The sequence below is a fragment of the Lolium perenne genome, chromosome 4 (genome assembly GCF_019359855.2).
Source record: "Lolium perenne isolate Kyuss_39 chromosome 4, Kyuss_2.0, whole genome shotgun sequence".
Lineage (NCBI taxonomy): Eukaryota > Viridiplantae > Streptophyta > Magnoliopsida > Poales > Poaceae > Lolium > Lolium perenne.
This window is the reverse complement of record NC_067247.2, coordinates 261,369,554-261,441,000: the sequence shown is the minus strand read 5'-3', so window position 1 is coordinate 261,441,000 and position 71,447 is coordinate 261,369,554. Positions and strand designations below refer to the sequence as shown.

The following is a 71,447-nucleotide window of genomic DNA, read 5'->3' as shown; positions in this document are numbered from 1 at the left end:
ACGCTTATCTGCAGCGGATCGATCCAGCGAACGACGAAGGGGCTCACAAGGGAGTGCCTCCCGAAACACTCAGGGAGCAGGCAAGCACCGGTCGAGGATGTCCAGGCTTTCGGAAGATGACGCCAGAGAGATAACATCGAATCTGACTAAATCCTTTATGACTACGGATACCGCGGGCATGCCACGGCCGAAAACCGTCGCAGGAGCAACGGCCAACCTCGCCGCTTACCTCATCAACCAGCGCCCCGAAGGATCCATGGCTCAAGCTCATCGAGGTGCCCTGGAAAGCCTCGCAATATTGGGGAACAACTTAGTCCCGTCAAAGGAAAAAACCACCTTCCAAGGCAGTGGGTCGAAACATCATGCGAGAGATGCTCGGGACGAAATCACCCAGAACAAGATCGACAAAGCAAGGCGACGACGCGCCGCTAGGAAGGACGACGACAGCGATTCTTCGGATGAAGACCAGGAGTACGACGGCGAACTCAGGAGAGCCGACTGTCTAAGTTACAAGATCCGCGAAGCAATGCCGCCCAAAAAGTTTAAGCCAACCCCTACCGACGCTGCCAAGTACGATGGGTAGCAAGAACCAAGATCCTGGATAGACGACTACTTGCAGACTGTGATCCTGCATAAAGGAAACCAGATAGCGGCAATGCAATGCTTACAGCTTTACTTGAAAGATTTAGCACGGGCCTGGCTAAGGGGGCTGCCGAAAGGTTCTGTCAAATCATGGGACGACCTAGTAGACGCCTTCGTTGCCAACTTCCAAGCAACATACAAGAGGCCCATCGGGATCGAGGAGCTACGGAATTGCCGGCAGAAGCAGAAGGAGTCGATGCGTTCATACATCGGGAGATTCACAAAGCTCCTGAACGCTGCCGAAGATGTATCTGTCGACAGAGCTATCGACGCTTTCAGCGACGGCGTTCAACGGGAAAGTTACATAGAAGAACTCGGGCGCAAAAAGCCAAAAACCATAACCAAGCTAATGGAAATCGCCAACAGCTGGGCTGATGGTGAGGATAACGTACGAAGGCCACGGCAGCGTAGTGATGACGAAGACGATGACCAGCCGAAGCACGACTCGGGTGGCCGAAGGGATCGTCACAAGAGAAGGAAAAACCGCAACTACGATGACAACAATCTGGTAGCCACAGGGTATTCCGATCGGCAGGACGATCGAGACGACAGACACGATGGTAACCGGAACAACTCTGGGAACCGTGGTAATTATAAACCACAACAGCAGAGAACTCCCGAACTACCCTACGCTGAACAGGTCAACGCCCCCTGTTACCTACATTCGTATGTCGATTCCAAGGACGGCAAAACGAAGTCAAGTCACCTGCTCAGGGACTATCGGCAGTTCCTTGACATGCACAAACTCATCCAGCAGTCAGGCCAGCAACAGCTACCACCACCACCCCCACCTCCATCGCAGCATCAAGTCCAGCAGGCTCAACCCCATCAACCCAACGAGGCGTTTCCACCACCACGTGGGCAGATGAGCATGATCCACAGGACAGGTGCTTCGAAAAGGGATATGAAGAAGCTCACCCGAGAGATAAACCTGGCAGAAAGCATCATGGCAAATAACCCTGAGTACGTCGACTGGTCTTCTCAGAACATTACATTCAGTCGAGCAGATCACCCGATGACCATACCAAAACCAGGACACGCCGCCTTGGTAGTCGAAGCACAAATTGGGGGGTTCAAGATGAGCAAAGTCTTCATGGATGGCGGAAGCGGACTAAACCTGATATTCGTCGACACAATCAGAAGCATGGGGATCACCATGAGCATGCTGGAAGAAACAGACACCTGCTTCCACGGGATCCTTCCAACCGCACCGGGCCATTCTCTTGGCAAAGTCTACCTGAATATTATCTTCAGTAGAGCCGACAATTTCAGGAAGGAAAAAATCGAGTTTGAAGTGGTGAACTGGGAGTCACAGTATCACGCTATACTCGGGAGACCAGCGTATGCCAAGTTCATGGCTGTGCCACATTATGCATACCTCAAGCTGAAAATGCCTGGGAACAATGGGACAAACATCACAGTCTATGGAAGTTTTTCGCGCTCGGACAATTGTGATCGCGACTTTCAGAGGATTGCTGCAAAGTTCGGGCTACAGCAAGAAATCATCGACCCTCCGCCCAAGCTGTCTTTACGAGAGATCAAGAAAGAAAAAGATGGTAGGGAAATCAAGAAGAAGCCAACCGCTCTCGCCCTTAAAGCTTCGGCAGCAGAAGCTTCGGCAGCAGAAGCCTCGGCAGCAAAGGGTTCGGCAGTTGATGGCACAGAAGGCTTAGGAGAAAGCAAGACGATGGCAACTACCGCTCAAACCCCTGATGAAACCAGCAACGCTGCAACAATCACTAACGCGGAGAAGAAGCCAGAAGAAGAGAAGAACCCCTTCCTTGACTAAGCAGTTTACTAGCCTTTACTTCCTTTTTCCTTTATTATAAACATGGCCTTCCTCTTTTCGCCCTCTAGCATCGTGCTTACATTATTAATAAAAACTCAAGCTTTGATTCTTTGCTAAGCATTGCAGTAACTACAAAACTTCTAAAGCCTCATCACTATGTAAAAATAGTACGAGGCAGAAGATCATGCTCCAAAAAAGCCTCTACGAGTGCTAAAACGACGTTGACCTTTCCCTCTGCTATAGATGCCTCTACGAGTGCCGTAAATAGCAAGAGTTTGGAAATACACATAAACAACAACCCACGTTCGATATTTTACTTATGGAAATATCAAAGAACAACGGGCTCATCGGCAGAATCACTACACCCGAAATATTCGGGAGTGCCTGTCGAAATTTAAAACGGTTGAAAGCAAAGTTGCGCATATAACAGGTTTAGCAAGACCTGCAACACGAGCTGATCACTCACATGATTTGCTAGCCAACCAATATACATACATCTAAAACGAGCAACTAAGATTCGCTCAAAACTTGCCAATGGCAATAACATGGTAAAAGTACATATGCATGTATCTACCGAATGAGAGGGCATCATTACATAATCCAGACACTTGGATAAAGTAGCCAAATTCTCTATTTACAAAACGGACATCACCCTCGTGGAGTTCCTCTTTCTTCAGGTACCCTTGAGTCTTCCTCGAGTCTGTCGACAACTATGTTGGCAGGCAACAATACCTTCGGGTACAGCGCCTCCAAGTCTCCAGTAGCGTTGGCAATCGACAGCAAACCTGCCGAAGGATAACGGGCAAGTACAAGGGCAAGCGTAAACCTGGCCCCTGCAAAAACTTGCGCACATACCAACTCTCGGACCTTCTTGGCGTTACCAAATTCAGACATCAAGGCAAGGAGAGTTGGAGGAACTGCGTTCAATGGGAACATTGTCTTCCAAACCACCCTCATAGCCTTATAGCACTTGTCAAAAAAGGTATGGACCTGCTGAACCCGATCCTGAAATTGCGCGACAGCCGAAGCCTTCGAGTGCTCCCGCCAGAAAATCTCTTCGGATGAGGATAGCTGGGTCAATGCATTCACACGTTCGTGAATCCGTTTGTTCTCCTCTGCAAGGTTCAGAGCTATGACTGGTACAGAAGTAAGCACAGGATCAGATAAGATTCTATCAATCAAAGGGCGCAGAGATCAAAGGACTCACAGTTCAAGCTCTCGGTAGCCTTATATAGCTCAGTAAGAGCATACCGCTCTACGTCGGCTGCAATCTCGCTCTTCTTGTTGACAATTGCAGCCAAGGCGTAAGTGCTGCGTAGGTCCTTCTCCATCTGCGTGATCCGATCCTTCATTCGTTGTACCCGATCACCTTCGGGAAGAACGCCCGAAGAGTCATCAACAAACGAGGGCACCGGGAAAACCTGCAGGCAACAGCGTCAAAAGGATGATGGTTATGGACAAATCAAGCATCCAACGTAACTCCCATCGGGAGAGGTACAAGAAATTCCTATCAGGAGAAGTACAAGTGAAGATATTATGACAAAAGTATGTTGGCAACATTGCCAGCATAGTGTTCATTACAAACTTGAGTTCTCGCAACAGAATAATGTTTCATACTAGCCCAAGGATAAAATTGTTACAACAATCAAGGAGCCTGAGTCTGAGTCGACAGGCTGGGGCCAGCCGATGCCTTTCCCGACGAAACTAAATCAAGGAGCTGGCGAGCACAAGTATGGGCAGATGCTGTAAAGGCGCTTAAGTTAACAAGTCGCCCATCTTTCTCTTTCGGCAGCTCCTTAGTCATTTCTTCGATGTCATCCTTAAAGCCGTAACCCATCATAAGTTGGAAGGCAAGAAAGGCACCATAGGTACGTGAGGTGCGCTTGAATACCTCGATGACCTCCTTGGTGTCGACTGCGAAGGCATCAATCAGCTGCCCCAGATTCTTCTCTTGCTTGGCCTTGGGGAATATCATTGAATGCATCCGCGCCAGAGCACCCTTTCCCTTGTCAAGCAGCTCCCGGGTAAGCTGGTGGGTGGCGAGAACCATTGACACACCATTTGCCGGGGAGTTGCTTGGAACTTTGTCCAAAGCAGTAGCAGGGATACTGGCGGCTTCTGCAAAGAGATTAAAGGAAATCGTTGACGAAGAAACAGATCTATAGAAAGTGGTAATCTGCAAGAGATGTAAAAACTTACCAAGCAGGGCCAAGGCAGACTGACGGAGAAGTTCATCCTTTTCTGCCGCCCGAGTTTCCTCCTCCTTCAGCTTCTCCTTCAGCTTGTTCAGCTCTTCTTTCAGGGAGTCGACCTCCTGGCGAGCTATGGCGGCCTTTTTGATGGCGCCATCCAGCTTTGAAGAGGAAGACTTAGCCTCCTCTTGCAGCCGAATTTTGTCCGCCTCCAGAGAGGTGAATTGAGAGGCGAAGGCCTCTAAAGAGGATATCACACCTCGTAGATCCTTGAAGAGAGGGAATGTTTTACAAAAATCATTAGGCAAAGACACATTCCAAAAGATTCTTGTTAAATTCTACAAAGACTTACAGAAGGAGGGGTTGTGGCAGCAGTAGGAGCATCTTTCTCTTTGGAAAGGGAGGAGGCAGTCGATGCTTGCGCCGCGGGAGCCGCCTTAGGAGCCGAAGCTTCGGAAGCTGCGGCGGCTGGCGAGACATCATCAAACCGGACCCTCTTAGGCGGAGGCTCAATGAAATCATCATCACTGCAAGAAAGGTTTAATCGACTAAGTTATGAGAAAAATGCGAAAAGACCAAGGAGCTGAAAATAAAAAAAAACACTTACATATCAAGGAGATCATCTTCATCGGCAAAGCCGCCGATTGACCTCTTCATAGGAGAAGCCCTGGTCTCCTCCGCAGCTGCATTAACAAAGGCATCGTGATCAGCGTCATCATCACGAACTGATCCCTCTGTGGCGCAAGTGTCATCGGCTGACGGGGGGAGATTGGTGTAAGCAGTTCCAGAATCTATCGGGTCATCGTGATCGATTGTTGGGTTTGTATGCTCAACAGTACGAGAGTCAACGGGTTCTGAAGAGCCTCTTCCTTCGGAAGTATCATTTGGCGAGTTATGAAAGTCCCCGGAAGCTATGGGGATCTGTAGAAGAAAAGACGAATGAGAATAACAGCCATCATGTCGATTAAGTAAATAGCAGCATAACAAGAATCTGAGGAGGGAAATTACCTCTGGTGGTGGATGATCGGCGTCAAAAGGAGTATACGGAGACAACAATGGGATCGAGTCTTCTTGGCTGAAGAAAGTGAGGCGACGGACTTCATCAAGCAGTTCTTTTTCCGACAGTTCGGCAGCGTTAACTCTGGTCTCGTCCTTTGGACCCGAATACAACCACATTGGACGAATTCTAGCCATAACTGGTTGGACTCGACGTTTCAGAAACACTGCCGCTACCTCAGTACCAACCATGGTTTGGCCATCAGCTTCTTTAATCCGAAGAAATCTAGCAAATAGTTCGTCGGCTGCTACTTTTTCGTCGGGAGAGAGAACATTCTTCCAGGAATTCTTAGGGTTGGCTTCAAGGGCATCGACAAAGCAGGGAAGCTGAGATTCAGGTGACAAGGAATCCTTGATATACAACCACTTCAACCTCCACCCTTGCACGGATTCTCTCATTGGGAAATTGAAGTAATTGACATCCGAACGAGCTACAAATCCCACTCCTCCGGTGACAAAAGATTCGTTACTACTGCTGTATCTCTTCACATAGAAGATCTTTTTCCACAACCCAAAATGAGGCTCAACGCCCAGATATGCTTCGCAGAGGGTGATAAACACAGCAACGTGGAGGATTGAGTTGGGAGTGAGTTGCCATAATTGAATTTCGTAAGTTCGCAAGAGATGGAGGAGGAATTCGTGGATGGGAAGCGAAAGACCTCGATATAAGAACGATAAGAACATCACGGTAAAACCGGCAGGGGGATTAGGTCGAGAAATCGCACCTGGAAAGATCACGTTCCCCTCATCGGAGGAGATCAATCCCAGGCTTCGGGATCTTTTTTCATCACGCTTGGTGACGGTAGAGGCTGTCCAATCTCCGGGCCTGGCTGCTGAACTTGGTGGCGCCATCGGCGCCGGAGCTGGGGGAGGAGCGCCGGGGGCGCCTTCCTTCGAAAGAATCGAGGAAGATTTGGCGGCGGCACCGCCGCTCGTGGAACTGGCGGCGGCGCTAGGGTTCTTCTTCTTCACCATTGTGAGATTTGGGAGAAATCGGAAGACAGTGGTGGCGGCGCGAGCGGTTGTGAACAGGAGAAGAAGAAGAACAGCGAAGGGATGAATGAAGGAGAATGCTAGGGATTTCTATCTCTTGGGGAATTTAAGGAAGGCTTTGTATTGTTAATGGGCCTTTTCTCTAGTTAATGGTTGCGGAAATCGAGGAGGTGCCTCGCTACCCGTGTAAAGAGGAGCAGGAATTGCTCGAAAACAGGGCTGGCAGGTCGCGTCTTATCAGTCAAAAATCAAGGGGACAGGAAAACGTCATCGATGACGTCATGAGGAATGATTGCATGTGAAGAGGTAAGAAAATATCGAGTGATCAACTTAAGCCTACGCACGGATTGCGAGCATCCGCATCTAGGCTCGGGGGCTACTCCCATCGGGAGCGCTGACGCGCACCCGATAGAATAAAGGTTCAAAGGAAAAAACTTGACTCAAGTCTGCATCCGAATGTAAACGCCCGTACCCAAACTCGGGGGCTACTCCCATCGGGAGCGCTGAATGCGCACCCGATAAAACTTTTTTCGCACTCCAGGATCATGCCCGGGGACTTGATTCTGTGTAGGATAACGTTGTTTTGCCATCGGCAGTTAACCAACAAAAGTTGGGCACGTTATTCATTATCCCTTGCATAAAGAAAATGTATCGGATGGACTATAGAGACTTGCAGGAAAAAGCTTCGGCAGACGAAAATGTTCGAGTAGTACAACTTGAGTCTACGCACGGATTGCAAGCATCCGTACCTAGACTCGGGGGCTACTCCCATCGGGAGCGCTGATGCGCACCCGATAGAAAATAGAAGATAGAAGAAACGCAAGAATGATCAAGGAGAAGAACTTCGGAAGAAGACATGCTCTAGTCTCTACCCGAACTATGTTCGGCTAGACACTCGGGGGCTACTGACATGGGCATTACCCTTCGGGTAACCAATGTTGCTCTACCCTACACGGTCCAACTAGAGGCCCATGAAGGTACCCGATGGCAAGATGGGCCACTAGGGCGTTGCGACGGAAGATTACTTGGAGTACAAGACGCGGAAGAAGCCGAACAAGGAAAGATTGGAGATAGATCTATTGTAAACCTACTCGTGCTCGATTAGACCTCTCGGGACCTGGCCACCTATATAAAGGCCAGGAGAGGGGCTATCGAAAGTCAATCAATCTTAGAAAAACTAGCTAGCAGAAGCTTAGAACTAGGTTACCCTAGCAACTAGCATCTCGACGAGATCACAACCGAACTATTCGGCACCCCATTGTAACCTGTTTTCATCATAATCAAAGAACAGACAGGCAGGACGTAAGGGTTTTACCTCATCGAGGGCCCCGAACCTGGGTAAATCGCTCTCCCCGCTTGTCTGTGTACCGATGTCTCGTGTCAGCTTGCAGGATTCCATCAACCCTAAGCCCCTATCGGAGGGCATTGCCGAGGAGCACCCTTGACAGTACCACTTTGCTATGTTTACTCTATGCTCATAAACAAACAGTTGCTTTCAATGCACTATTATTCGTGATCCTTTGTTTGAGTTATTTCTCATGTTATAACATAGTTGCTAAGTTCTATTGAATTGTATCTATCATGCCTATGTCTAGAGTACTTTGATCCCAGCTCACAATGCTTTACATGCTTGATCAAGATTTTGTTGGCTTCATGTCACCTCAAAAATTATTTTATTATCACCTACCTACTCGAGGATGAGCAGGAGTTAAGCTTGGGGATGCTTGATACGTCTCAAACGTATCTGTAATTTTTGATGCTCCATACTTGTTTTACACCAATTCATATATGTTTTGCACATACTTTGTTGCACTTTTATATATTTTTCGGCACTAACCTATTAACAAGATGCCACATTGCCAGTTCCCTGTTTTCTGCTATTTTTGTATTTTAGAAAAGTTGTACATGAAATATTGTCGGAATTATACGCAACAAAAGCTGAAGTCAATATTTTTCCGTAACGAAGACAGAGTCCAGCGAGTAGGAACTAAGCTTGGGGATGCTTGATACGTCTCCAACGTATCTATAATTTCTTATGTTCCATGCTAGTTTTATGACAATACCTACATGTTTTATTCATACTTTATATCGTTTTGATGCATTTTCCGGAACTAACCTATTAACAAGATGCCGAAGTGCCAGTTCTTGTTTTCTGCTATTTTTGGTTTCAGAAATCTTACACATGAAATATTCTCGGAATTGGACGAAACAAAAGCCCACGATCTTATTTTTCCACGAAGCTTCCAGAACATCGAAGAAGAGTCGGAGACGGGCAGCAGAGGGCCCACACCATAAGGCGGCGCGGGTGGCCCCCTGGCCGCGCCACCTGGTGGGGAGGCCGCCCCCTGGCCCCTCCGAGGCTGCCCTTCCGCCTATATATTCTCTCCACCTCGAAAACCCTAAAAAGATAAGCCAAGGGACGAGAAAAGTTACGCAGCCGCCGCCATCGTGAAGCCAAGTTCGGGGGACAGAAGTCTCTGTTCCGGCACGCCGCCAGGACGGGGAATTACCCCCGGAAGGTTTCTCCATCGACACCACCGCCATCTTCATCGCCGTTGATGTCTCCTATGATGAGGAGGGAGTAGTTCTCCCTCGAGGCTAAGGGCTCTACCGGTAGCTATGTGGTTAATCTCTCTCCCATGTACTTCAATACAATGATCTCATAAGCTGCCCTACATGATTGAGATCCATATGATGAGCTTTGTGATCTAGTTGAATATCATCTATGTGCTACTCTAGTGATGTTATTAAAGTAGTCTATTCCTCCGTCATGATGTAAAGTGGACAGTGTGTGCATCATGTAGTACTTGGCGTAGGTTATGATTGTGAACTCTTGTAGATTATGAAGTTAATTATCACTATGATAAATATATTATCTTGGATTTATGATTTGACGTGGATATCCCTATGAGTGGTGTTTGTCAAGTACTTGATGAACTCTAAGCGGAGCTTTTGTAGCCACTACACGATTAGTGATTCCATTAGGAGAGTTATCCAGAGTAGCACTAGTATACACTCTAGAGGTTACTTTAATATGAACTCCGGATTCACTCTCCACGGTGTGACGGTGACAGTGTGCGCATCGTGTGTGTTTCCTTTATGAAGTTGTGGAGCTTGTTAACTCTGGCTTGAGGTGTGCTTTTGTAGCCCTACACAATGAATGGTGTTTGTTATCCAACAAGAGAGTGTAGCATTTATTTATTCAGTTATGTGATCAATGTTGAGAGTGTCCACTAGTGAAAGTATGATCCCTAGGCCTTGTTTCCGAATATCGAAACTCCGTTTATTTACTGTTCTACTGCATGTTACTTGCTGCCATAGTTATTTCAGATTGCTATTACCACTCATATTCATCCATATCACTTGCATCTTACTATCTCTTCACCGAACTAGTGCACCTATACATCTGACAAGTGTATTAGGTGTGTTGGGGACACAAGAGACTTCTTGTATCTTAATTGCAGGGTTGGTTGAGAGGGATATCTTTGACCTATACCTCCTTGAGTTCGATAAACCTTGGGTGATTCACTTAAGGGAAACTTGCTGCTGTTCTACAAACCTCTGCTCTTGGAGGCCCAACACTATCTACAGGAATAGAAGCGTGCGTAGACATCAAGCTATTTTCTGGCGCCGTTGCCGGGGAGGTAAGGTAAAAGGTATTCACATCCTCCGACTACTAAGCTATTTCCTAGCACTGTTGCCGGTGTGTGAGTGCTCGAAGCTATTTCCTTTAGTTCCTGCAATTATATCTTTTTGTTTCTTGTTTTCACTAGTTAGGCTTAATGGAAAACAACAACAAAATGAGAGATCTTTATGAACTTTATCTTGAATTAGGACATGATGTGTTTGAAGAGAGAATTAAAAAACCCATGGAACTTTATATGCATGCTAATGGAAATGTTATTAGTATGAATGCTTTGAAAACCATTGTTGCTAATGCTATGGAAAATTCTAAGCTTGGGGAAGCTGGTTTTGATGAGCATGATATTTTTAGTCCCCCAAGTTTTGAGGAGAAAATTTTCTTTGATGATACTTTACCTCCTATTTATGATGATTATAATGATAGTGGTATTTTGGTGCCACCTACTATGGAGGATAAAGGTTATTATGATTATACCATGCCTGCAATTTATGATGATTACAATGATGGTTATGGTAGTTTTACTCCCACTATTACTAATAAAATTGATTATGCTTATGTGGAGAGTAATAATTTTATGCATGTAGCTCATGATAAGAATGTTTCATGTGATAGTTATATTGTTGAATTTGTTCATGATGCTACTGAAATTTATTATGAGAGAGGGAAACATGGTTATATGCATCTTAATAATATTAAGTTTCCCCTCTTTGTGTTGAGAATCTTGAAGTTGCGCTTGTGTTGCCTTCCTACGCTTATTGCATTATGCTTACATGACTTGTTTATTTACAAGATTCCTTTTCATAGGAAGTGGGTTAGACTTAAATGTGTTTTGAATTTGCTTCTTGATGCTCTCTTTTACTTCAACTCTTATTTCTTGCGCGAGCATCATTAAAATTACCGAGCCCATCTTAATGGCTATAAAGAAAGCACTTCTTGGGAGATAACCCATGTTTTATTTTGCTACTGTTTTTTTGTGTCTTGGAAGTTGTTACTACTGTAGCAACATCTCCTTATCTTTATTTTATTGCATTTTTGTGCCAAGTAAAGTCTTTGATAGTAAGGTTGATACTAGATTTGGATTACTGCGCAGAAACAGATTTCTTACTGTCACGAAATTGAGCAGCTCCATCTGTAGGTAACTCAGAAAAATCTGCCAGTTTACGTGCGTGATCCTCAGATATGTACGCAACTTTCATTCAATTTGAGCTTTTTCATCTGAGCAAGTTAAGTGCCCCTGAAAAATTCGTCTTTACGGACTATTCTGTTTTGACAGATTCTGCCTTTTATTTCGCATTGCCTCTTTTGCTATGTTGAATGGATTTCTTTGTTCCATTAACTTCCAGTAGCTTTGGGCAATGTCCAGAAGTGTTAAGAATGATTGTGTTACCTCTGAACATGTGAATTTTTGATTATGCACTAACCCTCTAATGAGTTTGTTTCGAGTTTGGTGTGGAGGAAGTTTTCAAGGGTCAAGAGAGGAGGATGATATACTATGATCAAGAAGAGTGAAAAGTCTAAGCTTGGGGATGCCCCCGTGGTTCATCCCTGGATATTTCAAGAAGACTCAAGCATCTAAGCTTGGGGATGCCCAAGGCATCCCCTTCTTCATCAACAACTTATCAGGTCATCTCTAGTGAAACTATATTTTTATTCAGTCACATCTTATGTGCTTTACTTGGAGCGTCTGTGTGCTTTTATTTTCGTTTTGTTATTTTCATTCTCTGAATAAATTCATGCTTGTGTGGGAGAGAGACACGCTCCGCTTTTTCATATGAACACTAGTGTTCTTCGCTTTTACTTTTAATGTTCATGGTGGAGTTGAAAACCGCTTTGTTAATTGCTATTTGGTTGGAAACAGAAAATGCTTCATATTGTAAATGGTATATGGTCTTGAATAATTTGATACTTGGCAATTGTTGTGCTCAAATAGATCATGTTTAAGCTCTTGCATCATGTACTTTGCACCTATTAATGAAGAACTACCGTAGAGCTTGTTGAAATTTGGTTTGCATGATTGGTCTCTCTAAGTCTAGATATTTTCTGGTGAAGTGTTTGAACAACAAGGAAGACAGTGTAGAGTCTTATAATGCTTGCAATATGTTCTTATGTAAGTTTTGCTGTACCGGTTCATACTTGTGTTTGCTTCAAACAACCTTGCTAGCCAAAGCCTTGTACTGAGAGGGAATTCTTCTCGTGCATCCAAAACCTTGAGCCAAAACCTATGCCATTTGTGTCCACCATACCTAACTACTATGTGGTATTTCTCTGCCATTCCAAAGTAAATTACTTGAGTGCTACCTTTAAAATTTCATTCTTTGTCTTTGCAATACATAGCTCATGGGAAAATAGCTTAAAAACTATTGTGGTATTGAATATGTAGCTTATGTATCTTATTTCTTATAAGTTGCTTGTTGAGCGGTAACCATGTTTCTGGGGACGCCATCAACTATTACACCTTTGTTGAATATCATGTGAGTTGCTATGCATGTTCGTCTTGTCTGAAGTAAGGGCGATTTATCATGATCAAATGGTTTGAGTATGCATATTGTTAGAGAAGAACATTGGGCCGCTAACTAAAGCCATGTATCATGGTGGAAGTTTCAGTTTGGACATTAATCCTCAATCTCTTATGAGAAGATTATCTGTTGTTGAATGCTTATGCATTAAAGAGGAGTCCATTATCTGTTTTCTATGTTGTCCCGGTATGGATGTCCTTAGTTGAGATCTATCAAAAACGAGAAATCAAATGCGATCTATCTCCTTGGACCTTTGTACAGGCGGCATAGAGGTACCCCTTTGTGACACTTGGTTGAAACATATGTTATGCAATGATAATCCATGTAAATCCAAGCTAATTAGGACAAGGTGCAAGCACTATTGGTATTCTATGCATGAGGCTTGCAACTTATAGGATGTCTTATGCATAACACATATGAATTATTACTACCGTTGACAAAATTGTTTCTATGTTTTCAAAATAAAAGCTCTAGCACAAAAATAGTAATCCATGCTTCCCTCTGCGAAGGGCCTTTCTTTTACTTTATGTTGAGTCAGTTTACCTACTTCTTTCTATCTTAGAAGCAAACACTTGTGTCAACTGTGCGCATTGATTCTTACATGTTTACCTATTGCACTTGTTATATTGCTTTATGTTGACAACTATCCATGAGATATACATGTTACAAGTTGAAAGCAATTGCTGAAACTTAATCATCCTTTGTGTTGCTTCAATGCCTTCTACTTTGAATCTATTGCTTTATGAGTTAACTCTTATGCAAGACTTATTGATGCTTGTCTTGAAAGTACTATTCATGAAAAGTCTTTGCTATATGATCAGTTGTTTAGTCATTATCTTTACCATTGTTTTGAATCACTTCATTCATCTCATATGCTTTACAATAGTATTGATCAAGGTCGTGTTGGTAGCATGTCACTTAAGAAATTATCCTTGTTATCGTTTACCTACTCGAGGGCGAGTGATACGTCCAAAACGTATCTACTTTCCCGAACACTTTTGCTATTGTTTCGCCTCTAACTTGTGTATTTTGGATGCAACCAACACGGACTAACGCTGTTTTCAGCAGAATTGCTCTGGTGTCTCGTTTTTGTGCAGAATTCCAACTTTCAGGAAAATCCTCGGAATTTATGCAGAAGGCCCTATTTTCCCAGAATACTGACGGAGCCAGAAGGACAAATCAAGTGGAGGCCCGAGGGCCCCACACCATAAGGCGGCGCGGCCTAGGGGGGGCCCGCGCGGCCCTATGGTGTGGCCCCCTCGGCCGGCCTCCGACGCCCTCCTTCGGACTATTTATCGGCCTCGACCTAAAAACGCACGGGGAGAAGTCGAAGTCGCCAGAAACCCTCCAGAACGCCGCCACATCGCGAAACTCCGTCGCGGGAGCCAGAAGTCTCCGTTACGGCACTCCGCGGGACGGGGAATTGGAGGAGATCATCGCCATCATCACCGCCAACGCCTCTACATCAACCAGCCATGTTTCCCCCATCCATGTGTGAGTAATTCCCCCGCTGTAGGCCGAAGGGGATGGTAGGGATTGGATGAGATTGGTCATGTAATAGCATAAGATTGTTAGGGCATAGTGCCTAGTGTCCGTAATTGGTACTTTGATGATATTGTTGCAACTTGTTATGCTTAATGCTTGTCACTAGGGCCCGAGTGCCATGATCTCAGATCTGAACATGTTATTGTTTCATCATGATATTCATTGTTTATTGATCTTACCTGCAAGTTGTATACACATGTCGCTGTCCGGAACCGATGGCCCCGAAGTGACAGAAATCGGGACAACCGGAGGGAATGGTAGCGATGTGAGGATCACATGTGTTCACAGAGTGTTAATGCTTTGCTCCGGTACTCTATTAAAAGGAGAACCTTAATATCCAGTAGTTTCCCTTGAGGCCCGGCTGCCACCGGCTGGTAGGACAAAAGATGTTGTGCAAGTTTCTCATTGCGAGCACGTACGACTATAATTGGAACACATGCCTATTGATTGCTTTGTACTTGGACACCGTTTTATTATTATCTGCAAATGCCCTGCTATGATTGTTACATGAGTTTCTCTCATCCATGCAACGCCCGTTCATCCGTCCCCGTGCCTACAGTATTTTAATTCTGCTGTTTACTAAAATCACTACTGCTGTCTTTGTTACTCTGCTGCTGTTATTTCACTACTGCTATCGCTATAAAACTGTTACTATCGATAAACTCTTGCGAGCAAGTCTGTTTCAGTGCAGCTGAATTGAAAACTCAGCTGTTAAGGATTCCAAGTGTTCTTTGTCTCCCCTTGTGTCGAATCAATAAATTGGGTTTTACTTCCCTCGAAGACTGTTGCGATCCCCTATACTTGTGGGTCATCAAGACTATTTTCTGGCGCCGTTGCCGGGGAGCATAGCTTTATTTGGAAGTTCACTTGGATTACTATTGTTCGCTGCAAATTCTCCATCATGGGTAAACCTCGTGATACTAAGGTCGCCATATTACCATCCACTACAAGAAAAGGTACAATTCTGAATACCTCCGCTACACTTGATTCACCATCTGTGATTGATAAACTTGTTTCACCGCCACATGCTTCACATGCGGGTACTTCACTGAATCTGAAAACTCTCATAATATTGATAATATTTCTGCTGTGCTTGATGATAGTGGTTCATTGGGATCTTTTCTAGATGCTACAATTGCTAGGTCTAGACAAATTGAAAATACTGAAACTCCTAATGCTACTACACCTGTTAATTCACCTGAACTTGATTATTTTAGTGATGATCCTGATGAAGATTATGTGGAGCTTAATGATGATTTTATTGAAAAATGCAATGCTACTACTGATGCAAGAAAAATTAAAAAGTTGCTTGCAGAACATGCTGTTAGATATAAACTGTCTCCTGATCCTAAGTTTGCCACATCTCCTATAAACATTAAGGATAAAGATTATGATTTTTCTCTTGATCTATCTCATATAGCTATTGTTGAGAAAACACCCTTTTGTGGTACTGAAAAAGAAAGTCTTTGTTGAACACATGATTGAGTTATCTACTCTAAGTAGCTTGTTTTCTCGATGATGTCAAGATGCGTACTTACTTTGTTGCTAAAATCTTTCCATTCTCATTAAAGGATGACGCTAAAACTTGGTATAATAGTTTGCCACCTAATTCTATTAAAAGTCCAAAAGAATTGCTTGATGTTTTCTTTCGTAAATACTTTCCTGCTAGTGCTCAACATATTGCTTTGCAGAGAATCTATAATTTTGACCAGGGAGATGGAGAGAAATTGCCTGAGGCTTGGGCGAGATTTTGCTCTCTTATTAGAGCTCGGCCTGATCATGATTTGGAAAAGCATGATTTACTTGATATATTTTATAGCGGACTAACCATTGAGTCTAGGGCATACCTGGATAGTTGTGCTGGTTGTGTTTTCAGGAAAAGAACTCCAGGGCAATATTTGAAGAATTATTGGCTAAAATAGGCCGGAATCATGATGATTGGACTACGCCTGAACCAACTCCAACGCCAATATTAAAGAAGAGGGGTTTGATTAAATTAAATGATGAAGATATGAGGGAAGCCAAGAAGTCTCTCAAGGAGAAAGGTATTAAATCTGAAGATGTGAAGAATCTTCCTCCCATAGAAGATATATGTGAGATAATTCCCCCTTCATCCATGATTGAGGTAAACTCCCTTCAACGCTTTACTAGGGAAGATATTCCGTATTCGAAACCTCCTGCACAATGCTTAGATGAGTTTGATAATTATATTGTTAAGCAAGAAAATTTTAATATGAGAGTAGAGAATCATTTAATGGAAAATTCTCGAGCTATTAGTGAATTGCATGATATTGTAGAAAGAACCTCCAATGATGTTAAGATGCTTGTTAAACATTTTCATATGGTTCAAACTCAAATTGATCAACTCACTAAAGTGCAAAATGACTTGTTGGGGAATAATTCTAAAGAGAAACATGCTTATGAAGTAACAACTAGAGGTGGTGTCTCTACCCGGGGATCCTCTATATCCCGAAGGGCATCCCAAAAGAATTGAACAAGATTCTCAACGCATTGAACCTAGTGCTCCTTCTAAGAAGAAAAAGAAGAAGAAACATAAAAATGTTGTAGAATCCTCTGAACCTGCTAATGATCCTAATAGTATTTCTATTTCTGATGCTGAAACTGAAAGTGGTAATGAACATGATAAAGATAATGATAAGAATGATGCTTCTGATAAAGAAGAGGTTGAAGAAGAACCTGAAAAGCATGCTAAAAATAAAAAGTACACTAAAGAAGATTTTATTGCTGAGAAACATGGTAATGAAAGAGAACCTTGGGTTCAAAAGCAAATGCCTTTTCCTGCTAAGAAACTGAAATCAAAGGAAGAAGAACACTATAATAAATTTTGTGATTGGATGAAACCTTTATTCTTGCAAATCCCTTTGACTGATGCTATTAAATTGCCTCCTTATTCAAAGTATATGAAAGATATTGTTACTAACAAAAGGAAAATCCCCAATGAGGAAATTTCCACTATGCTTGCTAATTACTCTTTCAATGGCAAAGTTCCAAAGAAGTTGGGCGACCCAGGTATACCTACTATTCCTTGTTCTATTAAGAATAATTATGTTAAAACTGCTCTATGTGACTTGGGAGCCGGTTTTAGTGTTATGCCTTTTTCTCTTTATAAGAGACTTTACTTAGATAAGTTGATACCTACTGACATATCTTTGCAAATGGCTGATAAATCTACTGCTATTCCTGTTGGTATATGTGAGGATGTTCCTGTTCAAGTTACTACTAACTGCTTGATATTAACTGATTTTGTTGTGTTGGAAATGCCTGAAGATGATAATATGTCTATTATTCTTGGGAGACCTTTTCTTAACACCGCAGGGGCTGTTATTGATTGCAATAAAGGGAAGGTTACTTTTAATGTTGATGATAAGGAGCATACCGTCTATTTCCCCAAGAAGATTGATAAAGTATGTGGAGTCAATACTATTTTTAATGTGAGAACTATCAAAGTGGGAACTATTGATTGTCCTATATATGAGCCTAAGGAAGAATATCAAACTCTCGTGATTGGATCCATATCAATACAATTCAAGGTAACATGATTGATTTGAGGTTTATTTCTTCTTATGCTATGTAAAATTTATTTGGTGGCAAGACTTGATCAACCTTGTTAACGAATACTTTTTATATGCATAGAGGAGGTAAACAACATCTCTTTCTTCCTCCACTTGCTCTTAGTTGCTGTAGCATTTTTAATTTGCAAAGTTCCTTAGTTAATTGGAGATTTCTAAATTTTCCTGACCAGTAATAATAAACTAAATACCCAGAAATGTGCATTTTTCAAAGTTTTCAAAAATTCACAAAAATTATACCGTTGGTCCTATTTTTCGACGAGGCACCTGGGAGCACCAGAGGATGACCTGTGGGGCACCACAGGGTGCCACACCACAGGCCGGCGCGGCCAAGGAGGGGGGTGCGCCACCCTGTGGTGTGGGCCCCTTCTTGCCCCACTATCTCATCTCTTTCTCCCAGCATCTTCTCTCTCCCGAAAAAACTCGCACCAGGTTCCTCTCACTCGCGTTTTTGCTCAAGAACTCCAGATTTTTCGATCTCTTTGCTCAGCCCAGATTTCTGTCTGAAATTTGGCACATTTGCTCTTCGGTATGTGACTCCTCCGATTATCCAAATAGAATTTTGTTTGGTTGAGTATATCTTGAATATTTTGCTGCTGCAGGTAACATGTTTAGTGAGCTTGCATGCTTGTTCTAAGTTGTATAAACTAGTTTTGATGCATGATTAGTACTCTAGCAAGTTCCTATAGTAGTTCCCCTTGATTATATGTCACCAAATCAAATTTTATATCACTTGTTGAAAATTTCAGAGAAGAGATGAAGAAGTTCAACTTTGGAGAATTGTTCAAGAAAGGAACAACCAGCACCGGGAGGCCTTCTAGGGCCGCCACCCGGCTTAGGCGATCGTACAATGAGGATATCATCGCGCCTAGCTTCACGCCCGAAGAGGACAACGGGGCTCCTAATGCTTCATCTTTTCCATGCTATGATTTTCTGAGAAATGCAGGGATATTTGATGATTTCTTCACCCTTGTCAATAGGGCGGGCTTAACCACCTACGTGGAAGACGAAAGGGAGCAATACTATATGCTCACCAAAATTTTTGTCGAGAGCTTCAGGTTCAACAACACGCAATACGAGCCGACAGTTGCATTCAAGATCTATGGTAATCCTGTTACTATGGAATTGGAAGATTTTTGTTGTGCATTGGATATTGCCCCTGTAGGTACAGCAAGTAGGATTGATGACAACCCCCGGGACTTGTTGGAGCTCTATCGAGGGATCACCGATGATGATTGTCGCACCATTCAGCGTGGCAAGATAAGGAACATTCAACTCCCCGCCATTAAGTATTTTGCATATTACATTGCTACTAGCATTCTTGGTAGGGAGAACACTAGCAATATTTCTAGTTACCATCTTGCTTTCTTGAATATTGCACTTACTGGTCGGACATCTTATCACCTTGGTTCTCTTATTGCTCGCCGCCTGTCTAATAGGGGGACTATTTTTGGAGGAACTATTGCACTGCGCGTTTTAACATATTTAAGACTTCCTCTTGATCCTAATGATGTGCCATTGACCCCTAGGAGACTCGATATTGTTGCTATGAAGAGTCATCATTTTGTTACCACTGATTCTACTTTAGATAATATGGTCTATAGAATGTTGTTTGCTGACGGGGATGAGAAGGAAATCCCTCTTCCCCAACCAGGTTTGTTCAGTATTGACAGGCAATCATGGTCGTGCACTAAGGAGGAGGTGGATGAACATATGAAGATACAAGACTTCCACCAGCAGCATGACTCCGAGGACGCCGAGGCCTCCCACGACTACACCGTCACGTATCCGGGTGCTTCCTCTAGCACATGCCCGGAATATGATCCATCTTCGTCGTACTACGGAGATACTGCCTCATGGTCTCGATGGGATTGAACTCCACTTAGGCCAAAAGCCTAAGCTTGGGGGGAGGTATACCGGCATCACTCATTCTTTGCATATTATGATTGCTGGATACTTGTACATACTTGTTTAGTCTCTTTGAGTGGTTTTCTAATGAGAGGGAGATGATATTTGGGGAAGTGCTGCCTGAAAACAGATTCTGGACTGTTACTAGAAAAATTCGTGCGCACAGCCAGAACGTTATTTTGAGCTGCCAATTTTTGTGCAGGTTCCCCAGGTTGTTATCTAACTTTCATTAGTTGAACACTTTTCGAGCTGAGCAACGTAAGATTTTTGTAAAAATCGATTTCTGTACTGCTGTCAGGTTTTGGCAGATTTCTGCCATCTCGCTTTTCTGTGTTTCTTCTAGTTTGCTATTTCTTGTTTTTGCTTTGTTTCCTTTCCAAAACACAAAAAGACCAAAAATATTTCTGTTGTTTCTCTTCACCATTTGTTTGCTTTGGTTTCTTGCATTTGTTTGGCTTTATTTGCTATTGCTAGTTTGCTATAAGAAAACCCAAAAAGATTTTGCTTTGTTTGCTTGTTTCCTTTTGTTCTTATTTGCAATTCGAAAACACCAAAAATATTTGCTGTTCTTCTTTGGTTTGTAAAGTTCATCTTGAGTTCAATGGTCTTCGGTGGCTGGAGCGTGGCTTTCATTTCATATTATCCAAGCTATACAAGTGAAAAGGCAATAATGACGATCTACGACAATCTGATTGTGGTGAGAGGCTGGTATGAACTCTATTTGTTTTCATTTTTGTACATATACTCATCCATGTGAGCATGCTTAGTTGGTTCATGTGAGGTATATGTTATTTGAGAAAGTCTAGTAGTTTATGATCTCTCATGTTTAGCTCCAATCTATTAATATGAGTAGCATGTCATGGATGTTTGCTTGCATCGTTTTATTCATAAGTAGGTATGGCATTGTGGTATCCTCCTCTGAATAATTCATTTATATCGACTTGGCATATGCTCACGCATGCATATGACTGAACCAAAGTCAATTAAGCCTCGATGATTTATATTGCTTCAGAGTTCTTGTATCACTTTTATGCTTCCGTTAATTTATTTTGCCGCAAGCATGATTATGACAGTTACTGCCCTCTTGATTTGTCGCTCCCTAGTCTATTGCTAGCCTTCACTTGTACTGAGCGGGAACGCTGCTCGTGCTTCCAAATACCTGAAAACCAAGTTGTTCCAAAGTGTCCACCATAAATACCTATGCATGGCATTTCAAACCATTCCAAGTAAATTCTCATGCGCTACCTTTAAAACCTTCAAAATGCTTCTCAATTTGTGTTTATGTTTCATAGCTCATGAGGAAGTATGTGGTGTTTAGCTTTCAACCTTGTCATTTACTTTTGACGGACTCTCACATGGACTAGTGGCACATCCGCTTATCCAATAATTTTGCAAAAAGAGCTGGCAATGGGATTCCCAGTCCCAAATTAATTAACTTAAATAGACACTCCTCCATGGTTTGTGATTGATGGACGGCACCCGAAGGATTCGGTTAGCCATGGCTTGTGTAAGCAAAGGTTGGGGGGGAGTGTCATCATCATAATAAAACTAAAATAAAAAGGCACTCCTTCATGGTATGAGATTGTTGGCAGGCACCCGAGGATTCGGTTAGCCATGGTTTGTGTAAGAAAGGTTGGAAGGAGTGTCAAATAAATATGCAAATAATTCATGGGAGCCGCTCTTGAAAGTTCGGTTGGCGAGGTAGTTGGTGTACCCATTACCATTCGTTGACAACAACAAACACCTCTCAAAATGATTCTACTCCTGATTTCAAAAATGAAAAGCTCTAGCGCATGTTAATCCCTGCTTCCCTCTGCGAAGGGTCAATCTTTTACTTCTATGTTGTGTCTCCATTATTTCTTTGAGCACTATCTTGAGAGCACAACTGTCATTCTTAGTATAATATGCTTGTCTCAAAATATGATTGATTGTGGTATAACTTTGATGCTTTTATCTTTGACAATCACTACTTCTAGTCTTTCTATGAACTCCAGAGGTGCCCGGGCATTTATGTTTTGCCAATCAAATACAGGCAAGCGAGATATCACTTTATCATACTCTCTTATGAACATTGCAATCCTGCTTATATACATGATTCATGATGCTTATTATTAATTGTTGGTACCTCTCCATGATTGACATAGCTGTTAGATGATCCTATTTGCATATATCTCATTATGAACTGCTTAAGTATTAGCCATAGCATGAGAATATATACATCATATGAGCAAATGTGTTCGTGAAAGTTCTTTTATCGCTCAGTTGTTAACTGAATTGCTTGAGGACAAGCAATAAGCTAAGCTTGGGGGGAGTTGATACGTCCAAAACGTATCTACTTTCCCGAACACTTTTGCTATTGTTTCGCCTCTAACTTGTGTATTTTGGATGCAACCAACACGGACTAACGCTGTTTTCAGCAGAATTGCTCTGGTGTCTCGTTTTTGTGCAGAATTCCAACTTTCCGAAAAATCCTCGGAATTTATGCAGAAGGCCCTATTTTCCCAGAATACTGACGGAGCCAGAAGGACAAATCAAGTGGAGGCCCGAGGGCCCCACACCATAAGGCGGCGCGGCCTAGGGGGGGCCCGCGCGGCCCTATGGTGTGGCCCCCTCGGCCGGCCTCCGATGCCCTCCTTCGGACTATTTATCGGCCTCGACCTAAAAACGCACGGGGAGAAGTCGAAGTCGCCAGAAACCCTCCAGAACGCCGCCACATCGCGAAACTCCGTCGCGGGAGCCAGAAGTCTCCGTTCTGGCACTCCGCCGGGACGGGGAATTGGAGGAGATCATCGCCATCATCACCGCCAACGCCTCTACATCAACCAGCCATGTTTCCCCCATCCATGTGTGAGTAATTCCCCCGCTGTAGGCCGAAGGGGATGGTAGGGATTGGATGAGATTGGTCATGTAATAGCATAAGATTGTTAGGGCATAGTGCCTAGTGTCCGTAATTGGTACTTTGATGATATTGTTGCAACTTGTTATGCTTAATGCTTGTCACTAGGGCCCGAGTGCCATGATCTCAGATCTGAACATGTTATTGTTTCATCATGATATTCATTGTTTATTGATCTTACCTGCAAGTTGTATACACATGTCGCTGTCCGGAACCGATGGCCCCGAAGTGACAGAAATCGGGACAACCGGAGGGAATGGTAGCGATGTGAGGATCACATGTGTTCACGGAGTGTTAATGCTTTGCTCCGGTACTCTATTAAAAGGAGTACCTTAATATCCAGTAGTTTCTCTTGAGGCCCGGCTGCCACCGGCTGGTAGGACAAAAGATGTTGTGCAAGTTTCTCATTGCGAGCACGTACAACTATAATTGGAACACATGCCTATTGATTGCTTTGTACTTGGACACCGTTTTATTATTATCTGCAAATGCCCTGCTATGATTGTTACATGAGTTTCTCTCATCCATGCAACGCCCGTTCATCCGTCCCCGTGCCTACAGTATTTTAATCCTGCTGTTTACTAAAATCACTACTGCTGTCTTTGTTACTCTGCTGCTGTTATTTCACTCACTCTTTGCATCTATAAAATCATTACTATCGATAAACTCTTGCGAGCAAGTCTGTTTCCAGGTGCAGCTGAATTGACAACTCCGCTGTTAAGGCTTCCAAGTGTTCTTTGTCTCCCCTTGTGTCGAATCAATAAATTGGGTTTTACTTCCCTCGAAGACTGTTGCGATCCCCTATACTTGTGGGTCATCAGCGAGTAGGAACTAAGCTTGGGGATGCTTGATACGTCTCCAACGTATCTATAATTTCTTATGTTCCATGCTAGTTTTATGACAATACCTACATGTTTTATTCATACTTTATATCGTTTTGATGCATTTTCCGGAACTAACCTATTAACAAGATGCCGAAGTGCCAGTTCATGTTTTCTGCTGTTTTTGGTTTCAGAAATCTTACACATGAAATATTCTCGGAATTGGACGAAACAAAAGCCCACGATCTTATTTTTCCACGGAGCTTCCAGAACATCGAAGAAGAGTCGGAGACGGGCAGCAGAGGGCCCACACCATAAGGCGGCGCGGGTGGCCCCCTGGCCGCGCCACCTGGTGGGGAGGCCGCCCCTGGCCCCTCCGAGGCTGCCCATCCGCCTATATATTCTCTCCGCCTCGAAAACCCTAAAAAGATAAGCCACGGGACGAGAAAAGTTACGCAGCCGCCGCCATCGCGAAGCCAAGTTCGGGGGACAGAAGTCTCTGTTCCGGCACGCCGCCGGGACGGGGAATTGCCCCCGGAAGGTATCTCCATCGACACCACCGCATCTTCATCGCCGTTGATGTCTCCTATGATGAGGAGGGAGTAGTTCTCCCTCGAGGCTAAGGGCTCTACCGGTAGCTATGTGGTTAATCTCTCTCCCATGTACTTCAATACAATGATCTCATGAGCTGTCCTACATGATTGAGATCCATATGATGAGCTTTGTGATCTAGTTGAATATCATCTATGTGCTACTCTAGTGATATTATTAAAGTAGTCTATTCCTCCTTCATGATGTAAAGTGGACAATGTGTGCATCATGTAGTACTTGGCGTAGGTTATGATTGTGAACTCTTGTAGATTATGAAGTTAATTATCACTATGATAAATATATTATCTTGGATTTATGATTTTACGTGGATATCCCTATGAGTGGTGTTTGTCAAGTACTTGATGAACTCTGAGCGGAGCTTTTGTAGCCACTACACGATTAGTGATTCCATTAGGAGAGTTATCAAGAGTAGCACTATTATACACTCTAGAGGTTACTTTAATATGAACTCCGGATTCACTCTCCACGGTGTGATGGTGACAGTGTGCGCATCGTGTGTGTTTCCTTTATGAAGTTGTGGAGCTTGTTAACTCCGGCTTGAGGTGTGCTTTTGTAGCCCTACGCAATGAATGGTGTTTGTTATCCAACAAGAGAGTGTAGCATTTATTTATTCAGTTATGTGATCAATGTTGAGAGTGTCCACTAGTGAAAGTATGATCCCTAGGCCTTGTTTCCGAATATCGAAACTCCGTTTATTTACTGTTCTACTGCATGTTTACTTGCTGCCATAGTTATTTCAGATTGCTATTACCACTCATATTCATCCATATCACTTGCATCTTACTATCTCTTCGCCGAACTAGTGCACCTATACATCTGACAAGTGTATTAGGTGTGTTGGGGACACAAGAGACTTCTTGTATCTTAATTGCAGGGTTGCTTGAGAGGGATATCTTTGACCTCTACCTCCCTGAGTTCGATAAACCTTGGGTGATTCACTTAAGGGAAACTTGCTGCTGTTCTACAAACCTCTGCTCTTGGAGGCCCAACACTGTCTACAGGAATAGAAGCGTGCGTAGACATCAAGCCACAGGAGGGCCAAACCACCCCTTGGCGCGGCCAGGCATGGGCCCGCGCCAAGGCATGGTCTGGCCCACCCAGGTGGCCACCGACATCGCCTCTCCGCCTATTTATTCACGATCTCGGGAAAACCCTGAAGACCCGAGCCTCCATCCACGAAAAGTTCCGTCACAGCAGCCATCGCAGGACCCATATCGGGGGGTTCTGAAGCTCTTCCCGGCACCCTGCCGGAGGGGGAAATCATCGCCGGAGGCATCTACATCGCCATGCCCGCATCTGAAGTGATGCGTGAGTAGTTCATCCCTGGACTATGGGTCCATGGCAGTAGCTAGATGGTTGTCTTCTCCAATTTGTACCTCATGTATAAATCTTGTGAGCTGCCCTACATGATCAAGATCATTCTTATGTAATCCTACATATGTTGTCTTTACTGGGATCCGATGAATATTGTATACTATGTTGAGGTCGATTATACATTCATGTCATATGTTATTTGTGATCTTGCATGCTCTCCGTTGCCATTAGATACTATGGTCAAGTAGATGCTTGTGACTCCAAGAGGGGGTATTTATGCTCGATAATAGGTTCATGCCTCTAGTAATCTAGGAGAGTGACAGTAACTTCTAAGATTGTAGATGTGTTGTTGCTACTAGGGAGAAAACAACAATGTTTTATCCAAAGGCAATTTTATTGTTTACCTTACGCACATTGCTTAATGCGATAATCGGTTGCTTGCAACTTAATACTTAAAGGGGTTCGGACGATAACCGGAAGGTGGATTATTAGTCATAGACGCAGTTGGATTACGGTCTATGTATTATGTTGTAATGCCCAAACGAATCTCATAGTAATCACGTAGTCATGTATGATCGATATTCTGTCAATTGCCCGTTGTAATTTATTCATTCAACATGCTATTTATCTTTATGGAGAGACGCCTCTAGTGAACTGTGGACCCCGGTCCTTTCCTTTACACTGATAAATTCATCTACTGCAATCCTATTATGTTTACTTTCTGCAAGCACTGTTCTCTTTAGTTACTGCAAACATCTCCTTCCACTCGATACATTTAATCCTTTGTGTTCAGCAAAATTGGTAAGATTGACAACCTCATTGTAAGTTGGGGATTTTTTTTTGGTTGTGTGCCCTACCACTAGTCAGCTAGCAACACCTTTAGAAGTCACGTCTTTCTCCTACTGGTCGATTAAACATTGGTTTCTTACTGAGGGAAAACTTGCTACTATGCTCATCATACCTTCCTCTTGGCGGGGTTCCCGAACAGTGTGAAATCGGCGTTACGATAAGCACCATTAGTTACTCCTTGGCATCGGAAGAATAGTTTGGGGGCATCAACCGTAACAAGCTGATCATAAAGGTGTCTTTCATGTACTTCAAAAGTTGCTTGATAAGTTGCATGAATCAAGACTGAGATATGTCACTTATGTGACAAAGAGATATACTATCAGCCTACTCGGTAACACAATATCCCACATAGCTTGCAAGCATGTGACTAATAAGTTTGTCCACAAAGGATATTGTATTACGATATGAGTAGAGAGTACTTTTATGTAATGAGATTAAACTAGGTACAATGATACTATAGATCAGATCTCGAGCAATTAAAATATTGCGAGGTTAAGGGAATGGAATACGTCATTGTTTTAACTAGCAATGGCTGGGCGCGGCGGCACGCCACGCCTATGCCGTGGCTAACTGATGGCAATGTGTGAGATGGCATGAATATGTCACTTACATTGTGGTCCAATTAACTTGCATATGGATAAAAGTTGCCGGCGGAGATATATTACTGCCGAGACCGTGATTGACAATATGGAAGAACATGGTCAATTATTTGTATAATGAACCTGATCAACCAAAATGGTCTGGCTACCATACTTGGAAGTTTTTGCAGTGAACTTAGTGTGTGAGATAGAAAAGGTAGATATTTACATTGGCTCACAACCACGCTTCTATCCTACGGAAAAATCTGTTACCATATGTGCAAGATATCCCCTTTTATAGAGAACCAAATAAAAAAAAAGTAAAAGAATGGCGAAGTAATCGAAAGGGAGTAACATCTTAAGTTGAAATAGACTACATGTCCACCACCTATCAATTTGTTAGCTAATACATTGTTTCGTACTAATGAAGGAACTGGATAATAGTTCCAAGCTTAGTTACCAGTCCTGATTCAGAATTTCGTATCAACCAAAGCATGCAGTTGTTCCACTATGATCTTTATATAAACCAAAAATGACAAGGAAAAATTACTGCAACCTTCGATGTTCGTAGAAACTACGCAATGAGATGCTAAAAAAAAGGAGGAATATCATTATAGACATTGAAACATGTTCATAGTTCCGAAATGGTATTTAGCAATATAGTTACGGAAGTTGCTAGATTTTTTGGTGTCACACTCAAAATGTTGTTGTGGATGCCATGTATCTATACGACAAACCATGGACCCCGAGAACAATTTAGGATCAGATAAATTGTAAGAGAAATAAGCTATTAGTGTTAATTAACAGTATATAATATATAAGAAAGAAGATTGTCTTGGCTCTAGTGCTATATTTGGACACCAATACCAATCGCAATTATTTGCATCGCCATAAAGAAGTTTTATACCAACATCCTTTTCATGCTAGAAATGAGTTTGCTCACATCACCGGCATCATAGCACTGCATTTCAATTATTGTGGATGGCTCCTACTACTGGATTAGAATACCAGCCACTTAGAAAATAATATATCATGGTATCGAATTACTCTAGTCATGAGTGATAGTTAGCTAGTCAATGCAAGATTGATGTGTGATCAAACTCATTATTTTGAAATAAATTATACCACATCCAGAATGACAAACATACTTAGCTTGATAAATATACAAGATGATAACTCACCTCATGAGCAGTGGATGTCAGCCAAAAAAAGAAAGAACAGAGCTTTTAGCTTAGGAAGATAAGGACGCAGATTAAGAACCATAATAAGGGCAATATTATAATCAATAATTCACTAATCGTGAATAAAAGAATGTTCTCTCTTACACTATCCTATGAGCTGATTTTTAGAGCAGCCAAATTAATCAATAGACTGGAAAGGAAGTCAACAAAGTTTCAGCATGCAAAGAAGTTATTTCATATTATAGAAACTGGAACTAATATGAGAGCACTAAAGCTTAGCAAGATCCGATTGCTATCTGGCATTTTGAAACTTTGCAGATCCATGTCGAAAAAAGAATTTTGTGACCTGCTCGGTACAAAATGTGCCCAATGTCCTTTAAAAGCAAACCCATTTTTTTAATATGCAGAAGTAAATTATTTCACATTACAAAAAACAGAACTTCACATTACAAGAAACAGAACCCATCCGTGAACAGCAAAGCTAAGCAAGATCTGATTGCTATCTAGAAGAATTATGCATACCCACATGTAAAATGGGAAAAAATTTGTCAAGATGGTGAAGAAGCAGCCTCCCACAAAAGGAATGCATTAGTAGAATTGTCAGTATTATGAATATTATACATTTTGGCATTTCTAGTAAACGTGAAAATGTAGCATTGCATTGGTCAGGTTCAATAAATATCTTTCTCCAACCAGTTAGAGTGTGCATAAAGAAATAAACACCTTGATATTAGTCACCATCTTGGTTTTTTTTGTGCAGCAAAGAAAATCCACACAAGGGAAAGATCACTAAGCCAAAGTAAATAAAATCAATCACACTGCACCTGACTATATATTGCATCTAGGCATGCTGAAAATGTTGGATGAGTTACCAAGAAAATGTGATAACCACTGATCATTCCACTAAAATGATTATTTTTGTTACTGGGGGGCTCTGCATGAATAGTGAAAGAGATAAATATAAATTGCATGATTTTTTTGTTATTGTGGCCCTGCATTAATAGTGAAAGAGATAAATATAATTGCATTATCTATGGAACACTACATTAATATCTTCTCAGATAACGTATAATAGTTCACCTTGCAAAGATGATCAATCTGATTAAGCTTAGCATTAGGCAGAGATAATGCAACAGACATGTCTGTTCTGCTAATTTCAGAAGAAAAAAAGAACAGTAAACAGTCAGCTGGTTACAATAACCAAGGAAGAAATTCTTGTACCTAAATGCTTCTTATAACAATTCAGTAGGACGAAAAAAAAGAATTCACAATAAATGTGTGCATCTTCACAGGCCTGTTGTACAATTAATACATGAATTCAGAACTCTGCATATACGTACATCAACCACAATTATCAGTAGTCCGGCTACTCAATTCGTGACTGGAACTGAAAATCAACAATGGGTGGAAAGAACAATGGTATCAATCAAAAGCACTGAAGAACCACCCTACTACTCCATGCTGAATCCGACCACTCTTTACAATAATTAATCTGAAAAGAGCCTATTAAATAAACTACTTTGCGGTGCAAAGCCCGCTGTAACAGATTCAGATAAATGTATTAAACTCGTCAAAGATAGAAACTCCTCATCAAAATATATATGAACTGATTTCATATCGAAGGTGCATCGTCCTAGAATACAAATCAAGTCCAAAATAAAATCAGTTAGCGCCAGCAGATGTTAAGAACACATTAGAACACCTGGGAATGGGCACCAGAGTAAAATATGCAACCTCCCATGGAAAGTTTCAGACAGTGGTAATAACTAACAATACTTTGCTGATTATGGAATTCCTTACCTTACCCGTTGGTGGCAATCGTCGCATATCTGCTGGACATCATCTATGTTGGTGTTGCCGCTGCTCACTGGCGTCGGCAAATAGCGGCAGTAGCATGTCGGTGAGGCGAGACAGCACAGCCAGACCTCTGGCACACCACCCTGAAACCAAAACAAAGCATCATATAACTGAATGAACAGATTAATTTCAACACTGGCACACTGGCAGACAGTAGCAATATATTCACACAACTTACATTACAGTCGTGTTGAACTTCTGCGCCATGAGGATGACGGTCTCAGCTACCGGGGTCACAGCCTCACAGGATGGCAAGGCGTTGCGCACCTACGATGGCGATGAGTCTCGGGCAACCAACAGTTATACTTCCAGACACGAACTGGTACGGTCGCCGCGACCACATCACCCGCGGCAGGGCGTGCCTCGCAAACGCCGATGCCTCCGTCGCACCCACTCCCGCGAGGCTCGTGCATCCTTCTCGTCGGCCGCCGCGAACTCCCCTGGATCCCCCACTTTATCTTTATTTTGTACCCGCCCCCGCTCCATCTCCGCCGATTCCGGCGAGCTGCGTGGAGTTGGCGTCGCCAAGACCGGACCGCACGGCACCAGGGAAGGGACGCCACTCCTCAACGGATTGGCCGCCGCGAAACCTTTCGGCCCGGCTCCATCTCCACTGGTCGTGGGAAGCTGTGCAGGGTTGGTATGGTCCAGACCAAATACCGCGCCCGGAACGGAGCAATCTCCAACTGTAGCGCATCGGTGGCAGCATGCACGACCGGCATAGGCACGCAGAACTTGGCCGTCCACGCTGCCGCTGCATTATCAACCATAGTACACACAAATTGTACACACGTTCGCCATGCGGCCCGACCGCCACGACATAGCACCATGGCTTGCCGCCGCCGAACTCGGCAACACACAGGGACCTCCGGCCGGGCACGCAGCGACAATGAAACAACCAAGGCTCAAAAATCCCACGGGACATAAAGCAGCGAATCAACTGCGTCGTTGAGAGCCACTCCTCTCCAAGATACAGACCACCCATACTCAAGCAACACACAGGGACCTCCAGGTGAGGAACTTCGTCGGGGAGCCGGAGCACCTCGTCGACGGCCGCTACACCGGAGCAGGACCCAAGCCTCACCATGGCCACCGGCCGCAGAGGAGCTCTGCCAACGGGTCTCATGGCAGGGGAGAGCACACGCAGAGGGAAATTCCTGTTCGCAGTCGCCATGGGCCAGAACAGCGCCCAGGGGGCAGCCGATTGCTGTACCGGACCGGAGCTGGAGTCGAGCCTCACCATGGCCGCTGGCCACGGAGGAGCTCTGCTAGGGAGATCTCGCGGCAAGGGAGAGGCCGGGCGGAGGAAGTTTCTGCTCGCGATCGCCGTCGGCCGAGCCGCGCCGATGGGGCAGCCGGCCGCTACACCGGACAAAGAACCGAGCCTCACCATGGCCGCCGGCCATGGAGGAGCTCTGCCAGGGAGATTTCGCGGTAGCAGAGAGCTCGGACGGGGGAAAATTTCTGCTCGCAGTCGCAAGAGATGAAACGGACAGAGACTGATGGGGATTGCTCGAAAATAATGAGAGATACAGAGAAGAGACAAACAGCTGAAAAGATAGCACACCTCGGGCCATAAAAAAGCCCACGCGTGGGGGACAGGGATTCAGCACCACCGCTTTGACCACCGCTCTTCTAAACACTGCTAGGAACACCCCGCGATGTAAACACCACTATGGATGCAGCAAGAATGTAACGGACACCAGGAAACAGTCCAGTTGCTACAGAGCACCAAAACTGCACACAACAGAACCATATACAAATCAAACCATTCAAAAGGGATACGTGTTACTACCAGATTAATTTAGAGGAGGTCTCAAAATTCTGTGAAAAATGATGTTTGTTGCCCTTTAATATAGTAGTTATCCACTACATCATGGTCCACCTGATAAATATCTTCGTTCAATGTGTGGGAGTCATTAAGAATATCGAGGTCCCGCTAATGATTATTGACCGGAGAGATGTTTCGGTCATGTCTGCACGTTCTCGAAATATAGGGCCACACACTTAACGTTTGGTAATGCAAGGGTAGCTCTGGATATTATTAAATGGCGAGTTCAAAGTTTGTTCGCAGTATCGGATAGGACTCGGGATATCACGAGGAGTTCTAGAATGGTTTGGAGATAACGTTTCATATTAGGAAAGTTGGGTTTATGGTTTTGGGAAAGTTTCGAAAATTTCCGACAGAGTATCGAGAATATTCCGGATTGTCTAGGGGGGGCATGGTGGGACCCACCTTCCCAAGAGGGTCCACATGGTCCCAAAGGGGGCACCCGAGCCTTACATGGGCTAGAGAGCCACACCATTCTTGGCCCATGTGGTCAGGGAGGGGTAGACCCTAATTAAGTCCCAAATAAGGAAAGAGGGGGGAGATGCCTTCGGAGGCAAGTCTCCCCCTGGCCACACGGGAGCCTTGGGAGGGGGAGGGACAGTGCGGGGGAGGGGTACTTGAAACCCTAGCTGCCTCACCTGCTGCTCCTCCTCCTTCCCGTGTGTTGGCTTAGCGAAGCCATGCCCGTGAGAATCTCCACCATAGCCACCATCACGTCGTGTTGTTGGCCTAGATCCCATCTACCTCTCCCCATCTCTTGTTAGATCAAGAAGAATGAGACCGTCACCGAGACATACATGTGCTAATCTCGAAATTACCGTTCATTGCAGTGCTGGATCAGTTGGATCACGAAAATGTCTTGGTCAACCAAATTTGATCAAAGTTTTCCGCTTGTGTACGTCAAGGGCATGCCGCCCTTCTTATCTCGTTAGTTGCATCTACTTTAGATTGCATCTTGTTTTTGCTCGCGCTTTGAGATTTTTTTTTCTATTGCGTGTTCTATTTTAGATATTATCTCTGACCATAAAAGGATGAAGTAAGTTTATCTAAATTTAGATGTATTTAGACATCTCTTATTGTATTGATACATTCTAATTTAGACAAATCTCGAACATCCTTCACACATGGAGTTTGTACAATATATAGAGGTGTTTTCTATAGAAAATACATCCAATAACATCATGCCATGTCAACACTAATAGTGGGATCATCCGAAAGAGCATCAAACGGGCTAAATTGTGCGATTAGTGTTATCTGCAAACAGATAGAGGGACGAGCGTGGTGGTTTTATGAGAAAAATTGAATAATAGATGGAAACCCAAAACTGATCGGTATGTACAAAACATACTTTTAAAATTTTAAAAAATTAGGAAAAAAATCCACATGTTGACGCATGTAAAGTTTCACAGAAAACCGATATTTCTCCTGCTATTGTTTTGTTTTTTTTACACAGGTCACAAAGCATGTCAATTTTTTCTGAAACAACTTTGTGAGCATGTAACATGTTAAGATAAATCCGAGACATTTTTTTTCTAACATTTTTAAATATGTTTTAAATACATTTTAAATAAAAGTTGCATGCACTCGGGTGCAGTCGTGCACAAACCCCCTATCCAATAATAGAGACCTTTTGAAACCCTATTCCGAATTCTGCTGGTTTTGTGCAATTTTCTTACCCGACGAGGACTCAGCGACGAACCTTTCTGCACACGCCCGCTGCGACGCCACGCTATCCTCGTCGCCGTCGCCGATCTGCCGCGCCGCCTCGCAGCTCCCCTCGTCGTTTGTCAGTCTGCCCGCCCGTTCCCTCTGGCCAGACTGAAGAGAGCAGCGCGACGACGAGGGCAGAGCGCAAGGCGGGATCTTCCAGGCTCCCACCGATCTAATCCCCTCTCCGCCGCCACTCCTCTCCCCTGTCCCCTGCTCTGGACTTCTGCTGCCTACCTCTCCCTCCACTGCTCGCCGAGACGCCATCCGAGGACTAGGTACTTGTCAGTGCCTTTACAAATTACATCCGTATCATTTTAAGGCGTGAATTGAACAATTGATTTAGTGCATTTTGTAGATGGAGAGATCTTCTACATGAGTGCCAAAATTACCCAATCAGTCAACAATTCCACAAACTAAAGCAACTCCAAAAACTGAAACAACTCCAGGATTAACTTTGTGTCATGTTTTATCTGTACTATGTTGGATAGTTGGAGTTGGCAATTGAGTTTTGTTTTTAGGGTGGTTTATTAAAGGGCTTAGTTTCTGGCAGATCTCTGAATTAGGCATTAGGGTATCCACTTCTTTTTGCTTTCACGCCTGCATATATATTTTTTGATCAAGAAATATGATTTCACTTGTTCATACAAAACACTGTTCATCAGACTAGCCAGACGAACACTGTAATAATTGTTCAGAATTTTTCCCCTCCCGCGAAAACATTTATGATGCTGATGCATTGTAGATCTGTTATTCTGTTTCTTGTAACAACCAACACAATTTCCCTTGCTGCCACTGATGAATGATTCTCTTGTTCTAGATGTCAGCTAATCAATTTCACCACTGCTTATATATGGACCACGCAAAGTTCTAAGATTTTTTCTTAATAAATTGCGGCATTTTCGTTTCAACTATAATGCTTAAGTTGGGATATTTGGTGATTTTGGTCTAATAGTTGCCCCTGGTGAGGATAGAAGAGCAGGTTATGATGGATCTCTGCTTGGGATGACTTATCTGAGTTTCAGTAAATAAACTAAAGCATTCACCCAGGTCAACTAAGTGGAGCGAATCCGGAATTTTCTATATTTGGATAAAGTTGTTCTAGATTTATCTTGACTTGAGTATGCAAGTATCATGTTTTGTTTTCTGACCAGGGAAACTGTAGAGGAGGCCTCTACAGTATTTTTTAAAAGTATCATGTTACTATGTATGCCAAGTATAATTTACATGAATACATCCAAAAAAAAACTACATGCTGGTATCTGTTAAAGCCAAGACAATGCACTAAAAGCAAGGCTCCGGTTGGGTCTCCTTCACCATGCCCACCTATCCCTCTCCCCGAAAATCTTCTGTGTGGCCTTCGCTAGCGGAGCTCGCTGCGTTTCCCCAGCTAGGTCTTTTGTCTCAGGTAGTGGTGGCCGTCAAGTTGCGTGCCCTGGAAAGAAGAGAGAGATTGAATCAATTTCCTATTCCTATGGCTTGACCTCACGGATGTGGTTGACTGCAAGGATTTCTGGCAAGACCAAGCGTAGCAATGTATGAGGTTGCCAGTAGTGTCCTTAAGACCGTCCTTATTCGCACATTGGAGATGCCCTTAGTTTTCAACCACACAGTTTAGTCGATTTTTATGGGCTACATTTACACTCTCTAGCATAATGCTAATTAGGAGTTCAAGCGGATTTCAGAGAAAAAACAATTATCTGGAATTTTGGAGAATCAATCAAATAATGCCGGCTTGATTTCAGTAGAAACTGCACTTCAAAGCTGTTTCATTGTTACAAAATATTCTGTTTTGGATGCATAAAACAAAATCCCATGAAGCCTCTGTTTTCTCTCTCCTTCATACCTCACCTCACTCGCAAAACAATACATCGCCGCCACCTGGAGTTCCGGAGCCGTCAGCAACCCCACGGAGCCTCAGCAGGTCATGCACAGCAAGCTGGCTGTCGCCTTTATCCATGTGGCCAGCTGCTCCTGCGGGATAGCAGGCCCTCAAGACCTAGCAGCAAAGGAGTTGGTTGTCGGGAGCCGCAGCGTGCTGCCTGAAGAGAGAATGCTGTGAGGTTCTGGTGCTTGCTGCTGCACGCGGATGGATGAGCAGACAGTTCAATTAGGAGAAAGGGGTAGGAAGAAGAAAGAGAGAAAACACCCTCATATTTTGTCAGATTCTTTGCCCATTCGGGATTCACAGAGCAAAGGTAGGTTACTGGTAGGATTCTCTAGTGGACTGAATCTGATTTCTGGTGTAATTTTAGATGTCTGGTTGGAGATGTTTTTTAAGTTTTTGCGAGGGGACCTGGGTCGAGAATACAGAGCTTGTCCTTATATATGGTTCCAATGTGTTAACAATTTGAAGTTGTGTGCACCTGAACGAAAAGTTGTAGGTTATGTTTTTAGCTTTCAAACAGTATATTCTTTATCAGTATCAAATTTTTGATTAGCTGTGTAAAAGACATCACCAAATTACAACTGCAGTCTGGCAGTTTGAAATTAAATCACTTTTTTGTTTATCGTATTTTCCTAAAGAAGAAGGCGAAATTAAAATTTGGTCACAACATGAAAATTGCATAACTTTTTCTGTAGTTACCAGCAGTGATATCATTTCTTATGTTTGGATAACAGTGGCATTAAAATGCAAATTAAACAGCAAGAAAATGAAGTATATGGTAAGTGAAAATTCGACAACCAAACGGGGTTTTGGGGAGTTCTTTTCTGAGGCTTAGCTGCGATTAGGGCATCCACAAAGGTAGAGTCAGTCGTTGAGTATTCAGTAATTTAGAGTCGATAAAAAATACTTCATACAATGGGATGTGTCTTCAAAAGAAATAAATAGCCAGCGTACAAAAGCCATAAGGTTGACTCTTAGCCCAAAGAGTCGGGCACATTTTCTATCCTCTTCATCTCTCTTTCACATAAGAGTATCCTGCACTGGGAGATAGGAGTCGACCTTTGTAAATGCCCTTAGCTTCTAATATTGTTCTTATCTTAGGGTAGCTTCTTAAGGGTGACATCAATGTTAAGGCAAGGGATGAGTTTATTTACATTCATGGTTGCATATTGTTGTTTATCTAGGCTAAATGATTTTGTTCAGTAATCCTGCATACCGCCGCATATTTTGGGAGATTTCTTTTAAAGCCAGGCCAGTAATAAAACAGTAAAACTAGGCCAGTGAGATATGTTGGTAGCTTATGACTACTGGTGTGCTTGAGCTAGGTCGGTGAGAAATTCACATGGTTGACTGGTTCGAAGATGTCGGTAAGAAAGTCAGCTATAAGGAGTCTGGGATGCTCATTTGACGTAGATATCTCTTCAAAGTATTGGTTTACCCAGGAAAGTTATTGGCGTGATCTTTATTTTATAACTCAGAGTATATTGTGTCCTATGGTTTTATGGTCTTCTCATGTACCCACTCTTTCATGTATTCTTATTTTTTCCGGGCAGGTGAGAATGGAAGGTCACTCCCCAAATAAAATATCATCAGCTGAAGCTATCTTGGTGGGAGCCTTGTCTTCTGGTGTTAATGTAAGAAATGTTGCGTTGTGCATTATGTTCAGTCTTAAATTTGATTTTATCCCATCCTAAGAAATAATGCGATGTGCATTATATTCAATCTTAAGTTCTCTTTTGGATCATGGCATCTTCATTATATTCACTCCCAGTTTTAATCATAATCATGTCCCTTTGTGCTTTTGGAATAGGCCCCAACATGGATTGTGCTCCAGATGACATTTTTGCTACTAGCGTGCTGTTTTAGTGCAATGCTCTATCTGGCCTTCTTCTCAAGTGACTTTGTGATCGTTGGGCATGTTTTTTTGCTCATAACCATTGGCGTGGTTCTGTTTGTGCTTCTTAACAGGTATCCTCCATTCTGTTCCCGCATGTGATCTACACTTATGTTGTGATGAATAATTAGTGAACCACAATTTCTTCATTGCAGGTTTCTTGCAGAGACTGGTTTTGTCCCAATTGAACAACAGATGCAGGAAATTGGAATCCATAAACCAGAAGCTACAGAAAAAGACAAGAGAAGCTAGCCACCGAACATACTTTAATTTATTCATATAGAAGACAACTTGTCATTTTACACGGTGAAACAGAGTGCATTGATATGCCACTCCATACATATATCTAGGCAGACTTTTGCACACGTGTGCATGTAAATTTCAACGGAGTTTGCACCGGACTGGCTTCAGACATGCTTGGCCGCCTCCTCCGTTGTTTTGCTCTTCTTCCTCTTGATGTAGCAGAAACACGAGCAGCAGGGGAACTGAAACAAGAACTTCATTGTGTGGGAATTCTCCAATGCTGAGTCTGCAGAGATGTTATGTTGCTGAATGGATTTCCATCCATCCCCTTATATTGCTACGTTGATTCCTTGCTTAGTTTGTCATATTACCAGAAGACGGTGGAAATTGTGGTGCTTTCTCGTCTGGGGGTGGTTTTCCATAGATTTTGTCGGCAAGCAACTATGACAATCGTGCCATCCCTTTTATTATAGGATCAACTCAACGGAAAAGTCTTATTAGAGCCTTCGAAAATATCAAAAGCTATATTTCGAAATATTTAAAAATTCTGAATAAAAGCAACAAACAAATCAACATATCTAGTCTGTACGACACAAATTTCGTGGAAATATTTTTCATATATGACCTACACAAAAAAAGACACGTGGAGCTCAAAATATAGCATATTTTAGTGGGACTTTTTAGATACATATATCACATATCATTATATATCCAACATTAAATATTAGTTTTTAAGAGAATTTTGAATATCATTCCAAATTTTCTTATAAGGACTCGGGTGAGCCCGTGTTCTAAAACGGGGCTCTCAAACTAAACTCGTTCACAATTCCGCATAAGTTTGGAGTTACAATCTTCGGGGGTAGTTAGTTTTTTCTTTTTCTTTTTGAGAACAAAGTACAACGTAAATGTTCATAAACACGCATGTGCACTCACCCCTATGAACGCACACCCTAAATCGTAAACCCGATGAGCACCTCCAAGAAACTAAGCCGACAGATCTTGAGGTTGATGAAGTCACCACAGACGCCACGTTGTTGACGAGCACGACACCTACCACTGAAAGAATAGCCTAGGTGGGCTGGTTTTACCACAATGAACCTAACCACCCGGTTTGCGGAGTTAGTTATTCTTGTCTCACAAGAAGGCGGAAATCATATATTTTTGTTGCTGATGGTCATTGGATGGCATATGTACGATCCTTAATATTACCTCTATATGTAAAAGATGTCCTAAATTTATCTAAATTTGGATGTATTTTGACACTTTTTAGTAATCCCTCTGATTTAAATTAATTGACTTAACTTTGTCTAAATAAAGATATATGTCTAGATGCATTTGTTAATTAGATACATCGATGACTAGACAAAGTTAAATCAATTAATATAAATCGGAGGAAATATATAGATACCTCTAAATTTAGACAAACATTCAGACGGACGAATTAGTTAAAAAAAATATAACTGTCGACGAGTTTTCTCCAATTTGACCGTCAATGTACCACATATGTATTTTTACAAAACAGGAGAAGAAAAAAAAGGGTAGATGGCGTGTCGGCATTGCAATAATAGGACATAGCAAATTGACCTCTTATTAAGGAGGTTCGGTCTATCGGTCGTTCCGTTTTGGCCAACCCCATTCTGTCGTCGTCGTCGTCGTCGTCTCACCCCCAGGCTCCCCCGTGCTGATTTTGATTTGATTTCCCCCAAACCCTCTATCCATCCGAGGCTGATTGATTGCTGAAGGGAAGAGGAGAGAAGAGATCCTCGTCTCGGCTTGTCTCGCCGCATTCGATCTGCCTTGCTCGGCTAGGGTTTGGATTTGGATTTTGGAGAGGAGGAGATTTGGGTTGGTGGGTGGCTGGCCGGGATGGAGGAGGTGGCGGAATCGTCGACGGACTTCCTCGACTTCCTCGGCCCGGACACATCCGCTACCGTCTTCACCATGCTCCACGACCCCGCCGACCTCGCCCGCGCCTCCGCCGTCTCCCGCTCCTGGCGCACCTTCGGTCGGTATATCCAGTTTCCTTTTTTTTTTTGAACCTTCATCTATCTAGATGCCCATTCTTATGCCTGCGAATCTAACAATTTATCTAGATGCTACTCTAAATTTGCTAAAATAAACTCATCCACAAAAGGGCTATGCTCGTGACTTCATCTATCTGTATGCCTATGCTCATGCTATATTCTAAATTTGCTATACATTCGAGGAGGCAGAGTAAATTTCATGATGCTACACCCCAACCCCCCAAAACAAATGCCTACATACCCTGTGTTTGATTTTCTCTTCACCGACAAGCATGCCCCAACCCTGAATCTTTCATCCAGTCATTGCCAACCAGTTCAGCAAGATGCAGTGCCTACGGGTGTGCCCGGAGGTGTCCACCTTCGCGCGCGTCGAGGTGCGCAGCAGCTCCGGCGGCAAAGACCATGATGTCGCTGGGCCGAGCGCTCGTGCCGAGGACGAGAGGCTCTCCCGGGACCACATGGTGTACATGCACCTCGCCCACGGCCTGCTCGCGCCGTACAGCGGCGCCAGGAACTGCATCACCCGCTGCATCGGCGCTTCCAGCACCGACAACTTCCCTGAGGAGACCATCGAGAACACCCTCGAGCCTATCGACCGCGTGGAGATGAGACCGTCGTACTGGTCCAGCGGGGGGCAGAGGGACCCCGCCGTGCCCGAGTGGCTCATTTATAGGCTCCAGGCGGATCTATGCCTCGTTGATGAAGTCAAGGTGCAGCCATTCAAAGGTCCGTCCTAAGACAAGACTGCCTCCTTTCTGTGTGGTGCTGCTTGTGGTGTTAACACTCTTTCCCGGCCGTGCAGCATTTTTCCAGTATGGTGATCCGATTTACTCGGCAAAGTGCATCCGGTTCAAGATGGGCTATCCAACATCACCTCTAGAGCCTGAAACACTTGTGTGCGATGAAAATGAAGGGCAGCTAATTGATGATAGCAACTATGTCTGGACTTACACATCTCCAGAATTTCCAATGTTGCAGGTCAGTTAACATAGAATCTCTTGTACAGATAATATATATAACTGACATAGAGCCTTGAATGGGTACAAGTGTTCAAGAGTGCTTATTACGGAGGCCATTTTAACCTTGTTTAATAAAATCTAGACGCCTTGCGCTGTTAATCTGCTGAGTGACATGATGTGTGATATTCCAGGAAAATGTTTTACAATCCTTCAAGTTACCACACCCAGTTTTGTGTATTGGCGGTGTGGTGAAGGTTGAGCTTCTTGGGAGGGTCCAGAAGCAGGCCATGGATGGCTTGTACTACATATGGTGAGCACTTGTGGAGATTGATACTGTATTGTCTCACTATGATCAGTCATCTCCTGCATTACACTGATACATTAATTTGTTATTGTTCTTCCTTTTCCAGCGTGTCTCATGTCCAAATTGTGGGGAAGCCAGTCTCTCAAGAACTTGAGGTCGCTCCTCACGGGAAAGGTGTGGTCATGAATTACTACCCAGATCCACGTAGATGCAGCGTTGCTCGCAGTGACTCGTCGGGGGACGATGGTCGCAGCAAGTGGCACGGCTTCGCGTCGAGGTTCTGGCACTCTGGCCGTGCTAGAGGGATAGGTGGACTGAACCAGGGGCTGTTGAGCAGGCTGTTCGGTGCTCCGTTGCAGTTTGGGGGCGAAGACGATGTATCCGATGAGGAGGGGGAGCTTCTTTAGAACTTAGAAGAAGAGAGGGATATATCGTCGTCGAGCTCATGTGTCTTTTAGGTTTGGTTTTGAACAAAAGAAACATAGTTACTAGTACTACACACAAGTGAGTGTCCTTTGCGGTGCTGTTTGTGTGGCAGAGATGCATCATCCATTGGCTCACTTGTAATCCAACCGATGCTACTATCGTTATTATTACCAGCTAGAGAATAAAATATATCTGAACTTGTTCAACCCGTGAATGAATGACTGAACCAGGTTACATCAACACCTTCAGTTTATTTTGGAAAAATGAATGAAAAACGTGAATGAATTCAACATGTACAGAAGAATGAATTGAAAAATCGGAGAATAATAAATTGAAAAAAGAACAGAATGAATCCAGCATATATCTGGAAGAAAGAACTTCCAGTTGAGCTGCAACCAAAACTGGAGGGGTCAAGCAGCTTCTTGAGCCGTGTGATGTCTCTGTCATTGATGGAGGAGCAGAACTCCTTGACCGCATCGGTCAGGGATGAAGACGGCGAGGTATTACCTCCGCGGTAAGCATTCCCAAGTCCCCCGTAGCATTTGGTCCTAGTACGGCTTGTATGAGCTTTTTTTTTTTAAACGAAAGCAAAAGGTTTACTCATTTATTAATTAAGAAGAGAGACTCTAGTTTTTAGGAGAAAACCAGGCGAAAATCGATAACAACAACCCCCACACTACCAAGCTTAACGAAGACCCAAACATGCTAAGCTTAACAAAGACCCAAACAACAGAGCGGCACCCACACTAGGCACACACAAAGAACCACATGGCGACACGAACGAACTTCAAGCTCGACACTCCAACACCGCGCGGACAAAGACATGTCATGACAAAGGAGGCACCGATCAATCAACTGCGGATCCTAGGTAGGTAGCAACCAAGGTGGCGAGAAAATCGTAAACTTCTCTAGCGACAACACCTCCAGGCACCGTTGCCAACAAGTTTGACTTTGCAACCCCAACATCAATAGGAACCACATGCCTCACTTCCTTGACAGGAGGAGGCATAACATCAGCACCACCCAACTCTAGAAGCTCAGGCACCACACATGACTCCGCACACAACTCATGTAGCTTTGGCATGATTTCAACCATCGATAACTTCTGCTCTGAAGCTAACCGGAAACGAAGCCTGCACGGTGGCAAGCTCCTGTCCGCCAGAAGAGCACGCCTCCGTCGGCTCCAAAGTAACATCAACACGTGCTTTAACAACAGTTTGAGACTTGCCACCTCTTCACGAAGAGGGCGAGACACCTCCTCGACGCGGTTAGCAACCAACTGAGCGAGCTCCAAGCGCAGCAAAGCAAATTGACACTAGAGATGAGAGTCGAAACATGTGTTACCGCTGAACTCCTCGCAACACCTTAAAGAGGGCCTTGGCGGCGATGTTGCAGGCGACGACGAGTGGCACACGACCTCAGCCCAACTCCGGGACGCCGAGAGACGACGTGGCTGAGCAGGCGGGGAGCGGCTCCGTTGACAAGGAGCACGTGCCTTCGGAGAGCGAGAACGAGCGGCGGAAAAGCGCGCATGAGCTTGTATGGGCTTTGGTGAGAATGTTTTTTGCCATTACCCAGCGCTTATCTTCCGCTTTTTTTGGTTGAAAGAGGGGGACTGGAAGGAGATAAGCGTGAGGGCAGAATTCATGGTATTGGGTGTTTGAATGTAGAAAGATTGCAGGGGCATAGAGGAACCAGGTGTGATATGGAGTTGCTGGGCAATTTTGGTTGCTTGGTGGTTATACAATGAATCTGAGTATAGCGGCAGGTTAGGCTTCCTGGCAAGGAATGGGATGGAATTTGCATGGTGCATTGCTAAATCATAAAAGATTTGTTACCATACGAAGTGAGGAATTGCTTCCTATGGGTCCAAACCCTGCTCTTGCTCCTACTGCTTCTTCTCCATGGCTCCATGGTGCCAGCTGACGGGATATAATCCTTATCCAATTGTTCGCCTTGCCTTCTTCTGCTGCAGCTCTTCAGTAAAAATCAGCGGGGGGATTCCAAACTGTCCTGACACCATTGTAATTTCACCATTGCAATTTTATGAAGCTTCCTTTATAATTAGACCTACCTATTTAATTATACCCTCCAACATAGAATCAAAACATTTTGGAACATGCCAAGCGATTTCGAACCGAGCCTTGAAAGCCCTACTCATTCAGTCTGAAAGCTGCAAAAATATTACACTACAGAGAGTCTTCAAAATAAAAGTAAGGGGAAAGTACAACAGACAAACGAGAGAATAGCTACAGATATTCAAACTGAGAGTCCGGTAAGGCAACAAAACGAACATCCCTGTATTACAACTTGAACTTAAGCAGATGGCAGCCAGTCGAATACAAATGTTGAAATGTGTAAAAGGACACAGCACTGTACCATAACTGGAGATATAAGTATCGTTTTGGGCATCAACAAGGAAAAGACTTGTACATCTCACAACAACAATACACAGGAAAAGCAACTTGCCACCTAGCAGCTATTTGATTATGTACAGCACCTAATGGACAAAAGAAAACAGCCTTGTCTACTGAAAACCAAAAGGGCCTCCATTCTGAAACCGGCTCCATGAACCTGATTTAACCAGTCCTGCCATCATATTCTGAAAAACAATGTATTCAAGCCAGCAATTTCAGTTTCAGCTACTTGCTTCGTATTATTGCATATCAGGACGTCACTCGTGTTTCAGACAACTGTCTTGTCATACATCTTTACAGGTCTCTCAAATGAATGATGGTCCAGCATAGAGATCATGCAATTAGCAAAATTCCAGCCAAAAAGAACAAAATAATGTGGGCATTATCAGGATATCCAATCCAAGGACCGTTTCTGACAAGAGGAACCCGTAACTGGTTAGCAGGGTGTGCCTTTATTGGAGCTGTGTCCGGGTGCTCTAGTCCAAGAAACCCTCATTACCTTGGAGAAATCACCATCTTTTTCTGCAAGTGTCTCTTAATCTAAGGTAAGGCCTCATCCTCAAGAACAACCACAAAGAAAGGTTTTCCAAAATTCTGAAATATCAAGCATATGGAAATGAGGAGAAGTATCAAGCATATCTAAGTAAGCAATGGGAAAGACATTTCTTTCAGCTGATGACTTAAAGGTTGTCCAACTGTACTTTTGGACCTACTCACAGAAACCACGCTGCATATTTTTATTTATTTTACAGAACAGGTTTTACTCAATAGATGAAGTAACTGAGATCTAGCATTAGCTGAACTTCATCACTGTTTGGTTCTGAGTGTCATTGGTAAAATGGTATACGTAAACCAAGCGATCAAAAGGACCGAGGTTTTTCTCCTCCTCTGGAAACTAGAAAGAGAAGACAGTATCACCCATCAAACCCAGGGGAAAATTGAGACCTTCTAAACTAATGGAGAATGGTCTCTCTGTAAGGCTTGGCATACCAATATAAAATACCTCTTCTGCACGCAGTGTCTAGTACTGATCGTTGATGTTTTCTAAATGCAACTAAGAGGTGTTAACCAGTGAAATAGAGCTATTGAAGGTTCGAATTCTCATCCCCTAGCTTCTGTCTTCATCTTCTTTGCCGGGCTATTATGGTCCTCGGTAGTGAACTGAGTAATTGATTCCGGGACCATCGTAGTGAAGCCCTTTTTCTATGTCTGCGTAGCCCTTTAATACTTTTTCATTATTAATACTTAAGTGCCTCTAAGAACATATTAGTACCTCTAAGAAACCAAATCCCACTTAAGTGCCGAACTCTGGAATGACTCTGCCTTTCGAGCCTTGCTGGATGATTATCATGATATTTGTGGGCACAAAAAACCGCAGTACTACTATTTATCTCGGAATCAAGCATGAAATTTAGCACACCAACACATAAGATGTATATTGGCCTACAACAGATATAGATATACTAGAAAAAGCATGGAGAAGAAGAAAAAACAAGATATGATAAATGTCAAATACGGACAAGTACAAGAACTAAGAAAACAACCAGTCAACCTATGGCTTTTGGGGTTTTCAGATGTCAGCAATCTTTAGTTCAGGGTTCTGCCCAAACCTATCTAAAAACATAGTCATCTCAAATAGTACCAACCAATTTTTTTTTCATATTTACTATTTGAACATAAGATTGCCTTGTTTATACTATGTCATGAATAATCAGCAAAATCTCAGTGTAAAATGCATGCATTTAAGCTGTAAGAGACCCATCTCTACTTGCAATAAGAGTACTGAAGCTTCTTCATATATGAATTCAAGCCATAGTGGCATCCAAGTGCTTGTTCCTCCATAGCATAAAATTATATTTATTGACAAGTAAACATTTAATTGAGAAGAAACACATACCTGCTAGAAATGATAACTATCATAGGGTTTCCTTGAAAATATTAGGAGCTACAACATCATGGTCATGTTGGCCTCTTCAATAAATTTCTAGACCGAATAAATCCATGCATTTAAAGTTCTTAGCTGCCTCGACAGTAGAAGTTCAAAACAAGCTATGTAGTCCAACGGCGCGTACAAGCATATGAAAATGGTAATGGACAATGAAAAATCCATGTACTACAAAACAAAACTGACAATGGCAGTTCATGTCTTCCACATAAAGATGCAAATTGAACCAATGAGTAGAAAAAACCTTAAAAAAAATGCTAACCTTCAATATTATCACATATACTTTGTCTGGCTCTAGCCAGCAATGCAGTATTGCAGCGAGACAATGTCATTAGCCTAATCCAGATGAAAATATGCAACAATATAGTATCTTGGATACAAATCCACCTTGACATGAAAGAGTAACATATAACAGTGATATTACAGACAGAGAAAATGGCATCACAGCCTCAGCTCCCTTGTAAGTTTGTCACCAATAATCCCCGCAAGAGCATGATCCGTCCTTGAAATGATGAAAACGCTGTAAATCTCTGACAATAATTTCTCGTCCAGAGATCCTTGAAATAAACTTCATTGCTGTGTGGCAATCTGTACAGACCCGAAGATTCTTTATTACATGGATTATCGAACCCGGGACCTGATTCATTAGAGCAAAAGCAACGGCAAGCTTTTCACTATGGATGCGCACTGCGGACTCTTTCTCCTCTTCATCTAAATCATGAAGAACAGAACTCGTGTTTGGTACATAGCCTGCTTCTTGAATTGTCTCAAGTAGTTTCCCCAAATAAGAATAGATCTCCTTGTGCTGAGGATGAATCTTATCACCAACATAAAACACATGGGTTTTACCTTTCAACTCAACTGAACTATACCCTGGAGGCTTTTCTATTCCTCGTGCTTTAACCATAACTCTCATTCTCTCCACATCTTTCCACAACCCAGCTTCTGCATATATATTGGACAGTAGAACATAGTACCCACTGTTAGTCGCATCTAACTCAAACAATCTTTTCGCCGAAATTTCTGCCAGTTCAACCTTTTTGTGGATTCGACATGCACTAAGAAGAGCTCCCCAGATAGCAGCATCAGGTTTGATCTTCATTTCTTTAATGAGGCCATAAGCCTCATCAAGACAACCAGCACGGCCGAGAAGATCCACCATGCATCCTAAGTGTTCCACACCAGGCTCAATCCCGAACTTTTTCTTCATGGTTTTGTACCAATAACGTCCCTTATCTAAAAGACCAGCATGACTACAAGCAGCTAAAACCGATATAAAAGTTATGTAATTAGGATTTTGCCCTGATCTCCTCATCTCATCAAATATGTCAAGGGCTTGTTGTCCATGACCATGCATGCCATAGCCAGTAATCAAGGCAGACCATGAAAGGACATTCTTCTCCTTAATTTTTTCAAAAGCCTTTCTTGCCATTTCAACTCTTCCGCACTTGCTATACATATCGACTACAGAAGTTCCAACGTAGACATTTTCCTCCAAACCCATTCTCACCACCTTTCAATATATCATAAGAGGAAACTTCAATCACATTAGCACAATAGAAAGCATTTTACAGCACTATGGACAATATGAGTAAAAGGCTCAGGGAACTGAAAACAGATTAATTTCTGACTTGCTCAATCTCATATAGCGCCAGTGGTCAACTTACTGTAATGGTGCTTAGAATAATCAAATCTACCAACAAAATTTCGAATTAATTCAACTGACCTAGCATTTCAACTCATAACTTGAACTAGGAAATGATGTGCAAACCTCATGAATGGACATGCTTATAGGTATGAAACACACTGATAAAAAATGATCCTTAAATTCAGGAGTTTATATGTTTACCCTAGAAAGTGCTAAACTTAATCCAAATACTCACTGGAATATTTGAATGCCTAATGGACAAATTTTGATAAGAGATATTTTCTGAACCGCTAAGTGATTAAATAATATACATCCTGTGTTTATCTTTTCAGGCTTTTTTTTGCCAAGATGCATATATCTAGTTATTTGTGGAGATCTAGTCTGCCCTGCAGTTGTTGGCCACGGTCTTGTCTTGACCGATCGGTTGTCTGGGTCTAGCATTAGGCTTGTAAATATATGTTCTTTCTAACAAGTAACAATGCATCAAGACCCAAGCTTTGCTTCGCGAAGAAAAGGAACAATTTTGTATCATAATCCCTCACATGGTGCAGAAAATCTAGACTGAAGAACAACATTTGATATCACCAACAGGCAACTAGTAGTGTGTAACAAGGTATTTGATGATGCCTCGTGCATATAATTATTGCAGGGTGCTACGCAACCTTCACACTCCAAACATCTGGCCAGGTGATCTGGCCATCTAGACATCTGTTTTTATTGCGTTTGATCAAAACAGCATGCAAGTGGTCAAGTAACATTTGTAATTTATTCAGCAGGCAGTAGTAATTCACCTGATTATGAATGCGCTTTCCAGTCTGTATTGTCCCAGCATGCGCACAAGCCAGTAACACGGCAGAGAAGGTCACAGCATTGCACCTAATGCCTCCACCAACATTCAGCATGTTGCCATATAGCCTGAGGGCCTCCGCGGACAGCCCATTCTGAGCATAGAGCGCAATCATCGAATTCCAGGACACCACATCCTTGTCCATCGTATCAAACACTTTCCTTGCGGCCCCCAGATCACGGCCACCGCCCTTGGCATACGCGTCTAGCATTGTGTTGACCACCCCAGCATCCACGTCCAAGCCAATCTTGGCAATGAGCGCATGAAGGCTAGATGTAATCCCTCGGTCCGAGACACGGGCTGACGCGGAGAAGGCCACGAGCGCAGCCGCCTCGTCCACCGCCATGGAAGATCCAGAGACGAGCAAGGCGCGGAAGAGAGCGAGCGAGGGGTAGAATAGACTGTTGCGCGCGTAGCCGGAGGCCATGGCGGTGATAATGACGGGGTTGGGGCTGGGGATTTCGTCGAACGCCTTGCGGGCGTCTAGCGGGTGGCGGCAGTGGTGGTACATGTGGAGGAGAGCGGAGGCGGAGAACGGGTCGGAGGGGAATAGACCCGAACGGAGGGCAAGGAGGTGGAGCTGACGGCCGGCGGCGAGGGAGGTGGCGGCGGCGGCTGCGCGGAAGGCGGGGGGAAGGGCCGGGCGAAGCGCGGCGGGGTTAGCGCGGAGAGCGGCAGCGAAGACGGCCAGCGCGGCGACGGGGTCGCCGGAGGAAAGGAGGTCGGCGACAGCGGCCGACCAGGAGGCGGGGCGGGAGGGGTCCACCGCGCGGAGGAACATCGCACGAAGGGAAGGGTCGGAGGTGTGGACTCGCGTGTCCTGTAGGCTTCGAGTGTTAGAGGTGTGAGCTGCCGGCGAAGGCGCCGCCGCTCGTGGGTTGAGCGGAGGCTGTACACTTGCTGCTGCCATTGCTGATATCAGTGGCAGAGGTCGAAGGAGAGCAGGGGCCAGGCCGCCCGCGCCAGGAACTTTGAGTTCGCTGCTCGGCTGCTGCTCACCGCGCACGGCGCCGACGAACAGCCTGAGCCGCTGAGCACGGGACGAGACGAGCCCCACCGCCGGCCGCCGGCCGCCGCCCACGGCTCCACGCCCAAGTTCAGGAAGGAACAAGGAAAGAAGAAAGGAGAAGAATCTCTGGTTCAGTCTTGGCACTCGACATTCCCAGGCAGAGTAAACGGGCCTTTTAGGCTGGGTAATCTAAGAGCAAAATTAATGGGGGTGCCACGGCCCAGCTAAATACTCTTGCGTTGCCGCAGCCTTATTGAAATTTTAAAAAATGTTAAATTTCCATTTTTTTGAGAAAAAAATTTCCATTTTTCATGGTCTAGTTTTTACAGGGATGAGTCTGGTAAATTTATAGCGGCCGCTAGCCGTCGGTCGGCCGATCCGGATGCATGGATCTGTCGTACCAGCGCCGTTGGATCTGTTCAGTCAACCACATCGACGATTGAGACTTGTTTTCTCATGGATGGGTCGCTTCCTCCTGCTGTGATGTTCGCATGCTTTTGCTTGTCACATGGGTGGGTCCCGATCCGTCTGCGCTGCTGCCATTTCTCCCGCTGTAAGGGCATCTCCAACGGTTCGTTTCTGTCCGTTTGGGTCGGCCCGTGGACAGGATGCGTCGCGTGGTCTCGTCCAGCGGCCTGACCTAAATCGCCCTCCCCAGCCGCTGTCAACAATGACGCTCTGCCTCTAATGGCGATGGGATGTCGCTGGCTTCGCGTGCGTAGATGGTTCCCGCACATCCATTTGGTTCCTGCCCACGACAACTCCGGTTTCCCGCCCGCGCGCGTTTTCCCGCTTCCCGCCGCGACCGGAATAGTTCGCGCGCCTAGCGGCCATTTCCCGTCCAAGAACGAGGCTATAAATGGCGGCCACCGGCGGGGCATCGACCAACACACCCAATCAACACTGAAAAAACATGAGTCGCCGGAATATCTCCAACTGGGACCACATCAGGGAGATGTGCCGCTCCCGATGGCCTCATCCGCCCGATGAGGAGGGGGAGATCCTGGCCACGGAGATGGCCCGTGTATAGGCGAGGTACCAAGTGGCCGTCTTCGAGCACGAAGGCAACGTGGCGCAGCAAGCGCTGGTGGAGGTGGTCGAGGCGGCGGCTCAGCAGGCGTTGCACCAGGCGAAGCAAGCAGTGGACAATGAGGCCGCCGCGGCGGCCATGCGTGCCGGACGCCACGAGGCGTCCATACGCTCTTGGGCTATGCGGCGCGCAATGCCGCCACCATCGTCGTCCAAGAGCGACGCCGCGCCGCGGCGGCGTCCACGGAGGCGGTGGCAGCAACGACGGAGGCGGCGACGGTCGATGCAACCGCCAATGCGGAAAAGGAGGCGCACGACAAGGCGTACCGCGCCGCTAACGATGCAGTGGAGGAGGACCGCGTGGCGGAGGCGGCGGCCTTAGCCATGGCTTGGTCTGTTCTTGGCAAGGAGGAGGAGGACTGGCAGGTGCGCAAGATGCACTGCAGGTCCGCCACAAGAGACCTCGACCGTCGGGAGCACGGCAAGGAATCGTCTGTGGCGCTGCAGGCGAGGGCGAAGGCAACGACGACGATGTTGCGCGACGTGGCATGGCAGGCGGCGGAGGAGGCGACGCACGTAGCGGAGGAGGAGGAGAGGAGGGCGCAGTGCCGAGCTCAACGCCGCCTTTGCCCGCCATGAGGACGAGCAGCGCCGGGAGACCCAACGCAGGGAGAACCACACTCGGACACGCTGCTAGGAAGCAGCCACATGGGCTGCGCGGGCGGCGCTGGACGAGGGCAACGGGGAGGTGTAGACGTGTACGGCGTAGTGGCAGTCGGTTTCTAATGAACAATTAACTAGCGTTATGCGACACTTATATACCGGGCCGATGGTCGGACACACGCGCTGCCAACACAACACAGCGTCCGCGCCGATGCATCAATTCCCCAAATTTGATGAACGGATGCATCAGGGTGGACACATCGGTCCGTTTGCGTCGCCTTGTTGTAGCGTGCGCGGCCTGTTCACCATTCCACGCGGACCGAAACGGACAACCCATGACCGGATGGATGAGTCTGCCGGAGTTGCCCTAACCATGTAATGGCTATGCATGCAACTGCTCCGTGCTTGCCCATGCGTTGCTAGCTGCAAGGCCTGTGCTGGCCATTGCATGTCACAAACTACGGGCGTGTTTGGTAGCCTGCATCCTCCTTGCACTACTAGAAAAAGGCCTATAAATGGAAATAGCACTACCGGCGCATTAGCAAGCCCATGCACCGGTGGCAAATAGCGACGGCGCACCAATATGTCGCCGCACCGGCGATGGTGTCTTACTGCCGACGCACAAGCTAGACAGATGCGCCGGCGATAAATTTCAAAGAGAACCAGACAAGGTTAAAAAACTCGAGCCCCTTATTGCCGGCGCACCACCATGTTGGTGCACCGGGGGTAAGAGCCATGATTTTCCCTCTCCACACCCCCCCCCCCCCTCCCGGACCGCCGCCTTTTCAGTTTTGAAAAAATAAAAGAAAATGATAGAAAATTTAAAAAATAAAATCCTTTGAACTGGCCATGTATTATGTAATCTAGTTTTAATGGAAATTTGAAAAAATGAATTTCGATAGATTATGCAAAATGGCGTCATCTTTCGGTAAAACGAGATTTCTGGTTGCATACGACCTCCAATGAAAAACTTTTTTATATCAAAATCTATCTACGCGAAATTTGCTATCCGAATTCAACCACCTACTGTCGTTTGAACAAAAAATGGATTCGTCAATTGGAAAACAGAAACATGACTTTTTTCAGGTTTAAGATTTGGGTGAAAAAAAGAAAAAAAGCACCCCGGCGCACCACCATACTAGGTGCGCCGGCGGTAAGCTGTACTACATATTGGATCCGGCCCTCCTCTCTCTTCTCCTTCCTCACTTCTCCCCCTTCTCCTCTTTCCCTCCTCCTCTTCTCCTTGCAATACTCACTGACGGCCTCCTCCTCCTCCTACTCCGGTGACCTCCTCCTACTCCGGTGACCTCCTCCTCCTCCTACTCCGGTGAACTCCTCCTACTCCGGTGAACTCCTCCTCCTCCTACTCCGGTGAACTCCTCCTCCTCCGGTAACCTCCACCAACTCGGGCCTCTACCTCCACCTCCGGCCTTCTCCTTCTCCTCCTCCTCCTCCACCTCCACCTCCGGACATCTTCTCATCCTCCTCCTAAACCACCACCTCCAGCCTAATCATCCTCCTCCTCCTCCTAAACCACCACCTCCGGCCTAATCATCCTCCTCCTCCTCCTAAATCACCACCTCCGACCTCATTCTTCTCCTCTTCCACCTCCACCGGCACGGTAACGACGACAAGGCGGCGCACGGCCACTGTTTTCGAGGACCCGAGCTAGATCTAGATCTAGATCTAGATCTGGATCGGGCTTTTTTTTGAATTTCGAAAAAACGTAGCGCCGACGCACCAGGCCTGGTTCGTCGGGGATGCTTGATACGTCTCCAACGTATCTATAATTTCTGATGTTCCATGCTAGTTTTATGACAATACCTACATGTTTTGTTCACACTTTATATAATTTTTATGCATTTTCTGGTACTAACCTATTAACAAGATGCCGAAGTGCCAGTTCCTGTTTTCTGCTATTTTTGGTTCCAGAAATTCTACACAGGAAATATTCTCGGAATTGGACGAAACAAAAGCCCAAGGCCTTATTTTCCACGGATTGTTCCAGAACACCGAAGCAGAGACGGAGAGGGGCCACGAGGTGGCCACCCCACCTGGCGGCGCGGCCAAGAGGGGGGCGCACCCCCCTATGGTGTGGGCCCCTCGGGACCCCTCCGACGCCGCCCTTCCGCCTATATATTCTTCCAGTCGCGAAAACCCTAAAGAATCCAGTCATATTCCACGAAGAGTTCCGTAGCCGCCGCCATCGCGAAGACAAGTTTCGGGGGACAGAATCTTTGTTCTGGTACGCCGCCGGGACGGGGAATTGCCCCCGGAGTCATCTCCATCGACACCACCGCCATCTTCATCGCCGTTGCTGTCTCCCATGATAAGGAGGGAGTAGTTCTCCCCCGAGGCTGATGGCTCTACCGGTAGCTATGTGGTTCATCTCTCTCTCCCATGGTGTGATCTTTATGTGATCATGAGCTTTGTATCACTATTAATCTATGTGCTACTCTAGTGATGTTATTAAAGTAGTCTATTCCTCCTCCATGATGTAAAGTTGACAGTGTGTGCATCATGTAGTACTTGGCGTAGGTTATGATTGTAATCTCTTGTAGATTATGAAGTTAACTATTACTATGATAATATTGATGTGATCTATTCCCCCTTTCATAGCTATTGTTGACAGTGTGTATGCTATGTTAGTACTCGGTCTAAATTGCAACGGTCTATTATGCACTCTAGAGGTTACTTTAATATGAACTCCGGATTCACTCTCCACGGTGTGACGGTGACAGTGTGCGCATCGTGTGTGATTCCTTTATGAAGTTGTGGAGCTTGTTTACTCCGGCTTGAGGGTGCTCTTGTAGCCCTACACAATGAATGGTGTATGTTATCCAACAAGAGAGTGTTTGAGAGTAGCACAAGTGAGGAGAAGTTATTTATTTATTATGTGATCATTGTTGAGAGTTTCCACTAGTGAAAGTATGATCCCTATGCCTTGTTTCTAAGCATTGAAACACCGTTTCCAACAAGTTCTGCTACATGTTCGCTTGCTGCCATTTTTATTTCAGATTGCAATTGTTACTTATAATCATCCATATTACTTGTATTTCACTATCTCTTCACCGAACTAGTGCACCTATACATCTGACAAGTGTATTGGGTGTGTTGGGGACACAAGAGACTTCTTGTATCTTAATTGCAGGGTTGCTTGAGAGGGATATCTCTGACCTCTACCTCCCTGAGTTCGATAAACCTTGGGTGATTCACTTAAGGGAAACTTGCTGCTGTTCTACAAACCTCTGCTCTTGGAGGCCCAACACTGTCTACAAGAATAGAAGCACACGTAGACATCAATAATTCATGTTACTGCCGGTGCACCAGCTGGTGCGCCGACGGTAACTCATTACCACCGGCCTGTTCCCACCGGCGGGCTCTGGTGCGCCGGCAATAGCGTTTTTTGGTGCGCCGGCAATAAGGCTTTTCCTAGTAGTGTTGGCTCGCATTGGGCCAGCAATTTTCGGCCCGTTTGGTTGCCTGGACCGAGCCGCGTTCTTGCAAGAACCGGTTCTCAAAGCAGTGTCGGGCCAGGCCCTGGAGGAACGCCCGGTTCGGCAGCTTCCAGCGGTGCAGGCAAATCTCCACGCCCGCTGATGCAAAAGGGAATCTTCGGTGCACGGGCGGAGACGAGAATGGAGATGGCCGGAGCTGCGGCGCGCATCGGCGAAAAGCGAAAAGGGGGGAGGGAAGGATTCCGTCACCTCCCGCCGCGCCCCATGGCCTATTTCTACCCCCTCCTCAACTGTCCCCCCAAATTTCGAGCTCCTCCTCCCGTCGGAAAGAAGGTAAGAGGCGCACGTATCTCTGGTTAGCGGCGGTTGAAGCGGCGGCGGTGGCGGCGAGTACATCTGGGCTACCTCCTAGTCCAGTGCATCTTCACCTCCCGCCATGACTGTAAGTCATCCTTTATCCTCGTACCACGACAATGTTTAGATCTAGGTTAGGAGCAGTCAGATCTTGTCTAGGGCTTGGTCTTGTAGCAGGGGTTAGTTCAGATTGTGGTGAGCTATCATGATCTTGCTAGGATTCGACATTTCTGGTTGGTACTGCCATGATGTTGTCTAGGGTTTGGTCTTGTAGCAGGGGTTAGTCGAATGATCTGCTTGTCGGATTTAGGATGAACTTGTCTGGTTGCTACCGTTGCCATGACCTGCTTGTCTGATTTAGGATGAACTTGTTCGGTTGCTACCGTTGCCATGACCTGCTTGTCTGATTTAGGATGAACTTGTCCGGTTGCTACCGTTGCCATGACCTGCTTGTCTGATTTAGGACGAACTTGTCCGGTTGCTACCGTTGCCATGACCTGCTTGTCTGATTTTAGATGAACGTGCCCGGTTGCTAACGTTGACATGAACTGCTTGTCCGATTTAGGATATACATTGATGTGTGTAGGACTCCTTCTGCGATGACTTTAGCTAGGCGCTTGTCTGCGTTGGGGATTCACAGATCCCTTCCCAAGTTCCCGATGCGTAGCCCACGTACGAGTCCAAGGTCACCCCTCTGCCCGTGTCTGACCTGGTGGTTCAGGTAGCAGCAGAGGTGGCTGCTAGGTTGGCCACCACTAAGAAGAACAAGAACCGCAGGGAAGCGGAGAGGGTGATGGCGTGTACAGCACACGTCCGTTGGGAACCCCAAGAGGAAGGTATGATGCGTACAGTAGCAAGTTTTCCCTCAGAAAGAAACCAAGGTTTATCGAACCAGGAGGAGCCAAGAAGCACGTTGAAGGTTGATGGCGGCGGGATGTAGTGCGGCGCAACACCAGGGATTCCGGCGCCAACGTGGAACCTGCACAACACAACCAAAGTACTTTGCCCCAACGAAACAGTGAGGTTGTCAATCTCACCAGCTTGCTGTAACAAAGGGTTAGATGTATAGTGTGGATGATGATTGTTTGCAGAAAACAGTAAAACAAGTATTGCAGTAGATTGTATTCGATGTAAAAGAATGGACCGGGGTCCACAGTTCACTAGAGGTGTCTCTCCCATAAGATAAATAACATGTTGGGTGAACAAATTACAGTCGGGCAATTGACAAATAGAGAGGGCATGACAATGCCCATACACGATATGATAAGTATTGTGAGATTTAATTGGGCATTACGACAAAGTACATAGACCGCTATCCAGCATGCATCTATGCCTAAAAAGTCCACCTTCAGGTTATCATCCGAACCCCTTCCGGTATTAAGTTGCAAACAACAGACAATTGCATTATGTATGGTGCGTAATGTAATCAATAACTACATCCTCGGACATAGCATCAATGTTTTATCCCTAGTGGCAACAGCACATCCACAACCTTAGAACTTTCTGTCACTGTCCCAGATTTAATGGAGGCATGAACCCACTATCGAGCATAAATACTCCCTCTTGGAGTTAAGAGTAAAAACTTGGCCAGAGCCTCTACTAATAACGGAGAGCATGCATGATCATAAACAACACATAGGTAATAGATTGATAATCACCATAACATAGTATTCTCTATCCATCGGATCCCGACAAACACAACATATAGAATTACAGATAGATGATCTTGATCATGTTAGGCAGCTCACAAGATCCAACAATGAAGCACATAAGGAGAAGACGACCATCTAGCTACTGCTATGGACCCATAGTCCAGGGGTGAACTACTCACTCATCACTCCGAAGGCGACCATGGCGGTGAAGAGTCCTCCGGGAGATGATTCCCCTCTCCGGCAGGGTGCCGGAGGCGATCTCCTGAATCCCCCGAGATGGGATTGGCGGCGGCGGCGTCTCTGGAAGGTTTTCCGTATCGTGGCTCTCGGTACTGGGGGTTTCGCGACGAAGGCTTTAAGTAGGCGGAAGGGCAACGCGGGGGGCCACACGAGGGCCCCACACACCAGGGCCGCGTGGCCAAGACCTGGGCCGCGCCGCCCTGTTGTGGCGGCGCCTCGTGGCCCCACTTCCTTCCCCCCTCGGTCTTCTGGAAGCTTCGTGCAAAAATAGGACCCTGGGCGTTGATTTCGTCCAATTCCGAGAATATTTCCTTTGTAGGATTTCTGAAACCAAAAACAGCAGAAAACAGCAACTGGCTCTTCGGCATCTCGTTAATAGGTTAGTGCCGGAAAATGCATAAATACGACATATAATGTGTATAAAACATGTAGATATCATCAATAATATGGCATGGAACATAAGAAATTATCGATACGTCGGAGACGTATCAGCATCCCCAAGCTTAGTTCCTGCTCGTCCCGAGCAGGTAAACGATAACAAAGATAATTTCTGGAGTGACATGCCATCATAACCTTGATCATACTATTGTAAGCATATGTAATGAATGCAGCGATCAAAACAATGGTAATGACATGAGTAAACAAATGAATCATAAAGCAAAGACTTTTCATGAATAGTACTTCAAGACAAGCATCAATAAGTCTTGCATAAGAGTTAACTCATAAAGCAATAAATCAAAGTAAAGGTATTGAAGCAACACAAAGGAAGATTAAGTTTCAGCGGTTGCTTTCAACTTATAACATGTATATCTCATGGATATTGTCAATGTAAAGTAATATAACAAGTGCAATATGCAAGTATGTAGGAATCAATGCACAGTTCACACAAGTGTTTGCTTCTTGAGGTGGAGAGAGATAGGTGAACTGACTCAACATAAAAGTAAAAGAAAGGTCCTTCAAAGAGGAAAGCATCGATTGCTATATTTGTGCTAGAGCTTTTATTTTGAAAACATGAAACAATTTTGTCAACGGTAGTAATAAAGCATATGTATCATGTAAATTATATCTTACAAGTTGCAAGCCTCATGCATAGTGTACTAATAGTGCCCGCACCTTGTCCTAATTAGCTTGGGTTAACACTGATCATCATTGCATAACATATGTTTCAACCAAGTGTCACAAAGGGGTACCTCTATGCCGCCTGTACAAGGGTCTAAGGAGAAAGTTCGCATTGGATTTCTCGCTTTTGATCATTCTTCAACTTAGACACCCATACCGGGACAACATAGACAACAGATAATGGACTCCTCTTTTAATGCTTAAGCATTCAACAACAGTTAATATTCTCATAAGAGATTGAGGTTTTATGTCCAAACTGAAACTTCCACCATGATTCATGGCTTTAATTAGCGGCCCAATGTTCTAACAGTATGCATACTCAAACCATTTGGTTGTGAAAACCGCCCTTACTTCAGACAAGACGAACATGCATAGCAACTCACATGATATTCAACAAAGAGTTGATGGCGTCCCTAGGAACATGGTTATCGCACAACAAGCAACTTAATAAGAGATAAAGTGCATAAGTACATATTCAATACCTCACTAGTTTTTAAGGCTATTTTGTCCCATGAGCTATATATTGCAAAGGCGAATGATGGAAATTTAAAGGTAGCACTCAAGCAATTTACTTTGGAATGGCGGAGAAATACCATGTAGTAGGTAGGTATAGTGGACACAAATGGCATAGTGGTTGGCTCAAGGATTTTGGATGCATGAGAAGTATTCCCTCTCGATACAAGGTTTAGGCTAGCAAGGTTTATTTGAAACAAACACAAGGATGAACCGGTGCAGCAAAACTCACATAAAAGACATATTGTAAACATTATAAGACTCTACACTGTCTTCCTTGTTGTTCAAAACTCAATACTAGAAATTATCTAGACTTTAGAGAGACAAAATATGCAAACCAAATTTTAGCAAGCTCTATGTATTTCTTCATTAATGGGTGCAAAGTATATGATGCAAGAGCTTAAACATGAGCACAACAATTGCCAAGTATCAAATTATTCAAGACATTTTAGAATTACTACATGTAGCATTTCTCGATTCCAACCATATAACAATTTAACGAAGAAGATTCAACCTTCGCCATGAATACTATGAGTAAAGCCTAAGGACATATTTGTCCATATGCAACAGCGGAGCGTGTCTCTCTCCCACACAATGAATGCTAGGATCCATTTTATTCAAACAAAAACAAAAACAAAAACAAACAGACGCTCCAAGCAAACCACATAAGATGTGACTGAATAAAAATATAGTTTCAGGGGAGGAACCTGATGATGTTGTTGATGAAGAAGGGGATGCCTTGGGCATCCCCAAGCTTAGACGCTTGAGTCCTCTTAAAATATGCAGGGGTGAACCACCGGGGCATCCCCAAGCTTAGAGCTTTCACTCCTCTTGATCATAGTATATCATACTCCTCTCTTGACCCTTAAAAATTTCCTTCACACCAAACTTCAAGCAAACTCATTAGAGGGTTAGTGCACAATCAAAAATTCACATGTTCAGAGGTGACACAATCATTCTTAACACTTCTGGACATTGCACAAAGCTACTGGACATTAATGGATCAAAGAAATTCATCCAACATAGCAAAAGAGGCAATGCGAAATAAAAGGCAGAATCTGTCAAAAACAGAACAGTCCGTAAAGACGAACCTGGAAGGGGCACTTAACTTGCTCAAACGGAAAAACTCAAAACTAATGAAAGTTGCGTACATATCTGAGGATCACGCACGTAAATTTGCAGATTTTTTTTGATTTTTTTACAGAGACTTCTGCGCGAATTCGTGACAGACAACAATGCTGTTTCTGTGCAGCAATCCAAATCTAGCATCAACTTTACCATAGAGACTTTACTTGGCACGAAAACATGATAAGGAGAGGTTGCTACAGTAGTAAACAACTTCCAAGACTCAAATATAAAACAAAGTACTGTAGTAAAAACATGGGTTATCTCCCATAAGCGCTTTTCTTTAACGCCTTTCAGCTAGGCGCAGAAAGTGTGTATCAAGTATTATCGAAATATGAAACATCAACATAGGTGTTGGGAGTTTTCTCGACTATGAATTTTATCTTATCTATGTGAGTTTCAGAGGCTCCCTTTTCATTATTCTTAGGTTTGCTATCCTCGTCAAACAAATTTTCAGGGACAAGTCAACCATAATTAGTTTCTAGAGCATCGCTCATTCCTAGGAGCTTACAAGGTATTGTTGTCTTAATCTCCCCACCATCATTAACATTATTAGTGTACCTTACTCTCTCCATGTCCATCTTTTCAAGGATACTAACAAAATTGGTATAAGAGCCAAGCATATTGTATTTAATAAAGACCTTTCTAGCTTCTCTTGCTACACCACCAAATTCTTTGAGAAGGGTTTCTAAAACAAAATCTTTCTTTTCCCCTTCTTCCATATCACCAAGTGTGAGAAACATGTGTTGGATTATAGGATTGAGATTAACAAATTTAGTTTCCAACATGCGAACTAAAGAAGCGGCAGCAATTTCATAAGTAGGAGCAAGTTCTACCAAGTGTCTATCTTCAAAATCTTCAACTTTACTAACATGAGTGAAAAAATCTTCTATATTATCTCTTCCAATGATAGACCCACGTCCTACCGGTATGTCTTTTAGAGTGTACTTAGGAGGAAACATGATGAAATAAACAAAAGGTAAATAAAGTAAATGCAAGTAACTAAATTTTTTGTGTTTTTGATATAGAGAGCAAGATAGTAAATAAAGTAAAGCTAGCAACTAATTTTTTTGTGTTTTGATATAATGCAGCAAACAAGTAGTAAATAAAATAAAGCAAGACAAAAACAAAGTAAAGAGATTGGATTGTGGAGACTCCCCTTGCAGCGTGTCTTGATCTCCCCGGCAACGGCGCCAGAAAAAATGCTTGATGGCGTCTACAGCACACGTCCGTTGGGAACCCCAAGAGGAAGGTATGATGCGTACAGTAGCAAGTTTTCCCTCAGAAAGAAACCAAGGTTTATCGAACCAGGAGGAGCCAAGAAGCACGTTGAAGGTTGATGGCGGCGGGATGTAGTGCGGCGCAACACCAGGGATTCCGGCGCCAACGTGGAACCTGCACAACACAACCAAAGTACTTTGCCCCAACGAAACAGTGAGGTTGTTAATCTCACCGGCTTGCTGTAACAAAGGATTAGATGTATAGTGTGGATGATGATTGTTTGCAGAAAACAGTAAAACAAGTATTGCAGTAGATTGTATTCGATGTAAAAGAATGGACTGGGGTCCACAGTTCACTAGAGGTGTCTCTCCCATAAGATAAATAGCATGTTGGGTGAACAAATTACAGTCGGGCAATTGACAAATAGAGGGGGCATGACAATGCACATACATGATATGATAAGTATTGTGAGATTTAACTGGGCATTACGACAAAGTACATAGACCGCTATCCAGCATGCATCTATGCCTAAAAAGTTCACCTTCAGGTTATCATCCGAACCCCTTCCGGTATTAAGTTGCAAACAACAGAAAATTGCATTAAGTATGGTGCGTAATGTAATCAATAACTACATCCTCGGACATAGCATCAATGTTTTATCCCTAGTGGCAACAGCACATCCACAACCTTAGAACTTTCTGTCACTGTCCTAGATTTAATGGAGGCATGAACCCACTATCGAGCATAAATACTCCATCTTGGAGTTAAGAGTAAAAACTTGGCCAGAGCCTCTACTAATAACGGAGAGCATGCAAGATCATGAACAACACATAGGTAATAGATTGATAATCACCATAACATAGTATTCTCTATCCATCGGATCCCGACAAACACAACATATAGAATTACAGATAGATGATCTTGATCATGTTAGGTAGCTCACAAGATCCAACAATGAAGCACATAAGGAGAAGACGACCATCTAGCTACTGCTATGGACCCATAGTCCAGGGGTGAACTACTCACTCATCACTCCGGAGGCGACCATGGCGGTGAAGAGTCCTCCGGGAGATGATTCCCCTCTCCGCCAGGGTGCCGGAGGCGATCTCCTGAATCCCCCGAGATGGGATTGGCGGCGGCGTCTCTGGAAGGTTTTCCGTATCGTGGCTCTCGGTACTGGGGGTTTCGCGACGAAGGCTTTAAGTAGGCGGAAGGGCAACGCGGGGGGCCACACGAGGGCCCCACACACCAGGGCCGCGGCCAAGACCTGGGCCGCGCCGCCCTGTTGTGGCGGCGCCTCGTGGCCCCACTTCCTTTCCCCCTCGGTCTTCTGGAAGCTTCGTGCAAAAATAGGACCCTGGGCGTTGATTTCGTCCAATTCCGAGAATATTTCCTTTGTAGGATTTCTGAAACCAAAAACAGCAGAAAACAACAACTGGCTCTTCGGCATCTCGTTAATAGGTTAGTGCCAGAAAATGCATAAATACGACATATAATGCGTATAAAACATGTAGATATCATCAATAATGTGGCATGGAACAAAAGAAATTATCGATACATCGGAGACGTATCAGAGGGCCCTGAAGACCGGGCAGGAAAGGAATGCCACCATGAAATGGCTTCCATTCATGTCCAGCTTCGTGTTGGAGAAGATGTGCGGCTTGATCCAGAGCGGGGTGAGAACTGACAAAGGATTCAAGGAAGTCCATCTGAATTCCGTGGCTAAGGGCCTAGCTGAGCACTATGGTGTCTCCGTCTGCTCCACTCAGGTGTACAACCACCTGAGGAAGTGGAGGCAGAGGTGGCTCACCATCAGCAGGCTCCGCGATCTAAGCGGTGCTCAGTGGTGCGAGGACACCAAATGCATCGTCCTTGAGGGTGAGCACTACTGCGGGCACGTTGCGGTGAGCACCTCAATAACTCAGTCCTCCTCACTAACTTTTGTGATCAGCCACGAGCACAACTAACATCATTGTCCCTTCGTATCGTAGGATCACCCAAATGACGCGGAGTTCCTCAACGTGCCCATCGCCAACTACGATGAGATGCACACCATCTTCTCCTTCGGCCTCGCCACCGGCAAGTACGCCATGGGATCCAGTGAGCCCCTGGGCTCTGCTGCAGCAAATCGTGCACCTGAGGATGCTGATACCCAGGAGTCCGACACGGTGAACCTCGATGCTGACAAGCACGACGCGCCTGAGAAGCCGACCGCCGGCAAGAGGAAAAGAGGTGTCTTTGCCGACGACGAGCTGGTGGCCTTCACCAACATGACTGTTGCTGTGAAGGATGTCACACAGGCCATCAGAGACAACAAGCCCACGGATATGCACCCTGACATGTACAATGCAGTCATGGACATGCTTGGCTTCGCCGAGGATGATCTCATGGCCGCCCTCAGCCACCTCGTCGATCACAAGGCCCAGGGTTCCAGCTTCGTCGGCATGATCGAGCCACACCGCGTCCTCTGGCTGAGGAACTACCTTGGCAAGTACCACGCCAAGGTGTAGTGGTGCCCTTGATGGGGTGGTTCGGGAAGGCATGCATGGAGATGGTGATGATGATGATGTGATGATGTATATTCTGGCAGTAGCTAGGATGAAAACATTTGATGGCCCCTTTTTGTAAGTATGATGAGGTGGTATATACTAACCCCTCGGGTCATGGTGAACTTTGCGATGTTAGGATGAGACACCCATTTTTGTTGTGGTGGTAGGACGACACCATGGTAGTTTAGATGAACTTCTGATCGACTTTTGGAATGATCATGCATGCCCCTGTTAGATTATTATTTACTGTCAACATTTATGTTGTTACATTGCTCATTTCTGAATTGCTTAATGGTTGTGATCGCTAACTTCTTCTTATGCCATGCTAGTAGTATGTGGTGTTTCGCGGGCGGGTTCGAGGAATCTACAGCTCATGAAGAGTCTGTCAAGATCAGGTCAATGGCTACTCCAACAACAGCTACTGAAGATATGCAACATTGGAGGAGACACAACAAGAGTACCCCACCTTCCTGGAAGAGGAGCTCCTGGAAGATCAGGCCATCGATGATGCAGTGCCATTAGCACAGCTGCCGCCGGAGAAAGTACATGCTCTACAAGGAGTACCACCGGAGGTACGTCCCAGCCGGGTCAAAGATTACATCATCGCCTTCCTCATCGTGGTGATAGTGAGGATCGTGTTCTTCTAAGTGGTCTATGATCGTATGTAATATGCCATGGCATGGTAATCTCACCCTATTTGAATTGTGGTAAGGATATGATTTGAGCAACCAAACAGCTGATTCCTGTTTTCCTGAGTGCAAGATGGGCTGAAAACGGGTAACCAAACGATGGGACCTGAGTTCCTTCTCCAGCGCGCAAAAGACCGCACAAGCTACCAAACGACCCACCAAAAGTGGCCCATGACCTGTTCTGAATGCGCAATGTCTCCCATCTCGCTGGCGCAGCCATGCAGGAATTCGGCTCAGGCAACCAAACACGCCCTACGTTCCTAGGAGAGGTAATTGCATATGCCAGCAACTCTTCGTGCAAAAGTTGCGCAAACCAGTGACTACGATTTTGTTTCTTATATGTTATCCATTACATGGAGCTCTAGTGATCAGATTACACGGTTTAATAACAGGGAGTGGTGTTTTGGAACATGGGTGCGTATGCTCCCTATATTTTGAAATGCATCTTATGTGCATTTTAAATTTCAAAAAAATTGGAACACAAAATTTGTACGTACATATTCACGTGCTACGCGCTCAGAAAGTCGTTTCATAAAAAATCGACTTATCATGTGACGTGTGTAAAAAAGATAAAATTCAGTGCTAAAAATAATGCTTTTCACAAGATAAAGTTTCTCCTTTTTACATAGACCACAAAAAATATTGGTTTTTCGTGAAACTTAGCGAATGCACATACATTATGAAGATGTACATGTAGAATTTTTTATCCAAATTTTTTGACATTTCGAAATATGTTTTTTTGGTAGAGGGAGCATACGCACCCGGGAGCCGAATTGAATTTCCGTTAATAACAAATCTAACAAAGCAGGTTCACCTTGGAGGTCACATGGCTGAAGGAAAAATGGGGTTGGTCGGGCTAGAGCAGCCAAACCAATTTCTTCTACGGTATGAGCATCCTCAACAGATGAATAATATATATTACCCGAGCAATTATATATCACATATTTTTTAATTTTTCAGTTTTTATATCACTTGAATTTTTTCCCAAAATTTCTAATAAAATTCAAACTTTGACACATATTAAACATCGACAACTCGACACAGATACTTGATACAAAGATGCTCCACTCAACAGTCGATTACTACTAGACCCTCGACACGCGACACTACATCTTCAACCTACAATCTAGTCCCAAAATTCCCCGTCCTCCGATTCCTCCTCGTCACATTCACGGATAAGTGACTCCCATAAGTCGTTGTCCATGTCTGTGTCTGAGGAGATGTCGTGAACGACGGTGGACGGACCGGCGAAACAAGACGAAGCACTGGTTGCCGCAACTGCTGCAGCTTGCTCGGCGGTCGGTTGGGCGTAGTATTTGAGCTCACCCGCCATGTGCTCTGGGTGAGCGGCGCGTAATTACGCCATGGCCGCCTCATCGGCCCACCGGATGAACATGCACATGCATAGGCATCGTACTTGTCGCTCCTGCTCGCGATGCATCGCCTAGAACTGTGTCAGAAAATCCACCTCCACCCCGTTGTGGACGTTAGGGAAGTTCACTGGCCCGCGCAGGATGTCGAGCCGCCAGACACGAATGGCAAGATCCAACACCTCGAATGTTCGTAGCAAGAGTCACTCGCCGTCGCAGGTGATCTCGGCGGCCCAACAGCCGGAGGGGCGCAGCCGCACGCCGAGAAACCGTCGTTGCTCCGGACACGATGTTGTGGTGGCATCTTGGCGGCGGAGAGGCGTTTTTTGGGAAAAACCGCCAAGCGCGGTGCGGTGTGGTCTGATCTACTGTCGAGCATAGCGTCTATGTATCGAACTTTCTATGAATAAACTATTCATGTCGAGTTGTCGATGTTTAATATGTGTCAAAGTTTAAATTTCATTTGAAGTTTTATTTGAAGTTTTGGGGAAATTCATGTGATATAAAAACTGAAAAACTAAAAAAATATGTGATATACAATTGCTCGGGTAATATATACTATTATTCATCTGTTGAAGATGCTCATAGGTAGAAGAAGTTGGTTCGGCTCTTCTAGCCCAACCGACCCCTTTTTTTCCTTCGGCCATGTGGCCTCCAAGGTGGACCTTCTTTGTGAGATTTGTTATTAAACGGTGTAAGCTGATCATTAGAGCTCCATGCAATGGATAACATGTAGAGTCACTGGTCTGTGCAAAAATAAAACGTAGTCACTGGTTTGCGCAACTTTTGCACGAAGAGTTGCTGGTACCTCTTCCTAGGAGTACACTGCTATAGTTACACTCATGAATATACACGGTACCACATGCAGAGACACGGAGTATACATCAAAAATCATAATGTTGCACCTTTAAGAGCATCCACAACGCATCGGCACTTAAGCCACGAAAATATATCAAAGGAGATTGAATAAGTATGGAAGGGCACGTCCTCGCAGTGCTGATGATCTTATAGTCTGTGTTCAAGCAACAGAGCAGGAAGCTTTAAGAATGAAGCACATTTTGCAAAACTTTTGCAGCCTTTCAGGTCAAATTTCAAATTGGAGTAAATCATGTATTCTCTTCAGTAAAAATGTCCATCAAGCCAACAAAGATATTATAAAACATATATTCTAGGTTCCTGATATTGATAATAATTTTATCCACCTGGGACATCCTCTTATCATTCCTGGAAAAAATAGAAATGAAGCTTACAATTTTGTGCTTGACAAGTTTCGATTTAAACTTACTACTTATAAAGTTGATCATCTTTCTCATGCTGCTAGATTTGAGCTTATCAAGCCTGTTTTCTCTTCCATACCTGTTTATTACATGTCCAATATACTCTTTACCAAAAAAAATCATTGTAAAAATACGAGCCATTATCAGGAACTTTTGGTGGACATGTATTAGGGGAGAAACAAATTCTAGAAGTCTTTGTTTAAAAGCCTGCAAAGACATTTGTTGTCCTAAGAATGAAGGTGGGTTGGGGATAAGAAATCTCCAAGCTATGAATCAAAGCCTTCTTCTCATGACAGCTTGGAGAATTGCTGATAATAAAGATAATTTTCTCTATTCAGTACTTAAATCAAAATATTTCCCTGGCTCTTCTATTTGGAGGCCAAACATTAATGCTCCCAAATCTGCTTTCTGGTCCTCTCACCATGGTGTGAGGGCTGGTCTAATGTTTATGATGCTTTGATTATTCAGGAAAGTGGTTATAAATATCCCGCGCAGGTAAAAGATCTATGGAGGAGTGACAAAAAAGAATGGAATACCATTCTAATTGATACACTGTTTCAAGAACCTCTAGCATCTTGCATCAAGAGAAAACCCATAATTGATGCTCAGGAGAAAGATCTTCTATGCTGGAAACTCACTCTAGGAGGGAAGTGTAATTCAAAAAGTGCCTACAAAGCGTGCCTGAACAGACTCCATGAAGAAGGTGTACCCAAACCTGCTCAGGTAAGTGCTCAAACATTGAATCTTCTCAAACTCATTTGGAAAAATAAACAGATGCCACCTAGAGTCAAAGCTTTTGGCTGGAGACTTTTGAGAAAGGCTATGCCGACAGGTGCTAGAGCAGGTAAAATCTCTCGACACATCAATAAACTATGTGCCAGATGTGGACATGAAGAAAATGATATTCATCTCTTCTTCCTTTGCCCGTATGCTAGAGCAGCCTGGTTCATTAATCCTCGGTTTCTTAATATTGAACACATACAAAACTTGAACAATTCTGTCACTCAAATTATCAATAATATTCTGAAAATGAACCATCCTTATGGTTCTATTCAAAACATTTTTACTTTCCTCTGGTGTATATGGAAGGCTAGAAATGACCGTCTCTTCAACAAAAAAGATAAACACCCTTCTCATATTTTATATATGACTAATGCTATTAACCAAAACACGGAGATGTTTAATATTGTGCAGGATTTCATAGAAAAAATTGGTTGCAGGATCCAACCGTAAGCAGAACAAGAAAGGAAACATGCAGGAAGGCAAGAGGTTGAGTCAAGGACAAACTATCAAATCAGATCTTATCATTGCAGGGAACAAGATATATTCTGATGCGGCTTGGAAAACAAAAAAATCCAGGAGCTACAAGAATGATCTCTACAGGGCTTGGTGTTTGCTGCCACTTAAATTGACACTCCTTTGAAGAAAATTTCTCATTCAAACTTCTGCTAAAGATACAGCCCCCTCTCCTCTGCATGCAGAAGCTTTAGTTTTAAATCTGGCAGCACACATAGCGAGGAACATTGGCATCCGGGAAGTCAATTTCTTCATAGACAATCTCACACTTGCCAAAGCAGCTGCGTCCAACAACATCTCAGGTGATCATGTCCCATGGGAACTCCGACAACGGATTGCAAATTACCAGAAAGCATCAAGAGATTTAGATGCAAATGTTTATCACATCTCTAGGGATCTCAACGGTATTGTTCACGACTGCGCACAACAGGCAATTAGACAAGACAACTCTTTGCCTATCTTTAGTTGCTCTAATTCAGCTCACAAATCTGTAGACAATTGCCCAATTGCTCTTGCTCTTTCCCAATTCTCTGAACAAGGAATTGTACTACATGCTGTAAACTGTCTATGAGCTGAATAAAATTTTGGCGCCCCCGGCGCCACCAGTAGTTCAAAAAAAAAAGTCACTAATTCCAGCCCAACTGCCCCACATGCTTCTGTTTTATCAGCACGCGGCAGAAAATTGAAGCTATGTGCGGGCGATAGACACTACAAGAGAAGTTCTGATAGACAACGTCCCAAAATCGTCCACTAATGGCCATTTTTCGTCGTCTATGGGCCTAACCCGACGATATGAGTTCTGTTGTCGAAACTGCATCAGGCAAAGTCCTACGACGTTTTTTTCGGTCCGTCGCGCTTGGGCGTCCTTCCGCCACGGAAAATCGGACCGTTGCAGAAGTGTTTCCGGGAGCCCGTTGACTACTGACGTCACGCAAACTGACACGTGGCAGATGCCGTTAACTGGCAGTTAACGGCGTTAACCGGCTGAAACCCCGTGGTAGATGGTAGGCCCACACGAGGCCTGCCACGTCTTAAGCGGGCCGGCCCATTAAGTTTGCGGGCCGGGCTAGTGATACGTCTCAAACGTATCAATAATTTCTTATGTTCCATGCTAGTTTTATGACAATACCTACATGTTTTGTTCACACTTTATATCGTTTTGATGCGTTTTCCGGAACTAACCTATTGACGAGATGCCGAAGTGCCAGTTCCTGTTTTCTGTTGTTTTTGGTTTCAGAAATCCTAGTAAGGAAATATTCTCGGAATCGGACGAAATCAATGCCCAGCATCCTATTTTTCCACGAAGCTTCCAGAACACCCGAGAGCCAGCAGAGGGGGGCCACAGGGCCACCACACGCCAGGGTGGCACGACCAGGGCCTGGGCCGCGCCCCCCTATTGTGTCACCGCCTCGTCAGCCTTCCGACTCCGCCTCTTCGCCTATTTAAAGGTCCCTGACCTAAATCTTCGATACGGAAAAGCCACGGTACGAGAAACCTTCCAGAGCCGCCGCCATCGCGAAGCCAAGATCTGGGGGACAGGAGTCTCTGTTCCGGCACGCCGCCGGGACGGGGAAGTGCCCCCGAAAGGCTTCTTCATCGACATCACCACCATCTCCATCAACACCACCGCCATCTTCATCACCGCTGCTGTCTCCCATGAGGAGGGAGTAGTTCTCCATCGAGGCTGAGGGCTCTACCGGTAGCTATGTGGTTAATCTCTCTCTGTACCCCAATACAATGATCTCATGAATTGCTTTGCATGATTTAGATCCATATGATGAGCTTTGTATCACTATTAGTCTATGTGCTACTCTTGTGATGTTATTAAAGTAGTCTATTCCTCCTTCACGGTGTAATGGTGACAGTGTGTGCATCGTGTAGTTCTTGGCGTAGGTTATGATCATAATCTCTTGTAGGTTATGGAGTTAATTATTACTATGATAGTATTGATGTGATTTATTCCCCCTTCATAGTGTAAAGGTGACAGTGTGTATGCTATGTTAGTACTCGGTTTAGATTGCAAAGATCTATTATGCTCTAAGGTTACTTAAACATGAATATCGAATGTTGTGGAGCTTGTTAACTCCGGCATTGAGGTGCTCTAGTAGCCCTACGCAACGAATAGTGTTCATTATCAAATAAGAGTATATGTAGCACAAAGGAAGAGAACTTATTTATTTATGTGATCAATGTTGAGAGTGTCCACTAGTGAAAGTATGATCCCTAGGCCTTGTTTCCAATACTGCAAACACCGCTTGTTTACTGTTCTGCTGCATGTTTACTTCCTGCAATATTACTACCATCAACTGCACGCCAGCAAGCACTTTTCTGGCGCCGTTACTACTGCTCATATTCATTCATACCACTTTTATTTTACTATCTCTTCGCCGAACTAGTGCACCTATACATCTGACAAGTGTATTAGGTGTGTTGGGGACACAAGAGACTTCTTGTATCGTGATTGCAGGGTTGCTTGAGAGGGATATCTTTGACCTCTTCCTCCCTGAGTTCGATAAACCTTGGGTGATCCACTTAAGGGAAACTTGCTGCTGTTCTACAAACCTCTGCTCTTGGAGGCCCAACACTGTCTACAAGAATAGAAGCACACGTAGACATCAAGCACTTTTCTGGCGCCGTTGCCGGGGAGGAAAGGTAAAAGGCACTCACACTCTAGTCCCAGGTAACTAAGTACTTTTCTGTTGCCGTTGTGTGAGCGCTCGAAGCTATTTCCTTTAGATCCTGCAATTGCATCTTTTTGTCTCTTGTTTTACACTAGTAAGGCTTAATGGAAGACAACAACAAAATGAGAGATCTTTATGAACTTTATCTTGAATTAGGACATGATGTGTTTGAAGAGAAAATTAAAAAACCCATGAAACTTATGCATGCTAATGGGAATGTTATTAGTATGAATGCTTTGAACACCATTGTTGCTAATGCTATGGAAGAATTTAAGCTTGGGGAGGTCGGTTTTGATGAAAATGATCTCTTTAGCCCTCCGGGTATTGAGGAGAAAGTTTATGTTGATTATGATATGCCTCCTATTTATGATGATTATAATGATAGTGGTCTTTTGGTGCCGCCTACTATGGAGAGTAAAGTTTATTATGATTATACTATGCCTCCTACACTTGATGAGAATAATAATGATAGCTACTTTGTTGAATTAGCTCCCACTACAACTAATAAAATTGATTATGCTTATGTGGAGAGTAATGATACTTTTATGCATGTGAATAAGAATGCTTTATGTGATACTTATATTGTTGAGTTTGTTCATGATGCCTCTGAAAGTTATTATGAGAGAGGAAAATATGGTTGTAGAAATTTTCATGTTACTAAAACACCTCTCTATATGCTGAAATTTTTGAAGTTACACTGGTTTTATCTTCCTATGCTTGTTACTTTGCTCTTCATGAACTTGTTTATTTACAAGATTCCTATGCATAGGAAGCATGTTAGACTTAAATGTGTTTTGAATTTGCTTCTTGATGCTCTCTTTTGCTTCAACTCTTATTCCTTACGAGTGCATCATTAAAATTGCTGAGCCCATCTTAATGGCTATAAAGAAAGAACTTCTTGGGAGATAACCCATGTGTTTATTTTACTACAGCAATTTTTGTTTGGAAGTTGTTACTACTGTAGCAACCTCTCCTTAACTTATTTTATTGCATTGTTGTGCCAAGTAAAGTCATTGATAGTAAAGTCAATCCTAGATTTGGATTACTGCGTAGAAATAGATTTCTGTCTGTCACGAATTCGGGCAGG

General features: G+C 44.3%; 4 protein-coding genes and 1 long non-coding RNA gene across 9 annotated transcripts; 3 read left to right on the top strand and 2 right to left on the bottom strand.

Annotated features, from left to right (window-relative positions):
* Positions 1–29,374: 29,374 nt before the first annotated feature.
* On the bottom strand, positions 29,375–31,534 carry LOC127332099 (uncharacterized). 2 transcript variants are annotated; one of them, XR_007870196.2, is made up of 3 exons: positions 30,161–31,529; positions 29,926–30,065; positions 29,375–29,758 (listed from the first exon to the last, which is right to left on the bottom strand). It is a non-coding gene; the product is annotated as an uncharacterized lncRNA (long non-coding RNA). The 2 variants fall into 2 exon arrangements; XR_007870195.2 differs by having other exon boundaries at positions 29,375–30,065; positions 30,161–31,534.
* A 1,936-nt stretch (positions 31,535–33,470) lies between these two features.
* Positions 33,471–37,877, top strand: LOC127332100 (uncharacterized). The gene is made up of 4 exons (XM_051358356.2): positions 33,471–33,798; positions 36,962–37,042; positions 37,219–37,376; positions 37,458–37,877. Exons 2-4 carry the CDS (start codon positions 36,968–36,970, stop codon positions 37,552–37,554), a joined length of 330 nt encoding a protein of 109 aa, XP_051214316.1. The 5' UTR covers positions 33,471–33,798; positions 36,962–36,967; the 3' UTR covers positions 37,555–37,877.
* A 1,328-nt stretch (positions 37,878–39,205) lies between these two features.
* On the top strand, positions 39,206–41,464 carry LOC127332101 (F-box protein At4g00755). Its single transcript, XM_051358357.2, has 5 exons — positions 39,206–39,550; positions 39,870–40,295; positions 40,372–40,547; positions 40,720–40,838; positions 40,939–41,464. Exons 1-5 carry the CDS (start codon positions 39,412–39,414, stop codon positions 41,237–41,239), a joined length of 1,161 nt encoding a protein of 386 aa, XP_051214317.1. The 5' UTR covers positions 39,206–39,411; the 3' UTR covers positions 41,240–41,464.
* Positions 41,465–43,595: 2,131 nt separating this feature from the next.
* Positions 43,596–49,251, bottom strand: LOC127332102 (pentatricopeptide repeat-containing protein At3g26782, mitochondrial). 4 transcript variants are annotated; one of them, XR_007870197.2, is made up of 3 exons: positions 48,060–49,251; positions 45,573–47,133; positions 43,596–44,269 (listed from the first exon to the last, which is right to left on the bottom strand). XR_007870197.2 is itself a non-coding variant. In XM_051358358.2 (2 exons), the coding sequence occupies exons 1-2, from the start codon at positions 49,023–49,025 to the stop codon at positions 46,090–46,092; spliced, it is 2,010 nt and encodes a 669-aa protein (XP_051214318.1). In that variant the 5' UTR covers positions 49,026–49,251; the 3' UTR covers positions 43,596–46,089. The 4 variants fall into 4 exon arrangements, 1 of the variants encoding a protein (XP_051214318.1); XR_011743585.1 differs by having other exon boundaries at positions 43,596–45,801; positions 45,883–47,133; XR_011743586.1 differs by having other exon boundaries at positions 43,596–45,788; positions 45,883–47,133.
* Positions 49,252–62,108: 12,857 nt separating this feature from the next.
* LOC127329928 (uncharacterized) lies at positions 62,109–63,694 on the top strand. The gene is made up of 3 exons (XM_051356329.2): positions 62,109–62,402; positions 62,490–63,002; positions 63,494–63,694. Exons 1-3 carry the CDS (start codon positions 62,109–62,111, stop codon positions 63,692–63,694), a joined length of 1,008 nt encoding a protein of 335 aa, XP_051212289.2.
* Positions 63,695–71,447: the final 7,753 nt, after the last annotated feature.

Bases quoted from the DNA above. Each gene is read 5' to 3' on its own strand.
- LOC127332100 (XM_051358356.2), top strand. From the start codon at position 36,968: ATGGAAGGTCACTCCCCAAATAAAATATCATCAGCTGAAGCTATCTTG. The intron at 37,043-37,218 runs GTAAGAAATGTT...CTTTTGGAATAG, and splicing joins CCTTGTCTTCTGGTGTTAAT to GCCCCAACATGGATTGTGCT. The intron at 37,377-37,457 runs GTATCCTCCATT...TCTTCATTGCAG, and splicing joins CTGTTTGTGCTTCTTAACAG to GTTTCTTGCAGAGACTGGTT.
- LOC127332101 (XM_051358357.2), top strand. From the start codon at position 39,412: ATGGAGGAGGTGGCGGAATCGTCGACGGACTTCCTCGACTTCCTCGGC. The intron at 40,296-40,371 runs GTCCGTCCTAAG...CCGGCCGTGCAG, and splicing joins CAAGGTGCAGCCATTCAAAG to CATTTTTCCAGTATGGTGAT. The intron at 40,839-40,938 runs GTGAGCACTTGT...TTCCTTTTCCAG, and splicing joins GATGGCTTGTACTACATATG to CGTGTCTCATGTCCAAATTG.
- LOC127332102 (XM_051358358.2), bottom strand. From the start codon at position 49,025: ATGGCAGCAGCAAGTGTACAGCCTCCGCTCAACCCACGAGCGGCGGCG. The intron at 47,134-48,059 runs GTGAATTACTAC...ATATATTGAAAG, and splicing joins GAAAGCGCATTCATAATCAG to GTGGTGAGAATGGGTTTGGA.
- LOC127329928 (XM_051356329.2), top strand. From the start codon at position 62,109: ATGAAATGGCTTCCATTCATGTCCAGCTTCGTGTTGGAGAAGATGTGC. The intron at 62,403-62,489 runs GTGAGCACCTCA...TTCGTATCGTAG, and splicing joins ACTACTGCGGGCACGTTGCG to GATCACCCAAATGACGCGGA. The intron at 63,003-63,493 runs GTGTAGTGGTGC...ACATTGGAGGAG, and splicing joins TTGGCAAGTACCACGCCAAG to ACACAACAAGAGTACCCCAC.